The 72,089-nt window shown below is 32.0% G+C and overlaps 2 protein-coding genes across 2 annotated transcripts; one reads left to right on the top strand and one right to left on the bottom strand.

Annotated features, from left to right (window-relative positions):
* Nucleotides 1–28,690: 28,690 nt before the first annotated feature.
* LOC121128556 (neurotrophin 1) lies at nucleotides 28,691–42,547 on the top strand. The gene is made up of 2 exons (XM_040724154.2): nucleotides 28,691–28,801; nucleotides 40,228–42,547. Exons 1-2 carry the CDS (start codon nucleotides 28,778–28,780, stop codon nucleotides 40,981–40,983), a joined length of 780 nt encoding a protein of 259 aa, XP_040580088.1. The 5' UTR covers nucleotides 28,691–28,777; the 3' UTR covers nucleotides 40,984–42,547.
* On the bottom strand, nucleotides 41,251–42,522 carry LOC139906248 (uncharacterized). The gene has a single exon (XM_071890788.1). The coding sequence runs from the start codon at nucleotides 42,520–42,522 to the stop codon at nucleotides 41,449–41,451; it is 1,074 nt and encodes a 357-aa protein (XP_071746889.1). The 3' UTR covers nucleotides 41,251–41,448.
* Nucleotides 42,548–72,089: the final 29,542 nt, after the last annotated feature.

Below are 72,089 nucleotides of genomic sequence, written 5' to 3' on the forward strand. Positions count from 1 at the left end.
AAAAGTTACAGATCGATTTTGACTAAACATTTTAGATAGTTATACATATATGTTATTAGTAAAAGGGGATTAAATTTTGAGAGGTTAAAATCAAAGATTAAGGGCACACAAAATTTTAAAATAAACTAGGACTATGGAAAAAGTCTGCGATCGATTTTTGTCAAACTTTTTAAGAAGGTTATATATGTTTACAGTAAGTAGCCATTAAAATTTGAGAGGTCAAGATTAAAGGTCAAGGTCACTCAAAAATAATCAAATAAAAGTAGGATTACGGAAAAAGTTACTTATCGATTTTGGTGAAAGTAAAATAATCAAACAGTAATGACCCATTACATTTTGAGAGGTCAATGTCAAATGTTAAAGTCAAGGTACCGCAAAATATTAAAAACATATAATCCACCATAACTTTAAAAAAAAAAAAATTGAGATACACAGCTCTAATTAATTTTTGCGAGGTTAACAACAAAGGTCTTACAAAATTTCAATCAAGCCATTCCCCCACCCTTTCCTGGATTTTTTCTTTATTTCAGAACATTTTTCACATAAAAAAGTAAGTTTTCACAAATATATTTTGAACAAATATTAAAAAAATACGGGTTTTTTTCTCTTCATATACGGGGGTGGTAAGAAAAGACTCCGACCTCAACGTGAAACTGGTAGCACTCGTAAATTAAATGGATGTCACATTTATTTAGCATCCATTGACAGTTACACAACAACAGTTTCCGCCATTTTGGATGTGCCGTTAAAATGTAACAGTCATTTGAGTGAGTAAATATGAGTGTGTGTTGACAACGCAGCATTTTAAACCTCAGATATTGCCATGGTGAAAATCCACGATTTACGGATTGAACTCCTTGACTATCTCCCTTAGTCACCAGATGTATCCTCGAACGACTTCTTTTTGTTCCGTCATCTAAAAATTACACTCCGAGAAAAAGATTTTCATCAAATGAAGAGAACCTTCGTGAACAATTATTTTTCTGAAAAAAATGCCAAGTACTATTTGGATGGGTCACAGATACGGGAGCATCGCTGGGAGAAGAAGATAGAGTTCCGAGAAGACGATGTAAAAAAATCAAAAATGAAAAAAAAGTCTGCTATTGGTCGGAAACTTTTCAGAACACCTTCTTATATATACAGCTCAATATTTCATCCACATATTTGAGTCAATTATTATTGGCTTGTTATTAAATTTTTTGTGATGAGTTGGGATAGCCAAGAGTTTTATCTATAGTTTAGGTCATTCGTTGTATTTAAGAGACTCATATTGGCCCAGATATGGCCCTTTAAAATTTTAGCACCCCGGACAACACAAATAATATTTTTTTAAATTTCTGCTACTATTGCCGTATTTACTCCAGAAGATAAATACTTTTATGTCTTTTTTTTCAATTATAAGTTCCATGGCTTTTTGTTTTCAATTTTTATTTCCAATTTTTTTTACTCTTTATTTCATAGAATAATTTTGACTTTTTTTCTCAGGATTAATGTTGCAATTCGTTTTGTTTCATCTCGTCATTGTCTTGCCGCATTTTGTTCTCTTTTCATTACAGTTTTTGCCCTATTCGTCTACATTTCGTCAAAAGTAAAAATTTTGTTTAATACTAACGAACATTAAAAATATTTACGAATTTTGTCATCGTCATACAAAAAATATCAGTTCACGAATAAGTTCGTTCTAGTCTTTGCAGACAAAATGAACACTCCCTCAATTCAACTTATTCAAGACTATCAGAAATTAAATCAGATAATGTAGTACGTGTCAAAAGTCCCAATTAAATCATTTAATGTGTTTAGTGTAAATAAATTATAAATAAAAAAAAAGAAATTGTAGTTTTTACTTTGATGAATATGAAAATATGAAAAAACCCACAATTAATGGCGTCATTATTTACGAATTATTCTTATCTTTTGTAATCAATAAGTTTCACGTGGACTAAAGCTTTAAACCAAGTGGTAGAATAAAGACCACGTGATTATTACCTTCTATAATATAACTAAGAAGGGGATGTTACAATGTTTATCTATGACGTCCATATGAGTCATGACGTATTATGATTTTGAACGAAGAGGTCGTGGCGGCAATTTATGTTTACTATTATTGTCTATTCACTTATATAATTTTTCCTTGCATAGATATTACCTAAACCACTTAGTAAATAATGTATATTTCTTAGCTTGTTCATGCCCTATTTGTGGCACCTCCAAAGGATTACTTCTTGATATAAAGAGCGATAATTAATTGAAGAATACAATTGTAATTCAGACTAAATTTTGAGAAAAACTATTCCAGCTTGCTTTTATGTTAACGGACCACACATATATATACTTAAATTTCAAAAAAAAAAAAATTAGTTCCATTTTCTACGTATATACCTTAATACTCTGGCCTGAGGACTCAAGGTCACACTAATTAGATTATGCTGTATGAACTCGTGCAAACTTTAATTTGCAATATGTGGGGGGGGGGAGTTATGTTTGTTTGTACATTTGCAAGCACCATGAAAATGATTTTGCATTTATTTATGCGGTTTTCGTAATATATTATATTTATATACTATTATGAAGTGCAGTACTTCAGATAATTCCTTGAAAGGGAGAGCTTTAAACATTTACGTAGCTATTATTTGTAGGAGTGTTGTTAGATGTAACTGTTGTTGTAAACAATATAACCTGCCGGTATGCAAAAAAACAACAACAGAAAAATGAAATTGTAATCCTGACAGTTTAGCTGTCATGGCGTTTATCTGCCAATATAAAACATATTGCAATCATCATTCCATCTCACAATCTCTCTTTTTAAATAAATTAAAAAGTTCAAATATCAGTGGGTTGTAACTAGTAGGGTTGTAAATCGTAGCGTTTTTGGTATGATAAAAAAGGCAACCAAAATTAACAAAGTAAACCTGTCAATTTGACGATTTTTTTGGGGGCTGAGCATTTTAGTTGTCATTACGTTATAATGGATTACATATAAGCATCTATGAGGTGAGGGAAATAAAAGCAAAATCCCACTCCGTATCTAATAAAGACATGGGCAGGAATGCCTCTGATGTCGATTCAAATTCTACTCTGAGTTCAACAAGGTTTAGTACGTGTTAAGATTGTTTAGGTTGTTAGGTATCGGTATATTAGTAGTCACATAACCGCCAGCGGTCGAAAAAATTATTTTGCGTGGTAATGACCTACCTTTAGTTGCAAGGTATCGACGAGCTATCTTGGAAACATTGTAAAATTTATTTAAATTATCCTTACAACATACCACTGTGTTTTCCTCAACTGGGATGTATTTTATCAATTTGTAAGCCACTATCTCTTTTTTGTTTAAAAAAATATAACTTATTTCTTATATAATAGGGTGCTTATGTATTAAAATCTTACCTCATTATCTATATCTATTAATAGAAAAAAAAAATAACCAAAATTTTATTACATCAAAATATTGTACTGTCGTACTGTTGCACTGTACCGAAGATAAAAACGCACCGATATTTAAGGGTGGTACCAAACCGAACTGCGATACAACTCCGTACCGTACCAGCACTAGTAAATATGGTTTTTAATCCCTAAATAAGAAGGTAATATCAGAGTTTTTACATTTATGCTCTTTGTATATTCTAACAAAAAAATATCTTATATTTTATAAAGGATTTTTAGTATTTTTTTTTACTGTTGTAGTATCTAGGAACTCAACTTTTTTATATTATATCTTTTAGATTATGTGGTTTGGTTTAAGAGAATGGATTATATTTTACTTCCTCTGTAGATATATTAAAATGTTTGTATGTAAATACGAGGTTTTCTAAATAAATATATACCATATGAAAAATAAATATAGTTTCATATTTTCATACAATACTGTGGGTTAAATTAATTTTTTATTTTAATTCTTTTCCATATTTTGGTTAAAGTGAGGTTACTTTTTTTACTTCAAATATGACTACAAGGTCAGTATTCATACTTTTTTCTACACAAAAAAATGGTACTAAAAAAAAACTGGCTTTGAAACTTCTTAAGGAATGGATACACAATATATTATCTACATAAGTTATGGAAACGTAAATTCCGAGTACTTTTGTAATGTATATGTTCTGTACAAATTGCCACTGATGGGAATCATGATACGAAAGAGAATAAGACTCCCAATCCAGCAATACCGAATGAGGTTCCCACTTGGAGGGAGAGTGTTGAGGGGTTTGACATCAGAGTCAAGGAGACGTCTGATGTGAGTTGCATTTAACAGATTACCAGCATTGAAGTAAAACTGGAAGGCTGTACAAAATGTTGAAGAGGTCTCAAAAACATAAAAGTTCAGTAGAAGGGTTAAAGGGTGTACAATCCTATTCAAATGTACAAAAGGAAGCAACTGATTCCTTTTGGAAATCTACAAACGCTATGCATCTTAGAGATGACTGGAAAAGGGTATTGAGAAATCGAAAAGAGGAGGCCAAGAAGCCTAGCCCATGTCCAAAACCATTAAATAAAAAAATACCAAAAAGAACATCAAGCCCGGATGAAGAGTCAATAGAAAAGAGATCTCAAAAAAAACTAAACAGTATGAACAAGCTTCGTATCATTCAAATGAACATCAACGGTCTCTGGGATAAAAAGAAGAAATATGGTGTGGTTAAATGTCTAAAATTTTTAGATTTACCAGACATTGTATGTATATGCAATACTCGAAAGAAGATAGACGAGAATGGTAGTTTGTCTCAATAAATTATCAAGTATACACCTCACATACGAAGACAACGGCCAAGGGATACCCGGCTAGAGGAGTGGCAATCTTAATCCTGGACGCTAAGGAAATATTCACGGACCAAAATGGAACTATGAAGATCTTGGAAATAGAAGAATAGAAGAAAAGTTATAGATTATTGTATTGTAAGTTTCCTCAAGAGACAACAAAATGCTAGTGGGGTATTTAAAGGAGTTAGAAGCGAATCCCAGGAGAGAGATAGTGTCAGGAGATTTTAATGTATTTGAAATTTATGGATGAGATTAAACATCACTAAATGGCTTCACAAATTCAAAAAGTCTTGTAGCCTGGAAGGAAAATAATGGTATGAATGACCTGGCAGATGTTACATATAACTACTTGCCGACATTTATCCGAAAATATAACGATCAAGTCACCGAGAGTCGGCTAGATCCCATGTATGTTTCAGACAAGGTACTATCATGATATTTATCTGTAGAAATAGTTTCAACAAGTGGGTTGTTGGATCACTTTATTTTGCTGTGAACCATATGCCCAACAAAATCCTCATTTGGGAAAACAGGATGGAAACTAAATAATGAACTACTCAGGCACACAGAAGTGATGGAAGCTTTAAGGGAGGCATACATGGATATGGTTATCAAGTAAGAGATGCATTGGATATGTTTTATCTGGGTGCTATGAAAATAAGAACAATGGTCGGACGACGTGAGGAGGAGAAACGAAGGTGAAGGGAGAAGGAAATTGCTCTGAAAGAAGACACCACGTGGAATCAGGACTTGGAAGAATTGATGGCTATAAAAATAAAAGAAGTTCCAATAAGGGGACGATGTCTTTTACATGATATAAATTCGAAAAATTATAACTTACATAGATGTTTGGAAGAAAGTAGAGGAACAAAGAAAATAAAATCATTAGAGATGGATTAGAAGGAGGAATTGTGCCCCCCTAATGGAAAGTATGTGCATTGATATTTTCAGGAATTATATACATATACCTAATATAGATATAAAGATATATATAGATAGAAAAACGCTTACAAAATTATTCACAGCGAAAGAAGTACGGGAGTACGGTAAAACAAGGTCAAAGGAAGAAAAAACGCCTGGGTTGTCAGAGTTCACTGGAGAATTCTACCAAGCTCTACTAGAGCTGTCGGGAGTTTTAGCCGACCTCTTCAAAACAAAAATTTTTTTTTCGGAAAAGGGTTACACGAAGCTCAAATGAGACGAAGGATATCGTTGTTTCTGAAGGAAAATAAAAATATTAAAAACTGAGACCCGCAATAATCCTGGAAATATAATATAAAAGATACTCTGGGATCCTAGCAGAGAGACTGAATAAACTTAGATAAAATTCTTCCCGAAACATTATTTGGGATCAGACCAGGTAGGAGAACGGATGATGTCGTTATGTCCATCAAAGCAGTAAAAGGGGGAAGAAATGCGTCAGGAAAGTCCTTGGCCATTGCTTCGAGCCTGTGGTAGTGTGGAGGGAAATATAATTTTGGGGGTGTCCTCCTGTATTTATAAAAGCAATCAGGAATATGCTAACAGGAGGGAAATAGTGATAGATATTGATGGTGAACCAGAAATATATATTGAGAGAGGCACACGCCAATCTCTCTTCTTCATAGTGAATATCTCCTACAAAAGATGATGGATTAACATCTAGTGGAAACAAAAATAAGAGTGAAAAAAGTTACAAATCTTTTATTTCCAGATGATTTGGGTTCTTGAGAAGTACAAAGTAAATTGAGTTGTATTGGAGATGCCTCAGCAGAGTCCTTAAATCATTTGAAGAAAGATTGGGTTTGAAAATCAATGACAAAAAGACTCAAGTCATGACGAATATGGAAGCGCCAAATCAACTATTGGAGGAGTCCTGTATGGTAAAGGAGGCGACTATCGTTGGAAATATCATCACCATGGAAAATGACAATAAAAAAGTGCTAAAAAAGTTCACAGCCTTAAAAATTATTCATAATATATAGTGATAAGACATATCATAGCTTATATTATTGAAAAGTATTCAATGTATTATTTAAAAAAAAGATGTATTTAAAAAATATACATCTCCAAGGATTTTTGTTTCATCCTGAATTTTTGTAAGTGGTCTCTTTTTTGTATAAGGATCTACTAGCAAATAGTTAACATTATTATCATATTTTTTCCGATTTATTTGCCAATTTCATGATAACTTGATCATCCACCTGTTGTTCGAATTCGGATTCCTAATTCCACGAAGTACGACAAGAGGAAAATTCATCCGAGGAAAACTACCGGACCTAAAAATATATCACAAGCAAACATGAGTATTATGGTACGAGCTAACCGATATTTCAATATCTTCAGCAACTTCCTTAATAGTGATTCAGCGGGTTTCAAAAACAATTTTCATCACTGTTCATCGTTTTCATCGGTTATTGACGTGCTTGGGCGTCCAGAGCGAGGCTCATCATTTGGGGTTTCTCGGCCATCTTAGAAGAGTTTGTACAACTTGCAAACATTGTTTTTTACTCAGAATAGTTTCACCATATGCCATTGTCAACATTTCAAGTGTTCTGGAGAGTTTAATTTCATGTTCTACACAAAACTGATGATGCAAATTCTTGGATCCATGTTTTTCTAGAGTAAAAAATCACCGAATACTCCAAATACTTCTAATCGTTATGCCTGTCACAAAGTAAATAAACATATTGTATAGCTGAAACAGTAAATATATGTTCGTGGCAAGTGTAGACATATACAAAAATATCGAGCATACCAAATGTAAGTCCTTGCTGGACTTGAATTGAGGATCGACATCGAAGTAAATCCTGCAGATGTCCTTGCTAAATATGGATTGGGATTTATGTTTTTCCCATTAACTTACAGCTGCTTGCAGCTTTTTAATAGCCCGTCAAAACAGGTAATCTGCTCTCTTTTAATTAAAGTTGTGCCAGGTTCAGCCTCAGTCCCTGTCTACAGTTTCGGTCTCGATCTCGGTTCTTTCAGGCTCAGATTTGTAACAGACACTTAATACAAGGTTCGTCGCTAGGAAATTCGGGTCCAGAAAATGATATTAGATACAAATAGGGCCGTAGCTACCATATACACGGAGTGTGTATAGCCCAAGTTCTAGCAGGGGCCCCGAAAACTCGTATAAAGGGGCCTCAATTTAAAATGTATAAGTGTAGGGGGAGTTGGTCATGGTAAAGTTTGGGAAATACTGGCTTAAGAAATGTTATAATTATCATATTGTAGGGCCGAGAAAATTTATCCATAATCTACCCCACCTCTTGTATTTAAACTGTCTGGTGCTTAAAACCACTTCTCCAGATTCATAAGAAGCATTCAGCTATTTGAAACTCAGATACAACTGTATCACCATGGTGATATAAAAAAGTCATTGCAAAACACGCAATTGCACGAAAAAAATTAAAAAAAGGTAAGAAAATTGACTACTAAATTAAAGCTAATTTATTTTTTATAATAAATATTTTCTTTTTTTAATATATTCAATATAAGAACAAAAACACAAGAACCGAGACCGATAAGCAATATATAGCGGTCTTGGTTCGATTTTGTCGGCTCTGGTTCTAACAGTTCAAGAACTGGATCTGCTTGAACCGCTAGAACCGTAAGACTGCTAAGGGCACATCCTTGCGTTTAAGTCATTCTTTAAATTGTCAAGGTGATAACGTAAATGTTCTATTTCTTCATTTAGCATACTCGGAGTAGAATTGAGGATCCACATTCAAGTAATTTATGTCTATGTTATTGCTAAAGACTGAGTGGTATTTGTTTTTATTTTCATATTTTCACAGCTGTTAGCAGCTTATACTTACGATTTATAACCCAAGGAATGACTACCCACTGATCTTGAACCATTTTTTGAAAAGGAAAGGTTGAGAGAATCAACGAATATTACAATGACGTGTTTTATGTATGTACTCAATAGTAAACGTATTATAATTTTCATGTTGTTTTAATCATCCGGTTGAGTGCTTTTTGTTTGTCACTCAAGCGAAAAATATGACTGCAAAGTAATATCATATAATATCACCCTCAATCTATTCATAGAAATTCCTCCACCCAATTTCATAGCCTCTTTGAGCAATAAAGTAAGTTGTATGTATATCCAATATTCACAGATATGTAAGGACTATTTTGTATATATGAAACCATCATATTATATTTTATGGTTATAGAAAAATGGTTGAAGGGGAAGGGGGTAACTTCAAAGAAATATGAGATATTTAAAGTTATTTGAAGAAGAAAAAAAACAATTTTAATATACTATATTATATGAGTGAGTTGTGTCATATCCCTTGACTTTCTCCCCTTCCTTGTCAATAAATAAATAAGTTTTGAACCATGACATCCTCACAACAAAGAGAAAATAGCCTTTATAAAAAAAATGTATTTTCTCAAATTGCAACTTTACCTATATGCAGCATATATAATAACATGGATTTCCTGTTAGAGTTGCCAAAAAGAGGGATTCCTGGCGTGTAAGGAATAGGGACTAAATTACAAACAACCTGATTTTTATGGAATCCAGAAAAGATAGCTCAAAATCAATTTGCAATATGTTTAAATACTATATTTAGCTATATTTTTTTTAAAATTCAATATGTCCCCTTCATAATAATAGCAGCCTCAACACACCGGTAAATAGATTAACATTGCTATTTGATGAAGGCTGCGTCCATGGTGTACCACACTGTCATGATGGCAGCTCGGAGCAAATTCAAATTTGGATGGGAGGGGTAACAAACATTCCTATCCAAGATCCTCCAAACTTTGAAAAGTCGAAGAGATTGAGGTCAGGGCTGGAAGAGACCCACATGGATCCAGGCTAAAAGTTAGGCAAATTGTTGCTGCAGAAGTTTGTGTTATTCAAGGCTGTGTGGGACTGTATTGGCTTCTTGATAATGCAGTTAGTCCAGATGGAGATGCTGACAGTCTCTGCAGCCTTCGAAGCACTGACACTGGTGCCGCCGAGGATATTGGTAACGCTTTGCCTTTCTTGTTGTTGCTCCGACATTTTTAAAACATAGAGACATAGGATAAAAACAAGACTTTTTTATTTTTTGTTTTAGCTGTCGTTTGGTTGCGTAATGAAATCTCGTAATTGAAAATAATGGGGATAAAATCGTAAAAAAAAATTACTTCAAGATCTAGCTCCCCACTCTGTATAAAAATGACCCTAAAACATATATTGTAGCCATTGGCCATGTCTTTTAATAAAGTTTTAAAGCATCTTCAATATCTTTGTCCATTGGTCAATCCCTCCAGGAAGCCATGACAAAATTTAATTAAAGTCTCGTTTTTCAAAAACTATACAATATGACGTCATTTTCCTTCATTATCAATGATATCACCCCACAACATTCTAGCTCAGAGTCTCTATATTAAAGGTGACATGAATATTTTTTTCTCCTTTTTTATTAGATAAATTTTGTATAATTTTTTTTTGCTTGAAAGCAAAATTTGACATTCATGACAGTATATTTGGTTTTTCTCAACTTTTTTATTGGACGGAATCTGTTATTAAATGCTAAACATTTTGCGAAGATGATTTATTTTTTAACAAACTTAAAAAACCTGTTAGAATTTATCAACAATCACTGATGTCTTTTACAAACATTCCCTTCCTATAATTACGTGTCTAGAAACAAGGACCTTCAAGTATCGGTTTCAAGAACTCTATTACAACAACACAACCACAGGATCATACCATTAATGTCATATTCTTTTTATAAGTAGGAATATGAACGTACTTATATGAATATTAATTTATAATGAAAGTTTAATGATCTTAGAGTTTATATTTAATTTTTTTTTTTCTTTTAAGTATGAGCTATGTTGAAAAGTTTTACCCAAGTAAGAGAAAAAACTATATAATATATTATGAACGTTCGTCAATGGATATAACATTATTCACCTTTACAATATACAAAAAAAACAAAAAGTTTTTCTTAAAACTCTTTTTTCAAGAAGAACAAGTTTCTACAGGAGGGATCTTTGTTCTCTAGTTTGACGTTTACTTGACGTATTAACTAAAAGAAATACTTTAAATAAACGTCTTCTGAACATTGTTTAAATATATTATATATATCTTTTATAGTTTTAAATCCTAAGCATTTTCGGTATGTAGACGCAAGAGTCCAAAAATGAACCTGGCATCCCTGACAATTATGAATGATTTTTTGAAGGAGCTTCCAGTAACCGAAAGAGGAAGGAAATATACAGCCACTATAGCAGCCTTCATTTGGGTGTGAATATTTTTGGGTTCCCCCCTCTAAAGTTGCCCACACAGCAAAGTGCAATGGTTTCAAATATTGCGATGAAAACGGCCAAATCTCTTTGCTTCTCGAGCCTCCTGGTATTAATGAACTCTATCAGTAGGTGATTTGGGATCCTCTTGTATGAAAGCAACCCCAAGTTGTACTTCATAGTCCTTTTGATATCTCTAACATCCACAGATAAGTCCTGTGCGAAATAAATCATCGATTTGGTGGGTCCTCCTTGATCTTCTTCTCCGAATTGGACACGAACTCCAGACCCCTCTTTAAATTGTTCCCTCCAGTTTTTGCTTTCCAGGAAAGGTTTTCTCCATCATACTTCATTTTTGCACCTTGATAACCAGGATCCTGGAGTACTTAAAATGTCCATAGTCATCGCCACCTCAAATTCTTCATCTAGGAGATCTGAGATGCACTGTATTTTGATATAGCGGTCAATCTTGTGTGGTACTAGGCTAAGGGAACCATCCAGTTTCTAAAAGCTCCGCACATTTTCAAAGTCTTCAAGGCAAACCGTGTTCGTCATCCAAAATAATGAAATGTTTGTATATTTTTAGTTGAAAGGCTCGGTTTGGAGGACTAATTTTAAGCTGAAATCCTTATTTATCCGTAAATATATAAAAGATTTTGTGGGTGTATGTCCTTTATGGGTGCTCATACCGTTAGGTTTACGAGGTTGAAATTTTGCTTGGCTCGCTATTTTGAACCGGGTTATGCTAAAACGGGGGGGTACCGATTTTTGGAGGGGTCATATAAGCGGGGCTTATTCCATACCCATAACACAAAAATTATTTTTTGGAGCTCATAGAGACTCTATCAGAGTTTAAGTGATAAATCAAAAAGTTACTGGCGTCTCAAAAAACAACTTTAGGAATAAAAACGCTTTGCGAATGTTTTTTTAAATCAAAAAGTCATGGGTATGAAAACAAATAATATAAATTGAACTTTCATTTTTTTCAAGTTCAAAAAACTTTTCCTTTACACTGAAATGAACATCTGATCATTTATCTCAAAAAATGCCATTTTTCTATGAATATTATAATAACACCTCTAATTGGAAAACCCTGTATTATTTTTTGGAAAAAGTAATATATTATCTAATGTATCCATTTGAAGTTGTGTAAAAAAAAAAATAATAACAATTTAAATATGATAAAATAATATTTTGTTAGAAGCACAGTGCTTCCTCAATAACACACAAATTTGCTCTGTTTTTTTTTGTAGCTGTTGTCAGCGGTCTATATGTATGATTTTTTCACTAATAAATGTTCAGATCGTTGATTGGTTGTATTCAAATAAGCTCTTGGCAAGCTTTGAACAATTCCTAGCTATTATAGAATGATATTTTCAAAGTTGGAAATAAGGGTTGTTTAGGTCCTTTTTAGGACCGCAGACCGCAGTACAGTCCATTCCTGTCCTATTTAGACCTATTTGTCGGTCCTTAAAGAAGTTAAAATTAATCCTTTCTTTCGTCATTGAATTTTTTCTCCTTTTTTTAAGTTATTCCGGTCTTACATAGGCGTAGAAAAAAAAATCTATTCTTTTTCTAATAGATGGCTTTAGTAATGTGTATTTCGCGTTGTATAAATGTGATTGGTGTACACTAGAAATATAACTAAAAAACTGCTAAAAACCTTCTTAAACAGTTTTGTTATTGTTTGAGCACACGTCAAAAAAGGACACCAGCAAAGAGAAAATACGCCATGCTTTTCATTTTTTTTCTTTGATTAAGACGTAAACGTAGGCCAGGCGGATAAGAAAGTGAATAATGATTATGGTCTTGATACTATAACAGTCAATCACTGGTTATTTTAGTTTCGTTGATTCTATTCCAGTAATTTGGATGTAAAAGATGCACCACGAAAAGTTGGAATAAAATAATGGCAAAAGTCGAGTTCGACTGTCATGTAAGCAGTGTTTTGATTGCCAAGGAGATTCTCCTTTTCTTTCCTTTTTAAATCCATTAAAAATAAGTGATTTTTTTTATTACACCGTAAATAATAGAATAGTTATTATTTAACTAAGTAAAAATATAATGTTTTTCTATTATATTGCATAGTCACTCACTGACTTCAGGGGAGTGGTCTGGGCTTTTTAAACTCCTCCGGTTCCAGTTTAGCCTTTTTGAGAGATCCCTTTTTCCTCTCAAGCCTTTTTAGTCTCTCTGTCGGTGTAGACGCTGGTCCTAGAGAGCCCAACTACATGGAGTGCCCGAGTGGAAATTCGTCGATCATGTTCAATTGCCATTTTCTCGACTTGTAGGTAAGCCAGAGAGCTCAGGTGGTTTTAGTTTTGTAACTAATTGTTTATGCTTTAATATATCAATCAAAGTAAGAATTATTTTCAAACACTCAACTCTCATTTATTATTGAATTAGTAAGGGTTCAGATTTCAATGGACCACTCCGTATATCTTAAAAATCATCCACATATATACGAACAGTTCCATGAACCGATGGTAAAAGACTGGTCCCAAGAAAAAACGGTTTTAAGGACAAATCCCAAAGACTGACAGTCCTGAGGACTGATAGGACCGGTCCTAAGACTGAATTGAATTAAATAAATATGGACCAACACAACACTACTTGCGAATAACTACCAACTGATTTTGTTTTTTTTCTCAATGAGCCTTTTTGGGGAAAAGGTTGCATGATACAATAAAGATAACGACGTGGAATATTGATTCCTTTTCAAAAAAAAATATATTGTATAAATTTGATAGATCCTACTGAATCATCGCATTTTTTTTTCTCTATCTTTTAAGAAATAAGCAACTTTTTTTTTTTCGTAGAAAACTTTTGATTAAAATTATGACTTTTATGTATATCTAATCATCATGATTTTATTTTGGGGGAAAATAAATAAAATCAGAGTCAGCCATTTTTAAAATTAAAAAAACCAAAAAACAAACATTATTTGACAGAAGAAAAGTCAAAGTATGTTCATAACCCGCTAATTGAGATTGGTACACATCGGTATATATAAGTTTAATGTACGCAAAAGTAAGCTAAAATGATATTTTTTCCCCGAAACGAGTCTAGATTCTATTGGATTTATACTATTTGGTTAATTGTCTTAATAAAATATTCCAATTTATTCTTTGGATGTACTGCAACGGACGCTTAAAGGTGACACATATTCTTTGTTACAATAGGGCATGAGCGTTGTTCACCAAATATATTAGTTTTTTTTTTGTTATAAGTAAGTATCTCAGCACCATCTTGGGTGGTAAACTTTTATTAGTTTGTTTTATTAATGTTTCCATGAGAAATATTATAGATTCGGTTCGACAGGACTCAGACCCCTTCCACACGGAACCGGACAATATTTATGTCGGGTGTAGAAAAAGTACTGAGACCTGCCTCTAAGTAGTCATTAAAATACTCATAATTGATCAGGATGATGTTGTACCTACAAAATTTTATTTTATAATGTTTTTTCACTATAATAATGCACATTAATTATGAATGTGGCCACCTTTTTTTTCATGATCTTCCACTGCTGGTTAACGGAGGTCTTCAGGCTATCAAAATTCGGGCGGCGGACTTTACAGGCCTTCTTATCAATTTTGCCAGCAAATGGAGTAATCCAGTGGATTCAGATTTGGGCTCTGAGGGGGCCAAAGGATATGGACCAGAATAACATGTTGCTACCCCTCCACTTTTGTACAATATTAACATTATGAGCCGGAGCCCCATCCTGTGAAAATACGTACGTGACCTTGTTAGAATTCTTTAAGAACTTTGGTGGTCTATGGGACCACATTTTACTTCACCATCAAGCAGTCGGCCACTCGTAGCTGGTATCCATTAGGAAATCATATTGGAGGATTTTTTTCTCCTTTTGATGCTACATCCCCCAACATCATCACATTTTGCAAATATTTGCCCTGCACTAAAGTTTTTTAAATGTAGACAGTTCTCTATTTTATAGAAGTAATTCATTTTTTCCTCAAAATCATATAACAGGCAGTTGATATTAACAGGGCTCTTAATTCAGGTGTACCATCTATCTCGCTCTCGCCTTTTGTACTTTTTTTAATTACAAACTACTCAATTCTACTCATATATCTTATTTGGCGTAAAAACATTCGACATTTTTAGTCTAAACTTCAAGGTCCCACAGTCCTAAAGTTTTATAGGACCGGTCGTATTATTTTATGTGAATAATGTTTCTTATGATTCCTTTAAATAGTCTTAAATGTCTCACTGCATATCAAGGAGTGACGTCATGTCATATTGTTATGACGTATGTTACTTTTTGAGACCTTGCAATTTACCGAATATAAAACATTCCACAATCATTATTAATATTTCTTCTTTTGAGTCCATGAAATTGGCTTTTAATGAATAACTCTCAAGCCCTGGAAGTATGGATACATTTGAATGAATATTTAATAAATTAAATATCAGAATCATACAAAACCAAAGACTGACTTCAAGGAAGAGGCTGTTTAAAAGGAAAAAAAAAAATGACACTATAATATCATAAAAAAGACAATAGAGAGGAACAGAGCATACAATAAAATTGATTTGCAAGATTTTCGCAAAAGACAACATACAACTAAAAATTCATTTTCTAACCTTGGTCTAGCTCTGTAGTAACGACATATATATATATATTTGCAAACAAATAAATTGTCACACGGAATTAATTATTTTTTAAATATTATAAACTTATTAATTATAATTAAAGCAAATGTGCTTTATATCTCGGCCTTGACCATGAAAACCTTGGGTCTTTTCTCACAACCCCATTTTCTCATAATGTAGATCTTCCTACTTAGACATCCCATAAAAATACAAATGACTTCGTGATTAAAATCTTAATTAATAATAACTAACTTCTTATTTCTCAGAAGGACAGGAGCATTCAGCTGTATAAATCGTACCTTCTCCAGTATAAGTAGAGTAAAAATGTTTGCAAGGAAAAAAAAGTGTGAGGAGAAGGCTGAGCGAGACACATAGTACTACTGAATTTAGACACATATTATTATCAGCAATACAATTTTAGAAAAAATAAATAAATTACTGCATTAAAGAGGAGAACCGGTTGCATTTAAATTAATGTTAAATTGATTAAATGATAAAATAAGAAGAAAAAACACACGCAATTTTTTTTTTCTAATTTTAAAAGTATTTTTTTCATCACAAACTACTTAACTCTAAGTTCAAGTGGAGATGCTAATTGTGTAAGCGCACGAGGAAAATGTGGGATCAATACATATGGTATTACTGAATTAAGACCCTTGTTAATATCAGCTTTCTGTTATATAGTTTTTGGGGAAGAAAATGAATTACTACTATAAAAAGGAGAATCTTCCACATTTAAAATAGAATTAGTACAATAAGAATTTTACTTCATTTTACTCCAAAAATAGGCGAAAATTCTTCTTTTAGAGGAGTGGTTCCTAACTTTTCTGGTGTTGCTAACCCTTGATAATAAAAAATTAAATAACGTGTTTACAAACTTATCTTCGTTTATATCAAGAGTTTTTATTTATTGTCAAAGTACCGAAATACATTTGCCTAATATACAAGTAACAATCAAAGTATCGTTTATCGTGGGAGTATGGTTTTATAGTTCTACTTTGCCTCTATGCACGATACTTGACCAAAAATCGACGAAAAACAAAACAGGCAATAGGGAAGGGTCCATACGGCTTTGCCTGTTAATCTACCAAAAACCTATACAATTGTAATTTTTTTTTGTTAGCAAAACATTTCGTCAAAAATGTCTCATAAATTTGACATTTATTAAAACAAAAAAAGTACGGTTCCAAATTTCTCCTCAATAATCAAAATATCATCTTCACCAAAGAAAAAAAAAAATTTAACTAATCAATCTTCCCCCAGATAAAAAATCATAGTTCTGCCATGTATATGGTCCTAAATTTTGTTTTACCTCAAGCCCCATGTACAGTAGAACCGGCTTTGATTTTCCCCTTCCCATTATGTTTGAAAACCTAACTAGGCTCGAGTTCGAGTGAGAAACTGCAGTATATTCAGGGGTGGCCGTAGGATTATATTTTGTGGAGGGCTTGGTTTCTGGAATTTTTTGAAAAAAGAAGAATATATATATTGTTTTTATTTTCTTAAAAATCCATAGTTTTCACAAAAAATTGATTTTTTTGGAAAAAAAAAATTATAAATCAAGTTATTCACAGAAAATTAAATTTTTTAATAAAAAAATTCAAATATTCGTAGTTACTCAAAGAAAATTACATTCTTTGGAAAAAAAAAAATTAAAAATTAAACTTTTTTTTAAAAATGAAATTTCAAATATTAAATTTTTTGAATTTAAAAAAAAAAGTCCATGCAAAAAATTGAAATTTTTGCAAATAATTTGAGATATTAAATTTTTTTAAATTTGGAATTTGTAAAAAACTTTTATAGTAAAGAGCAAAAATTCCACCCCCTTCGGACGCCCCTTGGAATGTGACATATATGGAAATAATATTATTATGGAAGAGGGCTTCGGTTTTTGTAGTTGCTACCTGATTATATAATTCAAAGGAAAACACATTAATCAAGTTCAACAAAACTTTATTAGAAATTGCAAAATTTAAAAATAGTTAAAAAAAATATATATATATTTCTAGACTAGTAAAAATTTACATTTAATCTTATGGTTTTTTCCGAAGCATAGTAACATTTTTTAGAAATAAAATCTATTTTAAACAAATTTGAAGCAATTTTATAGAAGTCAGGTTACAGAAATTACCAGTTCACTAATGATTAGCCTTGTTTCGGTCCTTATTTAGGACTAAAGACTTCAGTTCCTTCCAGTTAAGTCTTGGTCCATTCCAGTTCAGTTCTACATATTAGTCCTAAAAATATCAAAATTTCGTCCCAGATGACCTCACTCAACCTTATTCAGTAAAAAAAAAAAAAATCAGTTCTAGTACTCGCAGTCGTCGACTGAGTGTCATAGCTCTTAAGGACTGATCCTAAGACTGTATTGAACAGGACTGACTAAAGAAGGACTTACACAAAACAACTAACTTCGGTTTAACTTACGAAGTATAGTTGAAAGTAATCGCTAATGCTGATGATTTTCTGGAGTTATAACTGTAAGTCTTTGAGGTACCCTGAGGTGAATTGAGGATCGGCATTCGAGTTATTCCTCCCTATATAATTGTGTTGGTTTCCTTAATCTCATAGCTACTTACAGTAAATTGAATGAAACGTCATGATAGCTAAGCTACTCCAGGGGCGTCCACGGGATTATATTAAAGATTTTTTTTTTTTTTTTGGGGGGGGGTATTTTTTTCACAATAATGAATTTTTTAAGTATAATTAGACGAACAAAGTGTAACTCGGTCCAAATGAAGTGGTACAAGTCCCCAATTTTACATCTATTCACCAGAAGCACTCAGAATCGAAAATATTACTCTATATGCGATAAGTAAATCATATACAATAACTTAAAAACAATTTTGAATGCAATTCTTATTAGTTTGAGCTTTCAATACCGTTGGATATCGATTTCCAATGAAAGGAGTTAATATGTTTATCGACTGAATATTTATAAAGAGGAATTCTTTTTTCTTAAATAAATATTATATACAATATATATATGTTAAAGATTGAAAGACGAGATTTTTTAAAGTACAATAACAGCAGAACTCCAATAGATTGGAATCATTAAGAATAAACTCTAGTTTATAAATTAGAAAAGTAAAACTAAAGATAAAAAATTAAGCAGCTGCTCATGACCATTGGAAATAGGCGTAGAGGAGTTGATTTTTTTTTTCAGAGGAACAGGGACATTAAATATTGGCACAATATTTGTGACTATTTTTTTATTTATGGGGTTTTTTAATAGAAAATATCATTTTTTTGGAAAAGGGGTTTCACAGTGCACCCTGTATATTCACTCAATCCAACATACAGCACTCCTACGAGATTCTACATTTACTACAGTTTGATGTATTGGATGAAAAATTCCTTCATTTGATTCAAAGAATCCTATATATATAAAGATATACTTTGCTTGATTATTATAGTGAACAAATTTATATGAAAAAAAAAAAAAAAAAAAAAAAATCAGAGTCGATTGGATAATTGGTCAAGTGACTAGTTTTGCATAATTTTTTCAAAACATATGTAATAATATCAAAATTACAACATTACATAATTATATGCATACATTGAAAAATGCGGAAAACATGTCTGGTTCTATTTCTTAATAAATTAGTTTTTTATACATATGAAGTAAATAAGATTATAATTAATTGAAAATGTGTTGCTCCTTGAACAAGACAAAAACAAAAAATATAATATTTTTAAATATATGTTACCATCTGATACAATATTATATATTTTGTTTCCTCGGTGTCCCCTGATATCCACCATTTCATCATATTTAAGTCTAATATAATCATTATTATGAATATTCCTTCATAAACAAAGATTGATGTTGATATATCATCTATTGTACGTGTGCCCACATCAACAACATCTTATGAAATGAATAAAAAAAGTTCTAAGAACTTTGCAAATAATTTCAAACCTCAATCATTTTTCAAATGAAAATAGAGAGGTTCTGTGATTTACTTAAAATATTTCTTGTTTGAAGAAAAGAAAATGCCGCAAAGAGTTCAATTAGTAAATATATGAGTAATTGTCCTGCTTCCAAAATTGGTTTTACCTCCGGTAACGAAGTTGAACGGAGCTTATATTTTTGCCCTGCTTGTTTGTTTATTAGTCACCAGGATATCTGCAAAAGTTACAGATTGATTTTGATCAACCTTGCTACAAAGATTATATATGAACACAGTAAGCGACTATTAAATTTTGAATGATCAAGGTAGAAGGTAAAGGTCAATGTAACACAAAACGTAGGAAATACATAATCGACCATAAATTTAGATAAAATTGAGATACGTAACTCAATTTGTGTTTAAGGGGAGGTTTGCACTCTACCGAGTGCCCATTCTAGCTTATATTTTTTCTGTGCTTTCCTTCCTACTAGTATTGTTCGATATACCGGTTCTATAGTGGTTCTGGAATACTATGGCTTTTAAAACAGTACGATCCTAAATTGATATTGGAACTGTTTATTGCATCGGCATTACATCATAAACGAACGATCCTATCAATTAGGAACTTTTCCTAATACAACAGCAAAAAAAACAAAGACTATTACAGGGTGGTACAGGTGAATTTGCACAAAGTTTACCTTTATATAGATCAAGAACAAGAGGTTGTTTCATGAAAATGTCTTAATTTCCGAATGTGCCAATGTGTCAGCTGTTGCCGAAGCATCTTTAGTTTTTCAGTTTGTGTTTGGGCACCATTGAACAAGCAAGAATAACAAGGATTACCAAATTGCGTCACACGGGTCACAGTACAAGGGACATTATCAAGATCACGAAGTATCCCCGCAGGACTGTCTACGACGTCGTGGCAGCCTTTGACAAATATGGTAAGACAACAAGAGCCCAACACAAGCCTCGGAAAGATAAAATTCGGACACCAAGGTCCCTGGCGGGACTGAAACGATCGATCTATATCAAAAAGTTAGGCAAGGGTCGTAACGTCAAACCAATCACAATCAAGGGGGCAAATAAAGAAGACCTTGGACTCTTCTTTAGAGTTGGAAGTGTGAAACACATCTTGGCAGAGCATAATAAAGTGGACAGAGTGATCAAGTGGAAGAAGATCCTCAATGCCTTGAAGACAAAGGGTGTCTTCAAGCGCTTCTTCTCCGATGAGAAGACTTTCACCATTGATGACTCAACCAACCGTAGGAATTATCTGGATCTGCCAGGATCCAGAAGAAGTCTAGCCAGTGATGAAAACGAAGAAACCAGCCTCAGTGATAGTCTTGGCCGTGATCATCAGCGATGGGGACATCATGCCACCTTATTTCTTTGCAAATGGCCAAAGTGTTAACAAGGACACATACCTGGATGTCGTGCAAACCAATTTGACATTGCCTATCTATTAGAAAAAGCTTAAAAAATATATTTTTTTAAATGTATAATTAACGAATGGGATGCTATTTTCTTTTTGCTTTCGAAGTGTGTAAGTTTGAAGTTTCTCTCCGGTACATAAGAGCCTTACATTTATTCAAAATATGGGACTACATTGTACTACCTACACTCTTATTTCCATAGTGTAGACAGTAAGTCAACTATTACAATGGAAAGAGTAAAATATTTCTGTCTACTTTTCTCGTCACTAATTGAAAAAAAAAAGAAACAAAAAATAAAGACTGAATTGTACAAATCCAGCCTTTTTTAAGGATGATACGTACATATTATTTAGATTTAATTCAAATATCAGTCTACCAGATAGTATTCCGTGCATATGTTAATTTTTAATTTTTATTCTTAATACCAATTGATTGAGTTATACCAAGATGTATTGGAAATTTGTATATTTTACATACTAAAAATATCAACTTTATCTTTAATCCTTTAATTTTTTCCAAAAATCATCAAAAGTTCCTTCCAAAAAAATAGTTTGGTTCATGTTTAATCAAATTACTTTTATTTAGAAAGTAATTTTTTTTTTTTAAATAATGCCCATTCCCGTGGCAGCGGCCCTGGCAAGAGCTCTATAACTTAAGAACATTAACTTGAAAAATATGAATATTGAGAGCCCTCAATTTTGAGAGGAAAAAAAAATATGATTAATTCTCCTCACATATTATGAGGATGTCAAACAGATCCACGGAAATGAATTGACTTGCCTTGAGGTTACATATTTTTGTTTTTATGTAGAAATAATATTCAAATAAACAGATATGTAGGTAATACCATTAAGACCGATTTAATAATTACCTTTATTTATAGATACACATAAATAAGTTATCAAACATCCTTGAAAAACTGTTTTTATTATAGATTGAATTCATTTTACAAATAATAATATTAATTATGTATTTTATTTGAATTATAGAATAACTTCAAACAACAACATCGTATTTTTATACTCACATTTGTTATGCGTCAACAAAAAATAATTTTTTTAAACCAGTAGTCCTATCCAGAAGTAAAAAAAATATTAAATTTGGAAATGGCGCCCTATTGTAATTTGAACATATCTTTTATTTACCAAAGCTGCCATCAATATTCTTTTATTCTTGAAGAGAGAACAATAAGTATAAAGTAAATACTAGAAGGCGAAAGACAATAAAGTAACTCTGAGAATTTGTTGTGGATTTTTAAGTTTAAGTATTTAATAATTTCTAAACACGTAATGGGATTTGTATTTATTTTTCGCATCTCATAATTGCTTGCAGAAAAACTAGTGAAACGTCAAGACAGCTAAGCTGCTTACCTCCTACATTCATAAAATTGTCAGGGTGACCACATTAATTTTTAGGTTTCTTTTAAGCCTACGGGCATAAATATTGGGAATTGCTGCAAGAGCTTTTGATTTAACAGGGTGCTCAATTGAACTCTGAACAATTACTTATTCAATAATTAAAGTTGAGTGATTGAAATTAATTCATATTTGGATATATTAAAGCATACAGAATTAGGAACAAAAATAAACTAATATTTGCTTTCTAGCTTATGTACAAGTCGAAAAAAGGACGCTTGAATATGTTTCCATTCGCGCACTCGGAGCAGTTGGGCGTCTCCCTGACCACCATCTACGCTGTCAGCAAATCTCAAACGTTGGAAAGGAAGAAGAGCTCTGTCAAAAGGTCCAAACTATATCCAAAGGAAAACAGTCCAGGCCCATCCCCTCAAGTCTAGCAAGAGATCTCCGGATTTTGCACTAGAATATACAAAGAACTATAAAAGAAGTGGATGGAAAGAGTCTTGTGAGGGTGGAGAACCGACTTTTGAATCCATCATTGAAAGAAACCTATCTTTTGCAAGACTCTTTTGATGATTCTTTAAACTCTTTTTTGACACTTTTGACCCTCCTACATCCTGATAATAACCCCTTGATATGCACCCAAAAGGCCAGCAGTATCTGTCCTCCAAACCCCGACGCCCCCAAAGCCCCTGTTAGCCAGCACTGGGACGCCATGAGAAAGGAATACATCTGCAACGGGTCCCATGCCTTCTGGTGCCTCCTGGAAGCCATCATTGCCGCTAAGGGCGGCTAAATTGATGATTGAGAGAGCTCAGACACACATCTGCTTATAATATTAATTTTGTTGAAATTCTATAGTTAATAAATAAATTATATCTTGTTGAAGTTTAAAATTCAAAGTGATCAGATTTTAGTGACCCACTTGATAATAAATTTTTATTTGCTCACCTTTCATTTGGAATTGCTTTATATTACAATCAGATGATTAACTGAAGATTAAATCTTTTTTTTTTTTTTAAATTCGTTTTGGTTGTTAAATAGAGGTTGCAACAAATATGGCCTTTCATATATAATCTGTCAGTTTCTCATTACTTTATCGTGACAATCAAAAATAGCTAGTTTAAGAGCAATTTGCAAACCGGCCAAAGGCTTAATAAAAATAGGTTGTAGATATAAATTGTCAATGATCCGTCGAATAAACCAAAAGTAATTCAAACTCAATTTAAGGAAAAAATATTACTTCAAGCTTGCTTTTTTATTGAGGGGTCTAATATAAACCAGGATCTCTGTGTAGTTTAATTTTTTTATTCGATGGGACTCTAATTTCAGGACCACCCTATTCTTAGATTAATTATTAACACATAAAAGCCATATTTTAAAAAACTTGATACACAGCCTACAGCCTCTTATCCTTTCCTGACTACTAGATGTAAGTAGATTGAATTTCCATAAAAGTTTTAATTCATTACGAACTTTCATACTTTTCATTCCTTATAAACATTCAACTTTTTACATACATAATATATTTTGATCAAAATTTATTAAAGTTTTGATCAAGACGTCTCATTTAGCAGGATAAAAAAAACTTTTATATTTTGTCATTTATGAAAATTATTTTCATAGCTTTAAATAATACTGCAAATTATTGTAATAGATGTGTTCATATATGCAGTTTGTCAACACACAAGCAAGGTAGAATTATATTAAATGTGTATTCTTTAATTAATTGTTAGATGTTTTTCCCCTTTCTATGGAAAAGTTGTTCTAATGCATTCCTAGAAGAAGTCGTATATTAAACTGAAATGTCACAAAAAAACTCAGTTATAATTAGAAAAACGAATAAGAGCCTCAATAATAGCCAAAATCTATGGGTATCTTAATTAACTCATCCCATAAATTTGAATAAAAAGTCTCTAATTGTCTCAAAAAATGTCTATGAAATATCAGAATTTATGTATATATAAAGTAAAAAAAAAATTTAAAAAAAATATGATTATGTTCCTTTAAATGGCCAGAGGGAGTTTCACTGATTAAGTATAAGTAAGCATTATAGTAATACATTAACTCCATCTGACTTATGAATCTTCTTTGAAGTCAATATACATAATGCATATTTTCTTCTCTAAGAACAACCGGGTACGAACCTACGCACATTGAGTTCAAGAGAATAATTTCTCGAGAGCACATTATCCATTTAGCTACGTTTTTCCATTAGGATATTTTCATTTTCGTGATTTTTGTTCAAGATTGTTGTAATGTTGAGGCATCACATATGTATAACTACTTTTTGCAGTTTTAATATTGTCCTACTACAATTGACCAATATCTCATTCAATGCAGACTGTTAATTTCGTCTTGTTTATTCACATTTTGTATTATTACATTTCGTGCCGTCTTCGTCACACATAGAAAAGACTTATGAAAAATGATTTCTGTTAGTCTTTGTCTCATACTTGTCATGCAAAAACATTTGTTGACATATACATTTTTTTTCTAGTCATAGCTGAGGAAATTAACACGGATTTGAATTCTTTGTTCGAAATTAGTAGAGACATCCAATCACTTACTAGCAGCTCGTGCACACAACACTTGTAGTCTCCACAGTTGCCATCATGAAATGCTTATTTATCCTGGAAACTGAATTGGTCTTCCCTCTAAATACCCTAGATGGTGAAGTCATGGGGGTCAATATCAGGTGAAAAGGGACGCCCAAAGTGCTCAAATTGTTATTGTATATTCTTGCAGTAATATTTTTTATATGGGTAAAAAAATCTCTACACACAATACTTTTAACTAAATTACTCTATAGTTAATGATACACTAATTTTGGACCACCCAGTACATATAGAAAGTATGTCTCATCTTATGTATAATAGACAAAGACTGTTCCATCCCTTTTTTAATCACTTCATATTAAAAAAGGCTCTTTGCACGTTATGTAGAAATTATGTTCTTAATTTATTAATTTGTCAATCGAAGTACAATAAAACCCAAAAACTTCTACACCCCATTACTTGTCATATTACGAGTTTGATAAAAAATGGAAACGCAACTTTACATTGGAGCTCGAAGAAAACTTAAGCATCCACTCAGGTAACTTTTGAAAAAAAAAAAAAATAATAAATAAAGTTCGTGCTTCTGCATTATCCCACATGTGCCGTTCTTGTTTAGTGATAAATAATATGTCACTCAAAGTGGATCTCATTTTTGATCATGCGACGTCTTCATAAAACCTCTTGCTTCAATTTTACTCTTGAAAAATTAAATCATAATAAAATGTGTACCACTAGATAGGATCAATCCAGTATTTTTAACTTAGTTTGTACTTACATACATCAAATGAGGAAAAAAGTTTTTTATTTCTTAGTCTAATATTATATTAACATAATTAAAAATACAAAAACATAGCATATAATTCCGATGGGTCCAATTAACCCATTCAAAGCTTGCTTACTTATTTACAAAACTGAAATCTTTGATAAAATTAGTTGGCTAAGAAAAGTTCCTATACTTATAAATAGTAAAGGATAGCTGATTCAAAATTTTGACTGAAATTTCTAGAAAAACTAACTTCAATAATTATTAAGTAAAAGATTAATCTAAATCTAGTCAATTTCTTTGTTCTTTTTTGATATGAATCGTTTTATCAACCTACAAAGTGGGACCCAAAACTTAAAGTAGCATTTAATTACGATTTTATCCCATTATTTTTAAGTGTGAGGTTTGATTACGTAACTAAACGACATCCCAAACAAAAATAAGCAAGTTTTGTTTTTATCCCATATCTCTAAGTATAAAAATGTCGAAGTAACAACATCTCCATCCTGAATACCTATAACATCCAGTAGGCAATTGCAGCCCGATACAGCCAAAAAGAACCAAACTTCTCCCTTAAAAATATGGTTGACTTCTGGCCTGCCTCCATGTGACCCTACACTGTTTTTAATTTATAATGTTTATAATACAAAAATACATTTTGGTTTAAAAAATAAGAAATGATTTAAAGAAAAATAATTATCTGATTTATAGGGTGATCATTTAGCCGAGAGGATTACAATATACAAATATAACAATAACACCGGGTTACAGTACAACAATAAATATTTTTCCCACTTCACTTATCCCAAATATTATTTCTATTTTTGCTATGATCATTTGATGCACCATAGATTGAATTAAAACTCCTTTAAACGCGTTTTCAAAAGTCATCTTTTATAACAATGATTTTCAATCATCAAACCTTTGATTGAACAGATGTCATCCCATACATCATACCACCATCATTATCCACTCTCAATATGCAAACTCATCTCATAATCGGTTCTAGAAGCATTATAAATAATTCAAACATTTTGTCACTTAGGTTCGTTTAGTATATTTTTGGAATAAAACCTTCACCAAAAAAAAACATATACATTTATAACTCATTATTTCACGTTATTTAACCGAAAAAATATACATTAAAGACCTTGTGATTTGCTTCTTCTTTGCCGTCTTCCTTTAATTTTCCTGGATGAAATCTTCTAAACAATGGACCCAAACAATAGATTTTCTATTAAGTAACATGCAGGGTGTTGTAAAGGGGTGAATTGCGACACATTGTTAGTTAAAAATAGTCTTTTGACAAAAACTATTTGCCTTTCAATTCTTTAAATATTCTTAAATAATTAGATGATACTCTTCTTGAAGGACATCTCGCCGTTAACTTTATTGTATCTCACAGCCTTTCCTCTAAAAAGAAACAAAAATAAAGGCCAACAACTGTTGGTAGTTGGCCAATTATTTGCAACTACATACATATTATTCAATAATTGTTAAGAATTGTTCACAGCTTAACAAGACTAATTCAAATTCAACTAATCATCGCTCTGAACACTGATAAAAGGAAAATAAATAGAAAAAACGACAGCTGACAACAAAATAAGTCGTATATTTTTGTGTTATTGAAAAATCACCAAGGCTAATGAACTGAATTCTTCACGAGTCATTTTTTACGACTATAAATCAAATATTCAGTCTATACGCATGTATTGCCGGAACCATCAGAAACAAAGGGAAATTTTGATGGTTTTTACAATTTTTTTTTGTCTTATCTATAAAATATCAAATGTTATCACTTTGAGTTAAAAGATATTGTTATTCTTTCAGATTTTATCCTTACACAAAAAAATTTGACTCTAAAATTTAAAAATATATGTTTTTGTCTTTTCTCTAAAAAGGATATAATATCACATTTGACATTTATAAAAACAAAAACATGATGGCAAAAATGTCCACCCCCTCCCCTCACCATAGATATCTTAAGTGCCTGGCTGTAAACGCTCTACTGAGTAAAGTGGTGACCGTGAGAGACACACAAAAAGGTTTTCCAAGGTTCAGATCTAGGCTGAAGGCTCTAGGCTCGTGAGTTTGACAGCAGCTAAACCCCAATGCACCGCTTGGTGAAGCAAGACTTAAACCTTAATGCATACAAAATAGCTCCTCGTCAGGAGTTGAAGCCTATGGACCAAGTAAAGCGTGTGACCCAGAGCAAAATCTTCCTCTTCAAGCTTGAAAAACAAGACTCTTGGTCTCCCCACAGTCCCAGCAGTTCCCCCTGGACTTTTTGTATTTTTAGGGACTTCAAGAAGAAGCTTTCAGGATACTGATACACAGAAAAGGGACCATTGACGGCCGCCATCGCCTACTTCAGCTAACCTAGAGCTGAACTTTGTAAAGAACTGCTATTCAAAGTGCTGTGCTTGGCTCAAACAGGTAATTAAGCCAAAAGGGAGCTATATTTTTTGATAATGTAAATAAAGTGTCCCTTGATTGTATTTATGAATTTTATTTACCAAATTTGACGATATTCGTAATTGTCAAAAAGTGATGTATTGTAGACGGATGAACCTGTATGAATATATCAGAAAGACATTGAGTTTTCAATGAAATCTAACTTATTTTTTTAGCGCTTTTTCTACATCTCCCCTGTCTCTTCCATCACTTCCGTGATCCTTATCACTTTTATAACCTTAGCCAATTCATTGAAAAATCCACACAAATGAGAGGTTGATACATATGTATAATAGATTATAAAAGTTCCGAAATGGTCAAGGACCATAATTTATTTATTATGGATGTAATAAAATATTGTATTTGTATACAAATTCATTTAATAAATAATATATTAAACAATCTATTATTCAAAAAGGTTTCTTGGAACCATATGACAAAATGTGTGTACGCTTTTCTTTTGTATATGTGACGCACTCTCATAATTAGCGTAGAAAATAATATAATATTATTTAAAAAAAAAAACATCACTTGTTATAACCAAAGAAAAAAAAAAAAAAAAATTGACGAGTTGCAGTGTATAAAACTATATTAAAATTATGTAAAATACTTTCAGTTGTATTCACAAACTTGAGTCAGTATTTGATGTACAACTAATATTTTTGAATAAAAGTACTTTATCTTAAGTGTAGACTTCAAATTCTGTGGAATGCTTCCTTCATATGCACTCACGGTAAGAAGATTTTCATATAATATTTCCGTATAACTAAATGTATTATTATTTGATGGGGTTGTAACATATAAAAACAATATTGAACAAAAATCTAGAATAGGGCTAAATCCCGATTAATTAGTAGGATTAATATATCCCATTAATTCAAAGACATATTTGAGTGAATTATAGGTTTATTATTCAACTTTCTGATATTAATTAAGGTACTCAATGATTATATATATAGTTTAGAAACTTTAATTGATGTAAGAAACTGATATTGGCCCCGATGTGGCTACTTTTAAATGAAATATATCAATTTTCTTATTATCTAATTACGACGATCGATTTTGACAACTTTAATTGCTATCTAATAAACACTTAAAGGAGTCTAAGAATGATTTGATAATAGAAATTGTAGAATTATTCTAGCTTACTTTTGTGTTGACGGGCTGTGTATATATGTATAACAGTTTGACAAAAATTTAATGGATATTGGGAAATTGAGTTTCTTGGATACATAAAAAGTGTTTAGTTTATAAAGGGAAATTTGTACTTGATTAATTATGGGAATTCAGTCAGACAGGAACCACAAAAAAGAATATATAGACAATAATTAGAAAATCCTTTTCTAATTGGTGATACCTTATTGCTGGAGCTTTATCACTAAAAGAAAAAAAAAAGAATAGTTTTCTCAATGTATGTCCAAAATTTTTCATTTTAATCGTATAACTATCTGCAATGCTGATGACGAATAACTTTTTTACTTCTTGTCTGATTCAAGGCTTGTATCAAAGTTAAAGCGCCAGTCTTCTCATTTATAGTAACCAAGACTCCAGCCTCACTTTAATGTTCGGTTATACCAACTTGAACTAAATTTAAGGTAGGACTTATGACGCCACTAATTTTTAGTTAAAATTAACTTTATTGGAGTTGATGCCACCGGGCTTTAGAGTGAGATCCAAGTACAGGGTTGTGAGTACTAATATAGTTTCCTATTCTAATTCACTGTAAAATAAGTTTCAACTGCCTAGAGTCTTATAATATGTACAAGTTTGAATCTTTTAATTTGGAGTATGAAGCTTTTAACCTCCAACTATAAGTCAAATTGGAAGATACAGAATGAAGTTCAACTTGCCTCTGAGGTCCCATCTCTGTGACTATTAGTGATTAAATTCTTAATCTACAGAAATGACTCCTTGGTAAATGGAATGAAGAATTAACAGATTTAGATGGATAAATTTTTTAAAGAGAAATGAAACTTAGGTACGTTTGCCCTCAGACCATAACTTGACAAAAAAAAAAAAAAAATAATATCCCTCAATTTGACGATAGAAATAGTTATTTCGGTCTAATATAAATCAAATAGATTGAAATCTCTTCTGCCACAAAAAAAAACAAAAAAACATGGTTCCTTTAGCCTTATGCTAATATCTAAATGATCTTTCCAAAGATAGATGCTGGAGATCGATTGAGAAGTCTAAGGAATTTACGGATTTAAGATAACTAGTCGTTTTAAAAATCATTTTTGTATTTGCAACTGGCTCTTTGCAACTATGGCTATAGGTATGACTGATGGGATTTCAGTTTATATATAAATCGTCATTTTCTACATTGTATTATGGGATTTATCTATACAAAACTATGTAAAAGTAGTTATAATTGATAATTTGACAAAATTTTACTTGAAAAAATAGAAGAAGGCAGTCATTTTTGGATTCCGACAATAAATTAATTAAAATGAAATTGAAGGGAATTTGCAATATCTAATGATGGATATGAGTACAATTTATACAAGCGGATCATGATCAGAGTTTTAAATTATAAGCACTTTCGGTATGTTAAAAAAGAAACCAGAATTGACATGTTAACCCTGTCAATTAAGATAAAGTTTGTTTATGGAGTAAAGTGGCTGTCTTTGCACTTTTATTAGTTAGGGTTACAAATAGTTATGAGAGTAAGGACATAAATACAAATCATACTCCATATCTACCAAGGACAAAGGCAAGAATTACTCAAAAGTCGATCCTCAATTCTACTCTAAGTCCAACAAGGACTTACATTTATAACTAGTGATGAAAATCGTTTCTATTTTGGGTATGTTCAAAAAAAAGAAACTGAAAATATAACCCTTATAAGACTATGCAACAAAATGAAGGTATTGGAACGCCCGCAGGCTGAAACCCAGACTTATTATTGTTATTTAGGCCGTAGAACACGAATATGACCATTATAACTTTCAATCCATAAAGGTTTGGCCTTTAAAGCGTTTTTTTTAAATCAAGTTTTTAGGGTATAACTAAGATTCCGTGCCATATTTCAACGAAAAAAACCATATATATGAAAATCAAAGTAAATAATAAATTGATAAAAACATTTCAGCAGTTAAAAAATGAATTAATTATTACCTTATCTAGATTATATTTAATAAAAATGTATATAATAACCCAAAAATCGAGTAAAATGAAGGATCTTTCTTAGATGTTTATACATTTTTTGGTTTTTTCTTCAAATGCTATATATCACAGCTGAACTTATAGAACAGACCTTATATTTCAATTTAAAAAAAATACCTACAAGTTTGAATGACCATATTCGTGTTCTACGGCTTAAATAATTATAAAAAATCTAGGTTTCAGCCTGCGGGCCAAAATGCTTTTGCATTGTGTTTTTTGAAGAATATTTCTGAGGAGAGCAGTTATGACGTTTCATTAGATCAGCTGTGACTAGGGGGGGGGGAGTTCGAGAAGGAAATAAACAAGGACATTGCCAGGAACTACTCCGTTGTCGATCCTCAATTCTCCTCTGAGTCTAACAAGGAGAGAGAATCATAACTCGACAGCAAAGTATTTTATTTGCACACACGAATGTTCTGTCAGGCTCTGAATTTAATCCAATTTATTAAAAAAGGAAGTAGACTCCTAAAGAATTGAATAATAAGACAACAGCTCAGGATAAGAAAATTTACACTTCAGTTTGCCAAATAAAAAAAAAAAAACAGGCAAGATAAAAAAAAAAAATATCCTCGATTTTCATGACTACTTATAAGAATAAACTCCCTAACAAATTCTCCGTTTTACTCTCCATCATACACGTAGATACTTTATACTTAGAGTCTGAATCTGTTTATAAAAAGATTGGATTTCCTTCCGATCCATTACAGTCTGTTGAAAACGAAATCTATGCTCTACAAACACATCTTAAAAAAGACTTTCCTAGCATTTGCCTTCGATCTGCATCTTTTAGATGTTAGTCTACTAGAAAACCATTTAAAGTGGAATCAATTTCGTCTCCAAAAATTACACATCCATATATCTAATAATTATTGTATAGATAATTAGAAATAATCATACAATGTTAATAATAATTAACCTAGGTATGTATTCAAAATCATTCTTTACATAAACAACAATGTTCTATTAATTAGAGACTCCATTTATGTAATTTCAAGACATGAGGAAGAATTGATTCATATCAAGTTTGACTCCTGCCATTGTTGCTGTTTGTTCATTAGTTAAGTATGAAATAAACAATTTACACTCTATTGTCATAAAAAATTATTATATATACTATAATACTGGCAATTGAAAAATAAAAATAGAATACATAACTTTACTATCTGATCTGTTATTTATTTGTTACCCTCAAATAAATAACAGAGTTTGATGGAATTGATAAGGCTATTTAATTTATAAGGAATAAGACTTGTTCCTTATACGTATATCGATGTGTATATATGCACATTCAGCCTGAACATATTTTGTAGATTCCTTTAGATGACGAGGCATTTTTTACTATGAGTACGAGAGTACCTAAACCTCCGTTACTTCACCCTTCAAATCCTAATGTGAGTACTTCCCTGATGGGATGTATAACCACTCCAACATTCAAATGGATATATTTAGCAATATAAAACTTTCTGTTTTTATAAGTAGTTGATACATATGCGGCGCATCAACGTAAAAATAATCTTACACAATTTCAAATAATTTTGTACTTCATGTACAGGACGAAAAATATTTTTAAATTGCAGAATTAATTATGTGAAATAAATATACTTTAATTTTCCGTATTTAGAATCCCCACCCTGTATACACACAGCTCAAAATTTCTTGTACATATTTGAGTTAATTATATAGGCTGTGTATTCAAATTTGTTGGATGACCTAATTTTTACTATTTTTTAGAATCTTTATTTGATTTAGGAGTTATATATTGTGAACTTCCAAATAAAGTATGTCCATTCTTCATTCATGGCCGATTTTAGCTACTTCAAGTGCAATTTGCATCGCACCCAACGGGCTCATAAAAATACTTTGTAAATATATATTGAAGGTAATTCCCCAAAGAATACAAATGTATTCCACACTCCATTTTGTGAGAAATCATTCTAGCTTCAACTGTTTTGTTGAAGGGCTACATAGATAGTTGGAGAGAGTAATATTGAGTTTCGATTCGCTGTAAATCATATATTATTTCTAATTTTTCATTTCCATTGTTGGGGACATGAACAATAAGAACACATAAACAACATTCTTCGAAACATCGATAATTAATTTCATAATGTGTTAATAAATCAGAAACTAATGAAGTACCAAATTAAAAAAAAAAAAGAATCGATATAGGAAGTATATGATAAATTATGCATTATTTCCTTACTTGCGGTGGATAAACGAAACGGAGGGGTAATTATGAGACATCAATGCTACTAAAGTTTTTTGGAGTCGAGAGTTCATACGAGTCTCCCTCTATCTCTGAGTCAGTCACCAATTTAAATATTAAAATTCAACCTTCAGATAAACAGCGCATAAATAATAATTGTAATTTGAATTAAATGATTAATGTTTGGGACTCTCAAACCTCGAATATCATATTCAAGGCTAAATTTTTTAACTTTGAGTACTCTGGATCAAGTCAAGAGTCGTTTACACTTCGAACACAACAATATGAGTGGAGTCTGATGTTGCAGTATACACTTTTCTTTGCGATATAACTCAAAGTTAATGAGACTTAGGTGTGATTCGAGTCCCAGATTGTTAGTTCAAGTCCTTAGCTCGTATTTCATTTTGTATATGATGCTAAAGTGTCACCTTATTGGTCATGAGTTGGAAGTGTCATCCAATAGGAATGCTCTTTTTGCTTATTCATCTCCTATATAAAGTCCATTGACGTCACTCCCATAAATTATACTCCATTATTCACGGTGTAACTTCACAAATATAAAAATTTACTCTGTGTTTGGTTGTCAGCTTTCGATTTTTCTGCTTCTTTTCTCTCATCATCGTACTGAAGATTGATTGGTTGAATTGAAAGAGCTCTTCGTAAGGCGCTATGAGCAATTACAAGCAATGATAAATCTATAGTTAGAAAGAAATGTATAACTACCGACTGATTTTTGCTCCTTTTGCTATTTCTTTAGAATGAATTTTCTTTTCCAAAGCTGTTGTCATATTTATTTAACTCTTTTTTATAATTCATTCAATTATATTCAAAGCCTTATAGAACAATCATGTGAGCTCATAAAAGACAGAGAGTAATATTGTTGCAGATTTATGATTGTAAGTCCTTGTTGGCGTAATTCTTGCCAATTTCCTTGTTTATTTCCTTCTTCCCCTCCTCCTTTGTCACAGCTGATTGTAGCTGATCTAATGAAATGTCATGACAGCTAAGCTGTTCAAATTTTCAGGGTTACCATTTTAATATTCGATTTTTTAAACATGTCCAAAATACAAGTGATTTTCATCATTTTTCACGACGTTTAAAGTGTCACCTTATGCAGGGTTAGTCCAAAAGGAATTGTTTTCAGCATAGTCATCTAGATAAAATTTATTGACGTCATTTTTTTATTAAAGCTCAATAACGTTACATTCACTAAACTAAGGTACATATTATATATAAATGTCTTATTCCGGAATTTCATGGTTTATTCATTTAATAAGAAACAAGTATCGGCAGATGTTTACAAGGTTCTATTCAGAGATTTTAAATCCCTTATTCGACGTTTATGTATTAATATAATTTCTTGTGTTACAAGTAGTATGTATCATTACTATAATGACTTAATTGTTTCAATGTGGCTATTTTTTTTCTTTTTTTGAATCAGTATTGTTAAAGCATTATAACTCTGGATATTCACAAAAGACTAACCTTCAAAAATCCTTCAACACAATGGAAGGTTTCTTTAAAGTAAAACAGAAAAGAAAAAAAAGTTATCTTCAACATCTGTGATTTATTTTTTTACTGCTTTTAAATTTATCTAAGTATTTAATAATATAATTATACATAATATATAATAAGTTAATAGCTTGAATGAAATTGAATACTACACTATCAATTGAATGAAAGATGACAGGTTGAGTGACTTTTTTGTTGTTGTAAATAATACCTAGGGTTGTATCTGTTCTTCATTTGAGACTTAAAATCGGTTTTGCCCAGTCGAGTCCAGTACCGTTTCTTTATTATAGCAGGATTATATATATATATATTTTTTTTTTTTTTGGGGGGCTTGATTTTTCTTTTTTTAATTTTTTTAAAATCCACAATTGTTAAAGAAAAATCAAATATTAAATTTTATAAAAAAAAACAACTAGCAAATCTATCCTCAAAAACTTACATTTTTTTTAACTGTTTTATAAAAATCCACGGCTGTAACACAAAAAATAAACTTTTGGGAAAAAAGTTCAAAAAATTAAATTTTAAATATTTTATTTTTTGGAGAAATTTATTAGAAAATCCATAGCTATGCATCGTAAATAAATAATAAAAAAATTAAATTTTTTGTAGAAAATTGTATGAAAAATAAAATAAACTGCAAAATATTAAATTTTTCCAAAAGAAAAAAATTAGTTTTTCTAATTTACTAGTAAAAAACCAAAAATCCTTAATTTGGAGGGGCTACATCCCCTCTAGCCCACCCCTGCGGTCCTTGAAAAACGTCTCTAATTTTAAATTGCTTTCTACAAGGCATCATTTTTCACTAACATTATACAGTCTGTCTAAGCAAATCGTACCGCACCAATTAGAGCTCCATAATGCCATTATTGCACACCATCGATTTTGGGATATAAAAATTAATTGTTTCTAGGTTTATCTGCTTTCATACTCTGTATTATTTTTATGATATGTCAAAAACAACGACAACGTTAAAAAAAGACAACGTATAGCAGATTTTTTCCGCACCCATCACTCTTCAGATCCTGGACGTTATTGATTGCTCTGTTGATCGTGTTAGTAAAGTCAGGAGGTGCATAAACAGCGGCGAGAGCCTCTCCAGAAAGGCGAGAAGTAGAAGACACTTCGAAATTGTCACTGAATACTTCTAGGAAGGTTTGACCTTTCACATTGAAGCAAGAGGGCGTTGGCATAGACTCAACGTCAGCGAGGGGACTATCAGTAATGCAACCAAGAAGCCGTGGCCCTATTCTTGTGTCCGTAGATGGTGTAAGGCTATTGTAAGTCAAGCTTGTTTTGATGAAAACCTCAACAATATCTAGCCTCCAAAATTATGCCCTAGCCTCGTCACTGTACTGCTTGCAACTGGGCTATGGAATATGGGCTTCGTAGAGAGCAAGGCCTTCAAAGTCTCTCACACCAATCTTGATTCCCTGAGAGCATCCATTGAGAATGAGTGGACTGATATGTCCAATAACTTAGTAATCAAGGTGCGCAAGGCCTTCAGGCTCAGGCCATAGTGGCCGTAGATTAAGGACATTTTGCGAAATATTTGTTAATATTATAAGGATAATTATGATTAAAAATACTTCTGAGACTCTGTACATGTTGTTCTTTATACAGCAGATTAAAATTTTAATATCAACACACACACGGTAGCAAAGTATCTAAGTTTATCAATTAAAATTAGTTTAGTGTAACTTTAAGTATGTAAAAAAATTATGAATTTTGATTTATGCTTACGTCACTGGTAGATGTGAGTACTTATGATAGCGTCATCTACATACATATTTAAATATCATAAAGTGTGACGTCATATGATTTATCTTTACTACACCTCTCTAATAAATACATGAGAGGTACAGCTATTTCTACTATTAAGATTGAAGCTAAAACAGTACTTTACATATTAAATAATAAGAAGAATAAGAGGAGGCGAAGAAGAACCTTTGTAGTTTCTAAACACACTAAAAGAGTCTTCTGGAATATCTGCAAATCGTTCTTGCAACGCTTCACACGATTTCGTTATTGGTCAAGCGTGAGCAATCACGGCACCCACCATGTGGATAACTGTCCTAAGCGAAGGTGCAGAGTCCTCATATTATTTTTCAAGCTTCTTTTTTAGTTGTAAAGGTGGTTTGCTTGTCTTAAAATGATGTTTAATATACAAGGAAATTCTTTTTCGTCCATTTTCCACTTTCACAATTCAAACGAATGCCAAAAAGAGAGAAATAGACAGATCTGACAGAAAGTTTATGTCAGTTCTTACAAGAGAGGTTAATAACTAAACTTAACATCGATACGCCCCAGTCGTGCCATTTTTCAGATTTTGCACTGACTTTTCAAACGACCCTCGTAAATTTTTGATAAGAAAGATTGTACTACTCATCAAAGAAACATATCCAAATTGGATAGTAGATTATAAATATTTTTTGATGTATAAAATATAAGATTAAATATTTTTTGTAAGTATTGTTTTCCCAGTTTTTTCAGTCATTTGTATTTAGTACAAATCATCAACGACCCTATTACTTATGTAATTTCTCAAAATGTTTTCAAAGTATCCAATGTAGGGACGAGGGGTGTAAAAATTTTATGAATTCTCGTGAGTGTAAATCAAAAATAAAAGTATATTTATAGGAAAATGTTGCTGACTCGGATTACTAAAATATAATTATCTTTTTTTCTCGCTATTACGTTTGAATGGGCTTGCAGGTTAACTGCATTTAAAAAAAAAATTAATAAATTATCACAAAGTTTCGACAATTTTATACATGCCTACCAATAATATTACTCTCCTAAACTGCTTGACTGTTCTTCATTTAATGGCATTGATTCTCAAGTGTTGTTTTTTTCAAAGAATAATCTTCAAAAAATGAATCTTAATACACATTATGCACTAAAAAAATGTAAGCACATAAATTATTACTTAAGAAGAAGGATCTTTGATTCAAATGCAAAAAAAACAAAAAAAACATGGACGTGGATAGTCTTCCATGTACAGGGTGACCACGCTAAATTGGAACTACTTTAAACTTCATCCAGATCCATAATGTGGATATTCGGGGTTAAATCATACTAATATAAAAGGTTGCATGAACAATACACTATAACTTCCACCACAATTGTTTTGACAACAAACAATAGTCATCATGGAACAAGCAAGGAGAGACACCATCCTCGAATGGGCTCGCGTGGGACACAAGCCCTCTGCTATCTACAAGCTTCTTAACTACCCCAAGACCACTGTGTACCGGGTCTTCGATCCCTGGGAGGTTGAGGGGAAGGTCTGCTGCAAGGCCCACAACATGAGAAGTGACCGAATCCGCACTTCCCGCTTCCTTGAAGGCCTCTGGAAGTCAATCAAGGCTTCGCCGGGACTTCCTTGTCCAGGTTGGCCAAGAACCGTGGAGTGAGCAAGCAGCTGGTCTCCAAGGATGTAAATAAAGACATCGGGTACAGCTCATACCAAATGGCCAAACAACACATCCTCACGGCATCCATGAAGTCCACCAGGTTCACTAACAGTAAGCGTCTCCTCAGTGACCTGAAGAGCCATGGAGGAAGAATCATCTTCTTCTCCGACGAGAAGAACTGGACTGTCGATAGAAGCTACAACGTCCAGAATGACAGGTGGCTTGCCAAGGAGAGGGAAGAAGCCCCTGGGGTCTTCACCACAAAGTTCCCGGCCTCCGTGATGACCCTGGGTGGCATCTGCAGCACCGGTGAGGTGATGCCTCCTTTCTTCTTCAATCCCAAGGAAAGGGTTAACGCAATAAGGTACTGTGAAGTCATGGGGGAGTTCGTCATCCCCTGGAAGATGGATATGGCCACGGGGAGGGAGTTCATATTTCAACAAGACTCAGCGCCCGCACACATTGCCATGAGGATCACTAACCTCTTCAACTCCCACGACATCACTTTCCAGGATCGCAACACCTGGCCCTGCAACTCACCCGACCTCAATCAATGTGATTAATACTGGTAGGGAAAGTTGTAGAGGGAGGTGTGAAAGGTCAGCCACACGAGCATCGCGGCCCTGAAGGGCTCCATTACGAGGGAATGGAATGCTGTCGATTCCGCGGAAGTCATCAGGGGATGCAAATCCTTTAGGGGCAGGATGGAGAAGATGGTGGCTGCTGAGGGAGAACATGTTAAATAAATTTATTGTTTAATATCATGTCTAACTTTTTCATATTAACAAATACACTCCAAATTCCATTTTTATCAAGCATGTTGAATTTTAAGATAGTTCCAATTGATCGTGGACACCCTGTATAGTGATAAAGATCGTGTGTATTTATGGCATGTTAAAAAAAAAGAAACCAAAAAATCAACATGATAATTCGGACAAGTTGAAGAATGTTTGGGAGGAAAGGGGTTTAGCTGTCATGACGTTTCATTAGACGAGCTACAATCAGCTGTGACGACGGGGAAAACATCGGCAAGAATGACTCCAATGTCTATCTTCAATTCTATTCCGAGTCCAACAATGACTTACAATTATAACTCCTCAACAAATCCTAAAAGCAACTCTCCGTCTTTTATGATCACACGCGAATGTCTAATCAGGGTTTGAATAAATGGAAGTGAGAATGTATTTGGAAAATAAACTCACTTCTCGTTAACGACCCGATAAATATTAATGAGAACCGCTAAAAAAAAAAACATTCTTCAAGTTACTGATTCCAAAAAAAGTCACCAGCTAAAAAATACTTACGATTTACATTACTATCCATGTATCTATAATTCTATGGCTAAGGCAAGAATAGTTAAAAGGGAAGAATTGACTGTTTACTAGTTAATTCCAGGCCTTTCTTCTTCCTCTTTTAAGACGATGAAAGGTTGTGTGAGTCAATGAAGATTGTATCTCTGTTTTATTAATGTTTTTTGTAGGAGGTGACAAAAGTTTAATTGCCGAGGCAATTGGGGCATGTATTTTGCATATCCTTGGCTTAATCTGCACATGAAATAATTTTGCTATGTTTTTTAAAATTAATTTAAACAATATGGCTACCATGTATGCGTGTTCATACCTACAAATAGGAATGAAAAATTATGTTCAATTATGAAAAGTAATACCAATTACATGCGTTTGTTGGAAGGTAAATGTAAGGACATTAATCATGTAGGATTTTATTGTTGTGTAGTGTTAATAAAATTATTATTGTTATTGCTCTTACTGCAATGGCTTTATTTTATGCCTGTAACCATACATATATTGAGCTTAATATACTTATGTTTATTATATTAATTTTTTCCCTTCTATATTTCAGCTTACACTTACACTTGTCTTTGTTCTGATGGGGAGGCAGAGCAGAGTTTTAGGTGCAAACATGTACACCCCTACTCCAAGATATGGACCCACTCCCGTCCCACACTACTCCCCCACACCCAGCCCTGCATATGGCCCTCACGGCTACAGCACTCCCTACGGATACACCCCTGCTCCCCTCTACGGGCATCATGTAGGAGCAAATCCCGTACGAGAGACCTATGGACCTCCCAGCTGCTCCAAAAACTCCACAAATACTTGGTGCCTCATGGACTACGAGTATCCTACATACGAAATCCAACATGCCGTCGAGTACCACTATGCCGCAGTAGCTGCTCTCTATAAGGACGTTATTGCCAATACAGAGAACTCCATTGACCGACTCAAGGATCTCCGAGATGAGACTTATCTCTGTCCCTCTAGCACAGACTATGTTATGCCTCTTCGAGCCATCAACTCTCAAGGGAAGTGGAGAATCGTTGTGAATAATGTCAAGGCTCACTATGAGACTCTAAGTCAAACCGTTCGAGTTGAGCAATGTAGCAAGCAGGGAACTCCCTGTCCCCTTGTTCCTGAATGCTACGAAACGAAATGTGTTCAAAAATCACTCTATCATCGATTCCTTACCTACGATCCCTTTGATTACTATTTCCCGTTCGCCATTGAGAGTTTCAAACTTCCAGCTTCATGTGCCTGTACGTCCGGGACCTTTGCTGAGCAACAAAGCACACCCTACTACATTCCTCATCATAAATAAATAAGTAACAAAGGTCATCCTTTCTTGTCCTTGTTCAGGTTTGGTTCAAGATAATATAAAAATATACAATTGCAGTTCCGTTCCCTTTTCCATCTTTTCAAATTAACAAATAAAACAACATCAAATCGAAGAACCAGACCTCGCAAGCAATCAACGAATACAAATGAACACACGATATGTTCTAGTCAACCATTGTTATTATTATTTTCAACTCTTCTCTTTATAAATAGTTAATTAACCATTATAGTTACTAATTACTATGTACTATTATTTATGATATTTCAAATTATTTATTACATAAAACAATTATTAATATTTATTTAAAGAATCTCTCAAATAGCTAAACATTATACCACAAAAATGGCAATAAATAAATATCACTAAAAAATTTGACAAGACTTTGTTTTTCTCATAAAAGGAAGCATAAAATTCATTACATAAAAAAGTTAATCCATTAAAAAAAGTCTATGACTCTTTAACAACGACTGAACGTTCAAGGGGGTTTGACTCCACAATGTTGGACACTTCCTTTGACTGAAGTCCTGATTTAAAAATTTCATCCAAATCAATTGGTTCCAAAGAAGGATTTTTTGATTGCAAGTTCTCATTCTTTGAACGCTTCTTTTTAAGATTACTCTCCTCTTTTTTGATCGGACGATCATCTGTGATCTTTTGTTTTTTTTCATCGTCATTACCACTTCCTTTTTTCTCATCTTCTAACACCTTACCACCTTTCTTGACTCCACGGATCTCCTTTACATTTGTCTTTCTAGACGTGGCAAAATGTCCAAAACTAGCCACTTTCTTAACAATTTCTTTTCTTTTATTTTCGGTAATCTCATTACTGTTCGACTCTGATTGGCTTTGTGAAGGTTCCACTTTTACCACTTTCGGAGCAGGAGGAGTTTCTGTGTCTGTTTGTGTATCCTGAATAACAACATTTCGCTTGTTATAACTAAACTGTATGGCGGCTCTTTTCCCACTCAGTACTTTACCAGACTCATCACGAATTTCCCCGAGAGGTATTCTTGAGGGACGGCTTGAATTATAGACCCTTTGATGGGCATACAAAATGGATGCATACTTCCCACTCAACTTTACACCACGCTCTCTAGAGCTATTCAACGTAATTTGTACAGAGTAAACCGCTCCAGAAAGTACTACGATGCCTATTATCACAGGTAGTAGAGTCCGGACCTTATCCATGAAGGACTCAGAGGCTGCAGTACTATACAAACTCTTACTCTGTCGCCTCCAATTGTTACGGAGTTGAATGAGCGGACTTGATATCTCTGACCAAAGATCTGATACATTTCCAGAGTCATCCGACGTAAAATTAAGTCGACGAGAAGCGCACTCTGGGGTTGATGTTACATATCCATTTGAAGATAAATCCAAATAGGAGGCTGAAGAGGGATTGGATGGATGTTTAGGCCTCTGACGAATAACAGGATACTCCTCTTCTGAATATAAGTGAATTGCTTCATGGGATGGAGTCGTTTGTTGAGACACGGGGTTTTGATGATAGTATCCATACATCTTGTGGGATGACAAACCTTCGAATGATCATCATGTTTTTATTGATGTTGATATCATGAGATGATGTAAGGTACATCCCTTGTATCAACTCGAAAGAAGATATCCCTACGTTATATATATATAGAAGGATCTCCTTCTTCCATAAACAAAATATAATGTATTAAAAACAAAATGTTTATTAATCGTTATACATAATTCATAAATTACTTGTTATTACCATATATAAAATTATATTAATTAGATGCTATCATCGAAAAACATTATATGTAGCACATTTATATTAATTAATTAATGCATTAATTGATATAATTCCCCATTAGTAAATCTATAATAAAATCTACTAATAAGGCATTAAGAAACCATAAATATATATTATGAAAATATTGCTATAATAGAGCATGTTTTTGTTACGTCAGCATTTTGGGGGCCTGAGACCAAATTTAACCCACAAATAAAAGGTCATAAATTTTATATTATGTCAGACTGTAATATGTGTTCAAAATATGTTATTATATTGTTCTATAATCCTATTTCCATATTAAGAGAATTATGTTAAAAACTGTTACAATGGTTAGAATAAGTTGTTTTTCACCTTTTTAGTCTCTAATCGATCATAAAAGTAAATAAATACATATATATATATATTTATTTGTACGAATCTAGCCATTTCGTTTGGATTTTCAATACATATTACTTTGTTTCTATTTCAACATTACAGTTTATCATTGGCATCAAGTAATATTCGGTGCAACTATTAAGTTTTGTTTTATTCTTAAAGCAATTTAATGAAGTTTTATCAAGAGTTAATAACAATAAATCTTGATGGAACTTCATCCATTGGTTTTAAGAATAAAAAAAGACTTCACATTTGTATTAAGTACTACTGGATGGAAACGAAAAACACTGATATTTAAATAAATAAAGGTATTATGAACTGAAAACCCTATGAAATTGAAATATTTAAGCAAAATAAATTTGTTTTGGATCGATTTAGGATCGAAAAGTATGATAGTCAGAAAAATATCTTATTCTTTCGATTGTAATAGTTAATTTTTCCTACAATACGGAAATAAGATTGCATCACGATGTACTAACACATTTTTTATACATTTTAGGCTCTTATACATCATGAAACAAGACCATTGAGCGATAACATTTTTATAGACAATAAGGTCAATATATCTGTTGGTCCCTTTTTGACATACAATAGTTTACTAATTCCCTCAATATTAATGAAAAATGTGGTGTCAATGCAGACCCCCAAAAATGGATGTCATCAATATTGTGACGTCAAGCGAAAACTTTTATTTAATAACTTTTTCAAATCAACTTACGGAACTTTTTCGATAAAGAATCACAAAACCTCTTCAGTTTAAATGTTATTATATGCATTTTGTTATTAATCTTTGAAATGATTATACAGAGCCTTTATGGTTGTTTTTACGCATGAAGAACTTCTAATTCATTATATGATTATTTTTTCAAAGGGTATTTTTCTTTACATTTACAAGAAAATAAGTATACACACATTTTTTAGTCAAAAGAGTTTAGATAATATGTAAGGGGGGGGGAGGGATCTAATTTACTCGAATTTTTAAATTAAACTTATTTTCTTTCTATTTTTATTTTAATAAGTAAAATGTGTCATTGAGAATAATTAATTTAAGAAATAGGGGGGAGGGGGTATCTAGAAGAAAAATTTATGTAAGCTACAAAGAAATTCTTTTATTTTTTTCAAATGTGAACATAAATCTGTGATGGGATCAATACAGTCTCTTATAGCTAGATATGTAGACACCTATAAACCTCTCTTTCTTTCTTTTTTTTTAAAACAGCAACACCATGCTATTAGTATTACGCACGAAAAAAACTATAATACAAGTGACGAAACAATGATCACGTGATTAATATTTTCATATAAATAAGTTGTTGAATGTAATACCTTTTTATCTGCTAGGGAAACTCAGAGTTTCATGACTTTATTAATCTATAAGACTATCTACGCCACCTTCATAGGTTATCTCTATCTTTTAATTTTATAAATAGCCAGACAATTCTGCCAAGAAAAGAAAATATTGGATACGTCATGGGAAAAAAATGATAAAGCAGTGCCATTTGGGGTTTATTTAAAGTGAAATGTTGCGGATAAATAGTTTGTAAGAACCAAAAATAATGCCAGGTCCTTTACCTTAAACTATTTGGCTTCGAGATATTTTGCCTTAAACCATTTCGCCTTAAAGCATTTTACATAAAAGACAGTTTACCTCATGGATATTTTGCCTTAATATATAAATAAATGATATTTATACGTCGTTATTGTTCATTTTTAGTTACAATGCATGTTCCCTTTGAATTTTTAATCTAAGTATGTGATGTGTATTTCTATAAAACCCATTAAATGGTTGTTTTTGAGTGGAAAAATGATGGAATCATGCCCCGAAACTTCAATGCATACATCAAAGAAATATTAGTATGTAATGAATTTGATTTGTAGACAATAAAGTCTATCAAATGATTAAAATAAGAAACACACACACACACACTCATAAAAAAACAAAAAAACACGGCGGCAATTTGAAGTAATTAAGTGCTAATCACTTCTCTGTAAAAAAACATTTAATGCATTTTAATGTAATAAATAATACATTTTTTTTTATTTTTCAAAAGAAATATCAATTTTAAGCAAAAATTAAGCAGTTACAACGTTTAAACCTTATTCATACATAAGTATATTAACGACACATGTCCCTAAGGTAAAATTTCCTGAGGCAATATAGTTTAAGGCAAAGTACCGAGTACTAAATTGAATAGCCGCTATTAAGAGGAGACCCCCTAAATTCAAAATATCATTAGTGCAGAGAAAATATAATAACTATATATAAATTCATTAATATATATTTTGTAGTGGCATTTATAAAATAATTTACATCACGGATAGGCCAGAATGCTCACTTTCAATGGACAAGTTAAAACCACGACGACCTATCAAATAATGAGCTAAAAAGAAGAAAAAACATGCACAAAAATCATTTTTCCTTTTCTAATTTCTAAATTAATTTTTTTCCTTACAAATATGTCAACTTGAGGTATAAATTACAACTTATACCAAATCCCAACTTACCGATATAGCAAACTTTATTTTTCAATTAAGAATTTTTCTCTAATTCTTTCTTTCTAGGTATTTGGAATCCACGATATAATTCAATTTCTCTTGAACAAGTTCTTGGATAATCCTATTAGATATTCAACTATAGTGAACTTTAGTTAACTTTTTCACTCACTCTCTCTACAAGAAGGGGGCTCCCTCTAGAGATTATTATAAGTAATTAGTGGTATTACCTATTTAAGTAAAGTTTTCATAACTTAACCTGGAGTTTTTATGGCTGGAACACAAATGTAAACCGATAAACCTCTATCTTGATCATATGAACACGGCAATTCTCTATGCACCTAAATCCTTGCCAGATTAAATGAATCCCCTTAATTTGAAAATATAAAAACTATTATTGCCTATCCTTACACCTCAGATGACAAAAAGATGTTGATTTAGGTTGTAATAAGAGAACTTCTTCCAATGTAAGGGCATTTAACTTAACTCTGCTAAATGCAAATTCTTATATCGTAAATAAGCTCAGAAATAAGGAACAAGTATCTGAAGGTGGTGACCTAGTTGTGATATTTATTGTCCCAGCTGCAAGGTATGCAGTGTTTCACATCAGGATCCCCAACATTGACGGTAATGGATTTGATACAACGGTCAATCTTGTGAGCTACTGTTCTAACTCTGAAGTATATTGTCCAAGTCATTCAGACAAACTGTATTCATCAGCCAAAATAATTGCTTTCCTTGGTTTTTTTTATTGGCTAAGACAGGGATCGCCAACATTTTGGAGAGTAGGGGCCAAACAGATATGTAGTGTCATGGAAGAGGGACAAACAGCTATCGCTGTAGAGTCATGGTGGAAAACCTTATTATTGAATATATGATTGATTTTCTGGGTGTTTAGAGAAAACAAGGATTCAATATCTTTTATTGAAAAAATACCCATATTTTATTACTACAGGTATTACAATAAATAAATGAAATATAAACACAATTTATCAGAAAAAACTCTATATTTTACAAAAGAAAACGAAAGTAGGAAAAATACTAATTATTTAATGAGACACTTGTTTTTGCTTATTTTGTGATATTTTTTCTATATCAGGTGAAATATTTGTCTATGACAAGAGCAAAACATCATCCTGGTGGTCGTCACACAATCTTGTTTATTGAGTTAATAAGGAACTCTTGTCTCCTGTCAAAGTTTGAACGAATTGTGCAACCTAAGGATTTCATTTTAGGGTATTTGAATTTGGCATAGGTTTTTTTTTTAACCAATTGACAACTTTTTCCAACTATCTGTAATTGAATACTACTGTACATACATATCTAATGGTTAGGTTAAATAATTCAATAAACAATGCGTTGAATACCCCTTATATACATATATATTCTTCAATATCTTGAAGTAAGTATATTATATACATAAATATTCCTTCACTTTTTTTTGAAAATCCCCCCTTCACTTCTCACTACTTATTGATTACCATTTATTTTAATGGACTACCTAATATAGATACTTTCATGCACGAACAAGTAAGAAAAAAAAACTAACCTCATTTATTCCAATGTAGGTTGTAGGAATGATTGCCCCCAATAATAACAATAAATAGCAGAAAAAGAGGTAAATTTGGGATCATTACTTTTTAATGAAACGCGAGGAAAGAATCCAAGGGTGAACCTCTAAGGTCTTATCATCAAAAAAAAACTTTTGTAGGTTGGTTTAAAAATAAATTGCAATTTTTTGGAAAAATTGCCATTTTTATTAACCCTCCGTTTATTAACTGGGATATAACACACTCCTAAATTGCTTTTTAATCCTTTGAATTTACATTTTATTGATAATACTTTCAGGAGGCTCATGAATTATTAAATCAAATTATAAGCAATTCTTTATTTAACTTGATTATCCTTTGTTAAGGATTTAGCTATTCTTAAACGAGGTTTTGTTTAAAAAATATTCCTTATGTTTTTTTTTTAAATTTCTTAGATTTTTTTTTTTCAATGTGAGGACTGAGGCATGCAATGGTTTTTTGTCCACTCACAATCTTTCTTTTTAAAAGAAAGGAAATATTTGGCAATAGCTATATGAAGTTTTTGCTTGTCAAATTATGTTATTAATGGGGTTGAAAAGATGTAAAGATACCCAGTTTGTACATCAAGCCATTTTATCCCCTACTATATAAGACCTACAAACTAATAAAATATATCTCGGTCATTAATGAAATTGTCTCCAGAATGAGAAAGATATTCAATGCCTGAAATATTTTCCTGCTTCAGTATTGCTTTTCCAAAATTGCGCTACAGTTTCTTCAACTGAAAGTCTTTTAAAGCTCCTTTTGTGCATTTGAGGAAGAGATTAGATGAAAAAGAATTATGAAAAAGGAACATAAGCTCTTCATCAACACACAGTTCATCCCTGAGCTTGTTGGGAGTCATATAATAAAATGAATAATTAGCAGACTAAAAAGGACTGTCAAGAAGACATGTTTATTCGGCATTTAAACCACATATAAAGTATCCGGGTGAAAATGAGACGTAACAACATCTCTGTATACAAACACCGAATAGCCATTGTAAGTACTTTCAAGGTGTTCAAATTTTGCACACTTGTACTTGGTCTGAATGGAGGAAAATACAAAAAAATCGCAATTAAAAGAAAAAAGAAAAAGAATAGTCATTACTCTGGCCAACACAAAAACTAAACCGGGCCAAATTGACCCTTAACGTAATACAAGGGCTAATAATCCTTGGAATAAATAAATACAGAGAGTCAGCTCCTCTAAATTAATTCCAGATTTAATTGACAAAAACAGTATAATTCCAAAACTAATATCATAAATATATGTGTGTCTTTGGTCTCTTTATCATTAATGCTGCCGCCCTAAGCGGTAATGGTGGCTTCCAGACGACGGTGGAAGGCCTGGTACTCGTTGCGGATGAAGTCCCAGTTCTGGCTGAAAGTGGGGTTGAGGATCTTGGTGTTTGGATGACGGACACTGCAGGCCTTTTCAACATGCACCTAAATGGTGTAGTCGAGGGGGTTGGCATCAAGGCTGTAGGGGGGGGGCAAACGTGCTGAAAAATACTTCAGAAGAACTCAAGGACACATTCAAAAGAGCCTTGCAACGGATGAGATGGGGCGACCTCTTCACCCTCATGAGGCTCTTTCCACACACTTTTTTGATAGCTCTCTGGATAATCTGGAGTGAAACTCCGATATCTCTTGAGGGGATTGGACTAAGCTCTATTCTGTAAATCCTGCAGGTCCATTTTTTGCCTTTTTGACAGAGCCCTTAACTCTGTCAAAGTTTCGGACTTGCTGATGGCCTAAACGATGGTCCTGGAGAAGCCCAACTGCTTGGAGTATGTGAATGGAAGTTTGTCAATCACGTTGATTTGTCATTTCCTTGACTTTACGTAGGCTACATAGCTCAGGATTATGTTGTATCGAACTAATTCTGATTGCTTTAATATATTGAAATACCAATAAATTTCAATAACTCAAATCTTCATTAATTATTGAATTAGTAAGGTTTCAAATTTCAATGGACCACCCGCTAAATAATGAATATCTTTTTATATGCTGTAAGGTGTGTCGTATATATGAGATTGAGAGACCAATAGCTGACACATATATGTAGACTAAATTCTTGTTTTAATTGAATAGGAAAACTCATCATTACTTCATGAGCTGTTTTTGGAAAAGTTAAAAGTTACAACGACCTCTAGCGCCACTTTAAGGAAGCTGTAAATTACATGATATAGTTGTAAAATTATCATCATTCTTTTTGACAAAAAGAATGATGATAATTATATGCCAATAATAACTAAAAACAGAGAGAGAGGGAGTCAGGAAATGAAGGGATTTGATCCGATTTTCTTTTACACCTTTAAGAACCATGGGTTTATTTAAGAACCCTTTTGATTTTTTTGTTCATTCAATGTCAATTATAAAGAAATTTTTCTTCTTATTATTTTTTTTTCAATTGAATGAATAAAAAATTTCAATAATATTTTCGTTCATTCAATAGGTCTTAAAGAGGTAAAGAAGTAAAAAAAGGGTTATCATTTGAGTTAGGCCGACTTAAAGTTTTCTATTCAAGAAAATCTTAGCTGAGACAATAGGTGGTTTAACACATCTTATATACGAGGACGTTGTACACATATATACAATTTATTGCTACAAATTTGTCAATATACGTATGATAGATGTGGTATGTAGGTAGCCACTTATTTATCTGGTCTCAAAGAAACTCGGTTTTGTAAGCTCCATCTCTTTTATCCCAATTGATTACTGATATTTACAACTATCAGCTTAATTATAACATTTTGTTATTCTCACATGATTTGAGCATTTCATAGTGATTTGAAATACCATTTCCAGTAAAAAAATGAAATGGTCTCTTGAACATTTTTCATATCATTCGAAGTAGGTTATCAAGGCAACAGTGGATCGATTAACTTACTTCTTTATATGGCGATTATGCACCATCCTAGAGTACAATAAAAAACTAGTGTAAATAATTTTAGCGAGGCCGGAGTTGATGTGCCACAATATATCTATGATATGTATGAGTTAATAAGAGAAAACCATTGTGTGACTTACCAGGAGATTGAGGCACCTTGGGGAATTAGTATGAACAGTATCTACAGGATATTGAATGAAAATTGGGTTATAAAAAAGATTTGTTCTAGTTGTATCCCACGTAATCTCCCAAATAATCAAAAGAAGGCTATATGGAAAGCATATTTCGAATCACTCTACAATACTCCAATCATAGTAAAATGGGAAAACATCATTATAAAGGGTCTTGAACCAAAGAAACAAACAAAAAAACAAAAAACTCCACCAATAATAAAACCATTAAGGTGTGACTGAGAAAAAGAGATCCTTCATAAGACCTCCGCAACACTATAAATTGTACAAGAATGGATAGAATGGACCAGAAACAATATGTTCCATTCACACATTCCAAGCGGTTGGGGGTCTCCAGGACCACTGTTTACGCCGTCAGCAAGTCCTAAACGTTGTAGAGGACGAATGGCTCTTTCAATTAGGACAAACTGGACTCTGAGGAGTTAAAGAAAACAACGTTTCGGTCTTGTTTACAACATATACGGTGATCCAGGAGACACCCAACTGCTTCAAGTGCGCGAATGGAAATTCATTGATCACATTCAAGTGTCATTTTTTTGACTTGTACGTAAGCTATTGTTTGATCCGTATCTCACTCATAAGCAGTCCTACCTGAGATACCAGGTCGCGTTTGGAGAGTACTAATAAAATAGAGAGACGCCGTGTAAAGACTGCAACAAAAAGAAATTGCACGCCCATGTTTTTCGTGACTGCAAGCAACTAGAAATAATAGGAACAACAATGAGTGAAATACTCACTCATTATCTAGGGAGTGGGCCCACCCAAGAAAAGAAAAATTTATGGTTTTAACAACGTGGCTCTTCCGTTCAGAATTGGATCCAAACCCATTGCTCTTAATGAATTTTGTTAATTGGCATGCGTTTTGAGATTGTTCTTTTTATTTTATTTTTTAATTAGATAATTATTTTGTCATTTCCTATTTTGTTCTTGAATACAATCTTGAAAGTTGAACATATGCCATGAGTATTCCGGGATTTATTTTTAAAATAATTAATATAATCTCTTAGAATCAGTAAGTCATTGTTATTCATTGTAAGAGCATTGGAATAAGGCTTTATCAAGCAAAGCCTTATAATACATTGGTGCATCGGTGGGTTGCTAGCTTCTTTTTATCATATATATATATATATATTGTCCACAAGTTGCGATGTCAGTACGAGTTGAAACTTGTATAAATATAAACTAGCGAAAACTCGAAGATATTAATGTTTCTAATCAATTTCCTTCATTTGCCTTTCTTAGTCATAGTAATCGAATTGTAAAGATCCAAATCCACACGTCTATTAATAAAATATTACTAACAACATAAAGTAAGTAAAGAAAATCCACTAAAACCCCCACTGATAAATCTAATTAGCTTCCCTTATACAAATGAAACCTGAAAGGTTAATTTAATTTCTCAAAAACATATATACCCTAAAATTAATTACATACGTACATAAATTAAAGATAAGTCGTGTTTTGTCCTTGATCTATTTACTTTCCTACTCAGTCGTGATTTAAATTATGGGAGAATAGGCACACTCTATCAAAGTTTTTAATATTAATAAAATTTGCATTCCTTAGTTTCAAACAAAACAATACTTTGAAAATAAAAGAAATAAAAACCAAACTTCTTTATGTCTTCAGTTTGAGTTGCAACATCGATAATGGCTTGTTGCATTAAATTATATAAAGGAAATACTCATTTCACTTAGATTCTTTATCCATAATTTAATTTTAAATTTATTTTGCTTTATGCTACAGAGTTAGTCTGAAAGCTTATATAATTATATTCATACCCAATTTACCGCTTATTATAACAAATTTTGAAGGAATGAATAACACGCATAAAAATATTTTGGAAATCAAACAATATTATTTTCAGTACATTAATAAACTCGAAATGAAAGACTGATATGGGTTCATTTCATCAGTTTTTCTTCAGACGGTAATTGGCTCATCAAGGGACGTATAACATATAGTTTTATCTACGAATGATATTTAAAATTATTACCCATTGGCTATCTTATAAGTGGAGAGGTGTTGGGTGTAAAGTAAATTCTAATTATAGCAATTAGAAAAAAAAATGGTTTATGCGTGTGCTCCTTTTTCTTTTTTGTTCATTTTTTAATAAGTCGTGATGTGTTAACATCTCCCTCTAAAAGAAGAATTATCTCCTTTCCTGGGTGTAAATTGATGTAAAAATTCATAATAAGATAAATGCTCCCTTCTCCTCCTTACGCTCTTACAAAAACCAATCTCTACTTATGAGCAATGAGAGCTTTAGTAATGAATAGAGTAAAAGGTATTGCTCGACTTTCTTAAGATGATTTTAGGGATGATACACAAAATAAAATTTAATTTCTCTTATGTTGTTATCTGTCATATCTATGTTCAATGACAAAATTTCATTCTTTCATTCATGATGAGAGAACATTGACTACCAGCTGTTATTGAATCAATATGAACAAAAGTCTTGACTTGTTGTTTTTGACAAGTTACTTGACTGATGGACAAAAATGCTGAGTAAAATAAAGATAAAATAATTAGTTTGTTTCATTTTCCTTCTTTTTGAACGACCATTCCTTATTATAGGAAAAAATATATATATTATATTTATCAGACATGATACCATGTTTCCTTATTTTTACCTCACATGATAATATACCCTTAAGTGAACGAAGATGGGAGTAGTAAAAAGGGTTTGAGAAAGACACGGAAGACTTCATGCTAAAAACTTATTCCAAATTTCATGGTAGAGCCTCCTTTAACAAATAACATAGAGTGAATGATTGAGACTAGTGGGAAGGGGGAGGGAATGGAATGGAAGAATTCCATTTTCCAATTAGATATGTCTATATATATTACAAGCTTTCATCTCTACTATGACTCATATAAACTCAATATAGAAATAACTTCTTCTTAATGGATCAGTTACAAACTCAATTTACACATGAAACATTAGTACCTAGTATTGCAGAACTCATTTTACAAAAAATAGCCAGATACATATGGGTTAGAAATATTGAAAATAAATTATTCTAATTAGCCGCCCTTGTTGGACACCATCGACTTGATCATGGGCGTGTGTTACTTTGCAAATATCACGCATCTTTTCTTGTCTGATTTCATCTCATCAATGCTTAGGGCAGGGCCTTTACATTGGGGTAAATTGCATTGTTTTCTCCCGAAACTTCACCCAATGGATCCCTTCTGTGTCGCATTGGCCTGTGGGAGGGGCACTTGGGATTCCTCCTTATCCTCTCCTTGATGCACTTGATTAGCCTCGGAGTCTGGAATGCTCTCCGTCTGTGGCCTTTGGGCTTATCATCAAGTGTACCGTTCTCCTTATAACATTTGAAAGCCCTAGCGACGGTCGATTTCTGCTCCAGTAGCCTCCTTCAGATCTTGCAAATTGAGAGATCTTGATTTGAGAGAAGTATCGTTTTCTCTGCTATTTCGAGATTAATAGTCTTATAGACTTGTAATCTTCACTATAGACGTGTGAATGTATACAAAAACAGCTAAATTATACACACTAACACTATCCCATATCAGGGAGTCACCCTGTATTGTGTGAAAAAAACTATTGATGGGATAAAACCACCTTTTCTAAATATTGGGAATCAATGATTACAATTGAAGGACATATTATCAATAGGTAATCATAATATATCACTCGTTTTTCATACATTGCTTTTTTTTATCAGGTCTCTATTTTCATGAACTCTCTACTAAGTGGAAAAATTCCATTTTTTTACTATATTTTACATAGTTTTTTAGGAGTTTCCACATTAAACGAACATGTTCACCTAAACAACGCGTATAATTTTGGAACTGACCCATAGATAATTTATTTCAAATAATTTTTCTGCATATTATAATGTTTAAACCTCAACAATTCTCCTTTGCTAAATGGGAAGGTTCTGTAAATTTAAAATGTTTGTAGTAAAAAAATGCCTCGAAAAAGCAACACGACAATTATGACCTCTCGGTATTATTTTCTTTCATACCGACAAAAAACATTTTAAATGAGAGAAAAAATACATATTTGATATGGAAAATAATTCATAATTCGTTTCATAGCTGTCTGCTTCAATGAACTAAATAAAAATAAGTTAGGAATGAAACAGGAAAATAAAAACAGCATCTTTTTAATATATACATACATATATATAAATAATAGTACTTGATTTGATTTAATTATAATTACTTAGAGGTGACTTATACTTACATACATAAATAATAATTGTATACATATATGCATGTATATGCAAATAATATACAATTTTAAATAATAATTTATCATTAATAATGTTTCTAAAATACATATTAAAATCCTCAACCTGCCGTTAAATTTTACTAAGACTTAATTTATGGCATATCTTGAATACCCATTGCTATTATTATTTGTTATTTAACTGTGATAAATATTTGCCACAAGAAATAGAGTAGTGCATATATTATGCTCCGTCTTCTATGAGTACACACGAATGTTCTTTCAGGTTTTCAATAAAATTGAATCCCTTTAGTAAAAGATGTTGACTACTGAGGAGTTGACTAATAATGACAATTGCGAAGGAAATAAAATTCATTCATTAGATTACTAAAATAAAAAATAGGCATCTAAAAAAATTCAAAGGACTTGAATCACTGATTTTATATAGTATTGTCTTTTTATTAGTGTTCTTGCTTGACCGTATTTTTGGTATCAATGCTTCTATTTTGAACTTTACTGGGCAACTTGACGCTTAATAACAGCTTCTCCAAGCCTCTCTAATTCAAAAGTCGACAGCATATGACCCATATGATATTTTAAAGTGCGATCATATTTTCAATTTCATGAGTGGCTTTTATAAAACAGGCTCTTTTTTCACATCTTTAGTCATAGCTCTATTGAGCAAGTAATACGTTGAGAAATTAGCCTAGAGATTGAACTATTGTCTATATTACAGTGAGCGTAAAAATCACGTCTGAGAAATTATTTTAAAAAATTTGATCACTTTAAGAGACGACATATTGTCTCATAGATTTCCCTTAAAACGATTATGCTCCTTACTCACCGATACGTCAGAATTTTATAATAGGGAGGAATAATTAATGAGAGCATTCCTATTCATATATATTTATAAAATTAAGTTTATATGTCTGTCTGTTTGATGACTTGATTGTCAGAAAAGAACTCAATTTTACAACGAGCTTATATTGAATAAGAAAAGAAGATTGAAGTGGAAATATAAAATACTGAATGTAAAACCGAATGAGGTTTAGCAACGAGTGTGCATCGGTAAAGCACAATCAGTAAGGGCTCTAGAGCCTGAAGCATTCCTTGGTTTTCGGGAAGAGAACATATATGATATAAGTAGTAAGTAGCTACATGGGAGTATACTCATGGAAAACAGAGATAACCCCTGATGATTTTTTGGGCAGTTATATTATTAAGCAAAATTTGTCTTTTAGTCGACGCCTACTTATTACAGTGATTGCCCAGCAATACCACCGCTAGTATTCAATAAGGAAGAAGTAAATAATATCATTCTCCTAGATTAAGGGGCTGCCAACTGTTTAGAAATTCAGTGGACAGAGTCATTTAAAAGGGGAAATGTTATTATTTACTTTTCTTATTCACTGTTCCTTTCATATAATGTTCAACTTACAACCAATAAAATATAGACGAAGCAGCGAGTACTCTGAAGTAATCCTTGTTATGCTTGTGAGTAGTAAAAAATATACACAGCCGGTATGGTAAACTTAAAAAAGAAGCAAAGTGACGTCATTAATACCAATTTTATTTTTCATAATTGTGACGTTTTTCGTTTATTAATTTTTATACAAACCGGCAACGCTCATGATTTAAAACTCTTGAATAAGGGAGTTATGCAAATTGCCAATTGAAATTATTATAGTTATTTCACACACTTTTGCTGGAAATGTTTTATATACGTTTCTATTTATAACACTTCATAAAAGTGTTATGGCTGGCCGGTAAAGGATATTTTTAAAGGCTACATGTGGTTGGTAGGCGTACTTTGTTCCCCTCCGCCTTCCCTCCCGGATTAAGGTAAAGGAAAAGTGAGAAAATGTATAATGCGTAAAAGTGTTCTACGATTCTAGGACAATTGGGGAAAAAACATTTTTGGGCAAGATATATTTTGCCGAAGGGGCACTTGGATCATTTGACCAAAAATGATATTAAATATGTTGAATTATGCAAAATGGTAGTATGATAATTAGGTATTGTTCATGTCGATAGAATCGGTCCTAAGACTGGAAGATACCGAATAAATGAGGACTGACACAACACTTCTGCGATATATCTTTCATTTTATACAGTGCTCCCTGGATATTACTGTATTCAGTATTGGTATATACATCAGGGAGCGCTATATTCAGTGCACACAGTTAGGTCTTTTAGTACAAACATCAATTATATCTTAATTTATATTTGGGTCTAAGTTGAATTACACTTTTTTTATATACTTTTTATGACAATTAGCAAGATTTTTTTTTTTTTTTTGTAAAAAAAATGATGTTACACTCAATTCAACAAATCTTATCAACTCACTGATTACTCTAATTCTATAACATAGTCAAGGAAGCAAGAGTTGATCTTATTATAAATCCCCGGGAGTCCAACTTTGTTTTACTAATACAGAGAGATATGTATATCATATTTTTTTATTAATTATATTAATTAAATAAAGCCAACACAGTAGTATCTCGTTCGATTGTACATAGTTCTAATCTTTACTGGCGAAATGTCCTCCGGAAGAAATGATTTTGTCCCATAGTTCTCCAACGGTATGATTTTTTAAAAAGAAATTGGAGTGGTTTTTTCTAGTTGAGAATCTGAACAGGCATTTTATTCGATTTTTCTATACAACTATCATTGCTGTTTCATTATTGAATATATACATTTAAAACAGAGGTCGGGTATCTTTTATTAGTGTTACCACAAACTAGTGCTTCGTTTTTCGAATTTTTTCGAAAAAAAAAAAAAAAATCATAGATTTTCACCTAAAAATACTTTTTTTTGTAAAAAAAATAAAATCAAAATACTATCTTGTTTTCAGGCATTACATTTTTTAGAAACATAATTGAAAAAATAAAATTTCATCTCTGAAACTTTTGACAAAAGAATTCAGAAATTTATATCTATTCACAGATGATTAATCTTTTTCGAAAAATTAAATTATTTGCCAAAAATTAAATTTTCAAATATTAAATTTTTTGGAAAAAAATCCATAGCTATTCACAAAAAATTATTATTATTAATATATTTTTTTTGGGGAGGGGGATACAGACCCTTCAGCAAACACCCTACGGACCCCCCTGTACTCGAATGTTGTTTCATTTATAGTACTCCCATTACCCCAAAATTTTTTCTAAATTAACTTATTTGGGGTAATTTACCCCTGTTCCCGGACCACTGATCTAAGTAAAAGTAAAAACTATATGTGTGTGTTTGTCTACATGAAAGACGAAGATTAACAATGAGATTTTTCTCATGATTTATAAGTGTAAGTCCTTGTTGGACAAGGAGTAGAATTAAGGATCGATTCCAGAGTCATTTTGGCCCATATGGCCTTTCTTTAAACTGAGATGATTTTGTGCTTATTTCTTGTCATGTCTCTCTTCCCAAACATTCTTCTAATTGGCTGGATTACCACGACTAATTTTCACTTTCCCTTATTTTAACAGACCGGGTAGACATATATCTCTTGCACCACTGGAAATATGTAAGAAAAATAAAGTCAAAATAGATTAAATTATTTTTAATAACTGTATATTTGAAAGGCCTTACTCAAAAGTGAAAGCTACCCAACAATTAACCAAGGTGTTGCCTACTTAGGTGTGTGGGTAGTAGGTATGTCCTTTCTTCCTTTTTATTCCCTTCTTCTTCTACATCTTTAAATTAAGATTGATGAGGTCTTATTTAATGTGTTTGAGGAATAAACGAGGTGGATATATAATAACATAAAGGCTTCTACGAAAGACTGGTCTAGCAAAGGCAAAAAAACTCTTTATTTAATGTGTAATTTTCATTAGGTAAGTTGGGTGATTGGTAGCCTTTAGAAAGGCTTATTATTTTCCAATTAAAGACTACTTTATAGAACCAAAAAGTAATTTTTAGAGTTGTAAATTCTAATGATTTTCTAGCAGACGAGTTTTTTTTTGTAGTTGGAAGCCCCTGTGCTTATTGACAGGCACCTTCTGGGTTACAGGGTTCGGGTGGAATATGGGACAGTCCCTTGACTCTACGCGCGGCCAGAATGTCAAGTAAGGTTTAAGTCAGGGGTTCATCAATATGGGCTACAAGTTCATCCTGTTTCTGTTTTCATAGAGGAATTCCCAGGAGGTGTTTGTCGTATGGCTGGAGCGTCATCATACTGGAGGACGACTCTAACTGGTCTTGAACATCTTGCAATGGTCATAAATCTCTGTGGGAGTTATTCCCGCCCAGAGAACTGCAGATGTCAAGATTCAAATGTACCGTTCTGAGCTCATTTTTACCGCGGCAGTATTATAATATGTAGGAAAACAACCATAAACTCAAAAGAAAAAGAAAACGAAGAGAATGCTAAATATATGGTTGTATGTATTTCAATATTAAAATATATTTTGTTAAACTCATTTTTTTTCTGCATTTAAATAAATGTTCTATATACATAACATAAATGTATGTATTATTCAATTCTCTTTGTTATTATGATGTTTGAATACACTTCATCCATTCAAGTTAGGGTGGCCCTAATCTCCCAAACACTTTCTAAACAAGCTCGCCTAATCAACACTTATGTGACACGTCCACACACACAAAAAAAAAACACAGCTAGATGCCCCAGCTTTGTCCAAAGAAGCTTAACCTTCTTGATCCTAATGAACACATCTGTGGCCCGTCAACACAAAAGCAAGATAGAACTTTTTTTCTAAATAAAGTTAGAACTTCATTTGTACTCTTTCACAAATTATGTTACATTTCTATTGACAAATTAATATTATTGATCCCTTGGATGGGTAGTAAATTGCACATAAAGTAATTAAAATTTATTGTTACAATAAATTAGATGTATTAAAATAAATTTTTTCTATTAATATTCATCGCCTTGGCCATCAAGGCAATGCTAACATGACGGTCGGACTCGACGATTTCTATTATTTCATCTATATTTTCCACAATTGGCCTTCCAGAGCGTGGTACATCTTTGAAATCAAAAGGACCATAACAGAATCGACAAAACCAAAATTACGGCTGATTGCCTTGTACAGTATCATCACCTTAATTACTTTTAACAGATTCAACCGCTTGGCTTTTGCATTTATAAAAGAAAAACTGTAAAATATGACGTGATTTCTCTTTTCTGGTGTACATCTTTGACACTAGCTCAAACAATATTCGAGTCAACCAATTACAAAACTGTCATAAACTTTTTGATAGTGTTCTTATCTTTTTATCATCATTTAGTGTAAACCGATCAGACTTAAACAAAGCGAGATACACATAAAAAAAAATTATCTATTTGATAAATAATTTATTTTTAATATACCTATTATTTTATATGGGGGGGATATATCAGGACAAATTAAATCAAATAAAGATTCTTAAATACAGCTAAAATTCTTCAAATATCTTTACTCATCCCTCAAATTTGAGTAATAAGCCTATAATTAATTAATATATGTTAATAAAATGTTGGACAGTATTTGTATAAGGACTTGGACATCGCCCTCATTGACATGCCAGGATCATCTTTGATCATCTGCTCCAACTTGGCAAAGAAGGGAGATCCCTGGACTTCATCCAGTCCCCAAAGCCTTGGGGCCCTCTGAATCATGGCTCTTGGATCCTTATCCTTCTCTAGCCTCTTCCTCAGGATCTGTACAGTTCTAAAGTGGATTCCGAGCATATCTGATCTATAAAGCTCTTTCATGTCAAAATATGGCACTGAATCGAGTTATACCCTAAAATATGGATTTAAAAAAGCTTTAAAGGCTAAATCTGTAAAGGTTGACAGTTTTAATGGTCATTTTCGTGTTCTACTGCTTAAATAACAATGATAAATATGGGGTTAAAAAATGACTTCTATTTTCCACTTAGTGTTATGTTATTTGAACTAAACTGCTAATCTCAAAACTAATGCACCAAAAAGATCGGTCCGAATGATTACAAAGTTTTCATATTAATAACATTTTTAGCATCCAGTATTAGGGATGGGACGATTCTAAAAAATTTGCCATTGCCCATTCCGATTTTTAAATATTTAAAATAATAATCAAAAAATAACATGTTACTATCAGGAATATAATATAAAGGGGGCTTGATTTTTGGAATTTTATATATTAAATTTTTTGAAAAAATTTCAAATATCAAAATTAGATATTTACATCTTTTTCATAAATCCACAAATATTCACAAAAAGTTAAGCTTTTGAAAAAAAATTACAAAAACTAATTTCTATTCTCTAACACTTAACTTTTTTTTTAAATCCACAGCTGCTCTCCAAAAATAAATGTTTTGGAAAAAAATTAAACTTGATTTTTTTGAAGAAAATTTTCAAAAATACATAGTTACTCATAGAAATTTAAATTTTTGGAAAAATGTTGAAAATTTTTAATAAATTTCAATATTTTTGTAAAAAGCAAGAATTATTTTCTTATTTATAAATAGTTAACTACTAATAAAAAATAAGAATTACAATTAGAAATTAGACATTTTTTTCCGGATGGCAATTCCAATTCCAGAAAAAAAACACCCTTTTCCGTTTCTGGATTCTAATTAATAGTCCCATAACTACACCGTATATAGAAAAAATTGTACAGATATGTTCAATATTAAAAAAAAATATACGTCAAAAATGTAAGAATTTGTGTTACACCCTAATAAACGTACGAAAAAATATGCAAATTTCATTCATAGAGAGAGGTTTTTTTGTTGTTCCGTCTAGTAGCAGCAAGGAGTTTATAGTTTCTTATTTTATTTTTGAAAAGTAAAGAAATCCTTCTCAAGAAAAGTATTGATTTTCTTTCTCAAATAAAAAAATAAAAAAGTGAAGTAAGTAAAAATAATTAAAGTTTTTAATAACATGAAAGTTTATTATGCATCAACCATGCATCAATTGCAACAAGAATTCAATGTTGCAAAAATGGTTATTGCTGTTTCATTATTGTTTTATGTATATTTTTCATATTAAATCTTTAATTACACAAGTTTTTTTAATTCACTAACAGCAATAAAGGCATCTTTTATCAAATGCTATGGTTGTATTTCTCTTTCTTTCTCGAAATTGGAGACAGTGACAATGGAGAGTTGTTGAAATTCAATCATCGTAGCCTTTTACTAATAAAGAAATAATTTCATAAAGTAAATATTATATTATTAGAGTAGGAACAAGGAGATTTCAATTTTCCGAGATATTCAGATATTTTGGAGGATAATGAAAGTAAATGTACGGTCTACATATGTAAAAGAGATTGTGGATTTGTCTCTTATGTAGAAGGCTGGACTTATAGTCGATCTGTGGACTGAGAAATGAAGGGGAAAGATTACATCTCATGGAGTAAAGCACTACGACTTTTTCTTGTATTTACCCTGAACCATTACAGGATGAACGTAATATTGGGGAGGGGGCGGGGTGTTAATATATGAAAATGAGCAATTGAATTTGAGCCAACTTTTCCAGTGACTACATATATTGGTGGTACTTTTGTGAAAAAAAAAAGAATGAAAAAAATCGGCCTCCAAAATCCTCCCTACAACAGGAATTACTTTTTCAACCATGTAGCGTATTATTTTATCTAGTTTTTATGTAATAAGCAGAAAATTACGAATGTCGTGAACAGGTTTTTAACCCCCAAAATGATCGGATTCTAGGCATAAAAGGTGAACTGGGTGACCATGGAGTCAACAAAGTGTAGATGACATAGTCTGTGATGGTTTGGGTGGCATTTACTGAGACAGGGAAGTGATGTGTTTGTGCTGGCCGGGTGAAGATCAACAACAAGGAGTACATCATCACCATCCTGGAGAACGGTCTTGTTGCCTTGGCACAATATCACTTCCAGAATGAGTTCCCCCTCACACACATTCAGAGAGACGTAGCATTCGTGAAGGTGAGGGTAATTTAGGTGGCTTCAAAGACAATATAGTCTGGTCCCCCTACATCCCCGACCTAAACGTCATGGATTAATCCATTTGGTCCACTCTTGAGAGCAGAGCCTGTGTGATCCCCCGCAAGAATTTGGACGAATTGAAAGCCAAACTAGTGGCTGACTGAGACTTCAATCCCCCTGGACAGGTTGTGTGCTGTATGCAAGTCCTTTCCATTGAGACTTTGGGCTGTGATCAAGGCTAAGGGTGACCATTTCGAATGAAAGTTATGTCACATGTTTTTGAAACGTGTGTCTCCCTATGTATATACTTCTATGCAAATTATGAAGTTAGTTATATCTTTAGTACTTTAATAAACAATTAACAGAACTTTCCGTGGAACCTGTATATATTTAAAATTGCAACTACAAAAAGCCAGGCCCTTTTCCAATATAATATTATTCTCATGTTTGACTTTGTTGATATCTACATGTAATTTGAAATGTCCTAGAAATTATTTTAAATAAATCATCGTTCAAATAAATGTCACTAAGATGAAAATTGCTGGAAATAACCTCGTTCAAATGAGCGGACTTGAGTCTGCTGATTTATAAAAATATAATTTATAAATTTTTCTATAAGATATTTATATTTATACAAATATTCTTATTGAAGTTTAAGACTCTAATCTTGTATTTAAAGAAATAAATATCATTATTGAAATAAAATTTTGTGTAATCCTTTCGATTCATTACATATTTGTAACCCAAGTAGTGAACCAATTATTCATACAACTTTATCATTTTTCAGACAGTTGAATGTCCATGAAGGATTTCCTGAGTCAACAAAAATCTACTTAAGGGAAGAAATGAAAAATCTTGGCTCTAAGGATAAGATCATCAATCTTATATTTGAATAAGTAAACAGTTTGTAAAGTTGTGAATATTCCAATGGAAAATTATACGGAAAAAATAAACTCGTAGAAAAACTTTGTATTAACATATATATGAACATTCTTTTTACAAAACTATTTTTTTTTGTTTCAAATAATTTAAGTCTTCAAGTTCATTTATACAAAGCTGAAAAAACGATAAGATATTCAATTGCTTCTACTATACATGAAAAACCTTTATCTCTGAAAGTAGATCAATTGACATAAGAGACCGTTATGGAAAATATCCCTGCTATAAAACTTACTTTAGTGGATCTCCAACACAAGCAACACATTGTACCTAATTTGTTAAAGTTTTAACGATCTCAAACAGGTTTAAGATCTCCATACTCCAACCCAACAGTAGTGTGTACATATACAATGGTGGAAATAAGGATTTGATCCCTTGCCGTTCTGTAAATTTGTCTACTGACAATGAAAAGAACAGTCTATAATGTTAATAGGGGATTGATTTTAACAGTGAAAAACGATGGGGTGAATTCGCTTGTTCCCTTTTAGACGAGAAACACACCAAAACAGAAAGTTTCAACTACCATGCTTGACGGTGGGAATGGTGTCATTGTGTTTTACTCGCATTTTTCTTTCCACTAACACTTGCAAGTTGAGTTGATGCCAAATAGCTCGATTTTAGACTCATTTGATCAATAAACCTTCTCCCATGCATACTTTGACTCCTTAAGGTGTTCCTTGACAAATTTCATACGGGCTTGTATGTATTTATAACTTTCGAATGAAGTGATTTCATGTATATTTTATTAATTTATGTCTCTCACTGTTAAAATAAACCTACAATTAAAAATACTGACTGTTCTTTATTTTACCAGGGGGCAAACTGACAAAATCGACAAAGAACCGAAAATGTATTTTCTCTACTATATATTATGATTAGTATCCAATTTCTTGCACATCTCTCATGGTATCTATTTCGGATTGTATTGCGTTAAATCTAGAATACCATTTTAATAAGTGAACTTATAGTGATAAATCCGAGTTTTTCGATTTTGTTAGAAGAAAATGCCTTACAAAGTTATAAGCTTCATAGTGAATTTGTTGGAAAAAAAAATTGTCTCCTTCTTCTTCTGAGTTCATTAATATTTAGACTTTGTCTAAAAAGAAGTAGTCATAATTGTTAATATCTTATGAAATATCTTTATTAATAAAGAAAAGTTTGTTCCGATGCACGTAATGTAACGTACACTCTTGGGTATTTAAAGCAACCTCAACTCTGGCTTCCTTCAATCTAAAGGGATGTTCCATTAAGAAAATATAAGTATTAACTAAGTATAATTTCGATTCAGAGACATATTTTGAAAGAAAATAACAATACAAATTAAAATTGTGATAATAACAATTGATAAAAAACTTTACTGCATTAAATATATAAATCTTGAAAAGAGGGTCCTACAAAAATTGTTTAATTATACAAAAATCCAGTAAAATGAAGAATCATTTATAGAAGCCAATTTTTTTTTAAATCGTTTTATTTTATTTCTATAACTAAAAATAAATCGTTTATTACAATTTCAAAAGATTTACTGCAAAAATGGTTTTTTTAGAATTAAGTTTTATATCGAATATTTAATAAATAAGCAATATTTGGTTGCGTGATAATTTATCAAATTTGAATATAATTAATTCGATTATTTGTAATAAGTGACTAATATTTAAAAGACAAAATAATTTAAAATTCAAATATTTTTAAGAATATCCGTCTTTAGTCCGTGAAGTAAATTATGCATCACTATGTTCTAATGCACTTATAGTTAGTAGACTTACCTCTGGCAATGAACTCCGATTTGAGGAAATTGGGGATGTACTTATGCATCTGCAGTAAAATATGCCCCTTGTTCCTTGTGTATTCGTTTTTTTCTCTCTTTGATTAAGATGATGTATTCCTGATTACTTTTATTCGGAAAACATGAAAATAACCTTAAAACCAAAATTTGTGGGTGTTTTTTTGGCTTTCAGTGTTCTTTTGAAAATTATTTCTAGGCGCCATCTAAATTATTTTCTGTCTTGAAAGATATATATAAAGAGAAAAAAAACAGTAAATACAGATTGTGTGTATGTATTTCCAGACTCAAAAATATATAAGTTCTTTCTGTATCTTTTTCTGAACCGGAGAAAATGACTCTATGTACAAAAAAAATGACAAAGTCGATATTTTATTGGAAGAACTAGACTAGGGTAACCCTGTGTTGCTCAGGACAATATATAGGATATATATATATATATATTATGAAGTTAAAAAATAAAGAAATATTTTATAAAATTCTAATGACATACATGCAAAAAAAAAAAAGATGGTCTGGATGAGAAGTCCAAGTTTTGTAAAAATTTCCAAATCAAAATTTACTAGGAAAATTGTAAAAAAGTAGTTTTTAATGTTCTTAGTAACATTTCAACGAGAATCAGAAATCTACCAATTGTTTTCCATATTTGCAAAAGCAAAAAAGTTATAGTGAATAATGTCGTTGAAAAATTATCTAGTTTGATTATATTATAGAAAATGTTGCTCTCTTTAGTACTGAACAGTTCGGGTGATAAACGTCATTATCATCTTTCTCGGGCTATAAACAACCAGGATCACACGATGTCAATCCAAGGTCAAGCATTGGTTGACTAAAGTCATAAACCAGTCTTTCTTTTATGAAATTCTAAATTTTCACGACTGCCTGACACACCTTGTACAATATTATAAGATCCATAAATAAATCCCTGTTTTTTCTTTTATTTTATGAATGTATTTTTCATAAAAAAAATTAAATCCGACTTAATATTGTAATCTTTATTGAGCAGTCCAATTACTTTTATCATAAATAGTAATTAAGAGGAGTAGGGTTTAATTAGCTTTATATACTATATATATATATATACGCTGCTCTTGCTATACGGGTATGAAAATACAATATATTTATGCATAAGCATAGGTAGATATTAACTAATGAGAAGTGGCAGATGAAGGAGAAAAATAAAATTAAAAAATTGGAAGCTCGAAAATGTTCTCATTTATTCAAAATGTTTAGAATATATAGAGGTAAAATTTAAAAAAAATGAAATTCCCTTTATATTTATACAATGCATTTTAAAAAAAGATAGGGAGGTTGGGTGTGAAAGTCAAAATAGGTTGTCATGGTCAGTGATGAAAAAAAATATGATAACAAGGTAAAATCGTATACTTGACTTTCAAAAAATCTGGATTATTTTAGGGTAAATATTTTAAAGCACTAGGTTGTGTTATTAAAGGTAGGGCCTAAATAAAAATTTCAATAAAAAAAAATCTTTCAACAATCAACAGTCGTTAGCATACAGGCAAAAAGGCAGAGGTTGTCTGAATTGTTCCACATGTGGGTTGAGGAGATTATGATGGCCGTAAGGTGCTCCCGGTGTCTAATTTACAAGGATAAAAACATGATGGCTTCAGGTTAGAGCCTTGAGAGGTTCCCTGGCAGTGGCAGACGCCGCAAAATCGGGATCATGGATGCCATGGACATGGCAATTACCAGAATCCCATCCAAGTGGTGAGGAAGCATAGCAAGGCTATCAATGTCAGTGATTGGATTGTCATGAGGTATCCGACATCAGCAACTGTTTTCAAAAGCAAGCTATAACTCTTTAACCAATACAAGTATTAATCTGAATTTTTGTGAATATCCTTCTTTTTGGCAAAAAAAAAAATCCTAGTCATGTGAAGCGTGTTAAATTACAAATACAATATAACTTATAAAACATTGATATTAAACAAGAAGTCAAATTGACTTATTGGCCTTTCTTGTGTTTAGGCAAAGGACATGATCCTTGAGGCGTTTTTTTCTGAAATAGAATGTATTTTTTTGATACACCACTAGTTTTTTTGGGGGCTAGCAAATTTGAGGAGTTTTGTCATTTGTGGATCAAAGTGCCGGTTTCAATATCACCTTAATATAGTACTGTTTAAATGCATCAGTGCCCTGTTAGCATATTGCTTAGGGGCGATAGTGTGTTTAAGAATCCCAGTATTTAAACTAGTTTAAACTAAAGTACTCGAGGGAAAGACACTTAGTGGAAGAAGAGCAAGTTTCTCACTCTTGTCACTGATTGGCTTAAAATTGTCATCTGCCTTAATACATATTAAAAAGGTCTTGAAGGGGTTTTATTTACTATTTTGGGGGTAAATTTAATTATATGTTATAATTAGCCCATAATTGCGGTATATTTTTCGCCCCTTTAGAAAATAAAAAATATACAATGAGTAACAGCTTAAAGGTCCATTGATTCCATATATCACACGATTATTGTGTTCAGACCTGCAGAACATTAAAATTTTATTTTTGATTGAAACTTTTATTATTAAATTAATTATTCGAAGAAATGAAAGGTCATTTATAAAATAACAACAGAAATTATGATCGTAATTTAAAAAAAGGGAAATAAAAAAAAAAAAAAAGTGAAAAAACTAATCAAATTCATCAGTCAAAATTAAAGATTGAAAAAATTTATTTTAAAAAGATTTTAATGAAATTTGATGTACAGGAAATCCCAGTTCAATAGCCAAGGTTATGATTTCAATGAAAGGAGTGGTTGTGATTTGTAAAATATTTTAGAGTCTAGGAACTAATGGGTTAAAGTTATAACGAAAACTATATATTTTCTAATATAATGACATAGAAAGATACTTGATAGAGCCAAAAATGCTTCTAAATGTAAGTACTCCTTTTCCTTCACACTTCTTAATAAGACAATTTTTGATGGAAGAGTCTGCACCATCTGGGAGTTTGTAAATGGTTTCTACCGTGTATCCAGGAAATATGTATCAAAATATGCCTATAAATGTAATATTATGTAAGTATATGAATCTAATGACATATTCCTTTAAAAAAAGAAAGATGGATTACACTATTTGAAGAGAAAACAGAAAATGATGAGGTATTTGATCATAGTAATAAATGGAAAAAGAAGAAATAGAGGGGAAGAGGAGGATATTCCTTAATATATTTGGTCATCATAAACCCATTAAGATATTATGTTCTAACCCTAATATCATTCCTAAAACAAGTGATGCTATACATCACAAAACACCATAATGTTTAATTGTTAAATATTCTAAGGTTTCTTTTCCCTTCTTTCTCACACAATATCTCATTATACTAATACCGATGTGTCCATTAAAATATAAACCCTTTGAATCTTAAACTTTAAAAAGATATACTCCAAGCTTCGGAGAAAAACCAGGCAGCCGCTGCGGATGTAGTCCTTTGTCATGGCGTCCCAGTGCTGGCTGACAGTGGCTTTGAGGGCTTCGGTGTTTAGATGACGAACACTGCAAGCCTTACCCTTTACGTGCATCCAAAAAGGTGTAGGCTGTATGGGTGCCAAAAGTTTTAAAAACAGTTCAAAATAAATCAAAAGACTCATTCAAAAGAGTTTTGCAACGGAGAAGATTGTTTTCTTTCATTGCCGGTGTCAAAGATGGCCTCACCAACTTCCCAAGGCTCTTTCCCTTCACTTTTTTTTGCTAGTGCTCTAGACAGTCTGATGTGAAACCCCAAGATCTCATGCATGGGGCCTCATGGACTTGAGGGGATTGACCTTGGCTGTTTTCTTTAACTCTTTCGGATCCAGTTATGCCGTTTTGACAGATCCCTTTTTCCTCTCCAACGTTTTGGACTTGCTGACGGGATAGACAATGCTCCTGGAAATGCTCAACTGATTGGAGTACACGAATGGAAATTCGTCAATCACGCTCAATTGTCATTTTCTCGACATGTATGTAAACTACAGATCTCCGTTTTTTTTGTTTTTATAAGTAATTGTTTATGCTTTAATGTATCAAAATATCAATTAATTTCAATCGCTCACACTTGATTAATTATGAAAGTAGTCCGTGCTCAGATTTCAATGGACCACCTAGTATATATCATTGGAAGAGAGGGATTAGGCTCTTTCTAGTTATTCACACAAATTTCAATTTGAAGGCTGTTGAAAGTAGATGGAAGGCATCATTAAATAGAGAAGGTTGTGAGTTTGTCTCTTTTAGAGTATAAGGGGAAAGGGCTCAGAGTCGATCCGTGTACTGAAGGATGATCATTGAAGGAGGACATCAAATCTCAATCATTATCATGTACGACATAAATACTCTTCATTGTATATACCATCAATCATGATAGTATAATTACTTTCAGCCTTCAGGAATACCCTAGATGTTTCAAATGAATAAAATCAAGATATGATAGTACAAGGGAAAAATTTGAAAAAAAGTGAAGACATTATACCTCTGGGAAAACATAAATTCTTAATTTTGCAAAAGAAAGGAAATAAGTCTAGGAAGATTTACATGTTGTAATGTGCTCAAAAGAAAAAAAAAAGAAGACTAATTTATAACAAGTTCCGAGTAATACTCTGGTTTTTATGCCCAAAAGCCGAGTTTTTTTTGGTCTTTTTTTATTTACTTCATAAAAGTCGAGTACACAATTATGAGTTTTGCTCGTGGCACATCACGAATAATTATGCCCCTGATTTCAATACATATATCCTATCAAAATTTCATTATGTAATGAGTTCGAACCAGGGACAAAACAATTAATAAAGTTAGCATAATAATAATTTAAAAAAACCAGTATAACGATTCGAACGGGGGAAGAGTTAATCACAATTTCATTAGTTTGTTTATTTAGCTCCAAGATAAACCCCACTACACCGGAACTCAATCCCGCATCAGCCGGTAAAGGCTCATCTATGAGTTTCTAACTTTATTATTATAAAAATTACACTACATATTAAAAATCCTTAATAGTTGCTTCTCCATTGATCTTTTCTTTTTCACAGACTCCATAGAAAGATCAGTAGTCATTTCTTGCATTGTATTAATAATTAAGACATTGGACTCTATAGAGAGGTAGTTTTTCAATTTTTTTGTGGTTTTTTAATTTATTTATTTCATATGATCATGAGTTACGTAATTTGTTTCTTTGGACTGCTTAGAAGCTCAACAACCTTGTCCAACATATCATGTTTTTTCTATTTGACTTCCTTTACACCTTCAATGTTTGTTCTAATAGTTTTTGCTTGGAATTTTTTTTGTCTTCTGCTAATTAATACTACTCAACTCAGTATTATCCAAAATGTCATTATGTAATGACTTTAAGGCTAAATATCCTAAGGCAAAATGGTTTAATGCAAAAAGTACCAGAAACCAGGAAAAACGATCATTGCCTCTACCGAGTGTCCATTCTAGTTAATATTATTTCGACCGTCTTATCAGCATTTTGCTTAGAGCCTCTCTATCAGGGACTATAAAAATACTCTCATAGGTAAGTATATTATGTAGAAATAATATGAAATATCATGATGCACTTCTATAAAAGCAATTATCATCTTTTTATTTGACAATTTTATTATTTTATTATTAATCATAATAGTACTAACATGAATTATGAACCTTTTGGTAATAACACTAAAAAAACTATTAAGAGAAAAAAAAGATATTAAAAGAAAAGAAGAAACTTGTAAGATGTTTGTATTGTTGCCTTCTCAAAAAAAGTTTTTGAGGCCATAAACAATAATTTCCTTCATTTTATAACTCTTTTCTCCTTGTTTGTTCGTGTTCAAATAATAATATATCGCAAATTAAACGAGGAGTTATTCTTTTTTTCAATTTCTTTTTTCTTTAAAGAGACATAAATTTTCTGTTTCTTTTTTTTAATGTTGCTAGAAAAATGAACAGCGCAAAATAAGCATCGTAAAAATGTATTCTATTTGACAAAGAAAAACAGTAAAGTTTAACTCATTTAATGGGCTGTAGAGGGGGGGGGTGAAGTGGTTTATATTAACACTATAAAGTTCAACTAAGACGCAAATAATATAAGTTATTTGAATCTTTGAAAAATAATAGAAAAAAATGAGAAATATAACAACAAAATAATCAAATATATTATTAGCGATATGATGTACTATTTGGAATCATTTTTATTCTATCAATTCTCTTTTTGCGGTACAGAATGTCAAAGTTTACACTCACAAACAAATAGCATTAGAGGCTGTAGATATGCAAATAGGTTTATAAACAAATTAAGGTCTTTATGTGACATATGTGCACTGCGTATTGAGAAAAGCAAGTATATTCTTGTCTTACTTTTGGACACAAAAAGGATTCGATCTGAATTTTTTATATAAGTTAATACAGAAACGGTTTTCTCTCTTAAATAAGTTGAGCCAAATGTTATAGTAAATCTAAAGCTGCTTCTGCCTGTAGTGGTTACTTATGCATATTAGAAATCCAGAATTCGCAAAATTATTTTTTTAGAATAAAAATATGTTTCATGTTGGGTCATATGAAAGTTCGATAAGTGCATCTTCCCTATCAGAAGAAAGATGATTAGCTATACCAGTAATAAGGGCGTATCAATTTATGTTTTTGTGGAGCAAATATTGTTAAATGATCCAGAAAATACTTCCAAAAAATATGTAGATTAATTATCATTTAAGTTTTAATGCCACTCAAAGTATTTCAATTATAATCTGCTTTAATAATAATTTAATAATATCGCAATCACTCCGTTGTCTCCCAATTTCTAGAAATTATATTTACATTAAACGTATGGGTTCTAGAACGTGCCCCTTCTATTTTATAATTGATTAACGTTTCTAATTTGTCACATAATCTATACAATTTTCTTTTTGTTCCAATAATTTTTTCAGTACTTTTTTCTTGGTCTCACCTTTTCTTCAGCTCAGTCTTGCCTCCTCAACCTCAATAATTCCGAGTAACTTTTCATTAAGCTTCCATATAGTAGGCTTATCACTT

The sequence above is a fragment of the Lepeophtheirus salmonis genome, chromosome 1 (assembly GCF_016086655.4).
Source record: "Lepeophtheirus salmonis chromosome 1, UVic_Lsal_1.4, whole genome shotgun sequence".
NCBI lineage: Eukaryota > Metazoa > Arthropoda > Copepoda > Siphonostomatoida > Caligidae > Lepeophtheirus > Lepeophtheirus salmonis.

Excerpts from the sequence above, each read along its gene's own strand:
- LOC121128556 (XM_040724154.2), top strand. The coding sequence starts at position 28,778 with ATGCTTCCTTCATATGCACTCACG. Across the intron at positions 28,802-40,227 it reads TTCCTTCATATGCACTCACG|CTTACACTTACACTTGTCTT; the intron begins GTAAGAAGATTT and ends TCTATATTTCAG.
- LOC139906248 (XM_071890788.1), bottom strand. The coding sequence starts at position 42,522 with ATGTATGGATACTATCATCAAAACCCCGTGTCTCAACAAACGACTCCA.